This window comes from Dendropsophus ebraccatus, chromosome 4 (assembly GCF_027789765.1).
Source record: "Dendropsophus ebraccatus isolate aDenEbr1 chromosome 4, aDenEbr1.pat, whole genome shotgun sequence".
Taxonomy (NCBI): Eukaryota; Metazoa; Chordata; class Amphibia; order Anura; family Hylidae; genus Dendropsophus; species Dendropsophus ebraccatus.
In genome coordinates, this window is record NC_091457.1 from 37,868,151 (window position 1) to 37,924,672 (window position 56,522).

General features: G+C 45.4%; 1 protein-coding gene across 1 annotated transcript; it reads left to right on the forward strand.

The window, feature by feature from the left end:
• Positions 1–4,843: 4,843 nt before the first annotated feature.
• Positions 4,844–31,258, forward strand: CD151 (CD151 molecule (Raph blood group)). Its single transcript, XM_069965622.1, has 8 exons — positions 4,844–5,001; positions 18,169–18,259; positions 19,103–19,294; positions 20,937–21,011; positions 24,567–24,671; positions 25,158–25,316; positions 25,516–25,602; positions 27,565–31,258. Exons 2-8 carry the CDS (start codon positions 18,176–18,178, stop codon positions 27,622–27,624), a joined length of 762 nt encoding a protein of 253 aa, XP_069821723.1. The 5' UTR covers positions 4,844–5,001; positions 18,169–18,175; the 3' UTR covers positions 27,625–31,258.
• The last annotated feature ends 25,264 nt before the right edge of the window (positions 31,259–56,522 follow it).

A 56,522-nucleotide genomic window follows, 5' to 3' on the forward strand; every position in this document is an offset into this window, starting at 1 on the left:
ATTTCATGGAGAACTGGTATTCTGAGAGTAAATAAAAATGAATACTGCAAAAGCAATGGTCATCTTTAAAGCCACCACTAGGGGGATTTTACTACATGCATATTTCTACAACTCTCATTCAAGTTAATGGTTATATAAATGCATGAGCAGAGACTGCCCCCTAATGGCACAACCATATATATCAATCACACCTGTCACAGATGCTATGGTACTGTCTGAAATGTGGAGGTTGTGTATGGGTGTGTTGAACATTCATGTGTATGGGGAGGACAGGCGAGATTACTCCCTGAATGAGGATCAGCTGAATGATAGTTTGGCTGACAGATATTGAAGGTATATAGGCATCTTAAGGGAACAGGTAGGCCCGCCTATTACATGGTTAGAGGCTAAAGGCCGTATTACACGTAGCAATTATCATGTAAAGACCCATTATATCGGGCATAGGAAGCCTGACGTCAAATCTCTCTCATTATGTAGACCTCTGTCTACAGGACATAGTCACCCAACTACCGTCATATTTGAAGGACTCTAGCACCCTTATTAGAGAACTACTGGACATTCCATGGCAAGACGATTATTTATTTTTTACTCTCTATGTTAGTTCGTTGTACTCGAATATCTCACACGACAGAGGTCTGGAGGCACTCACATATGCTCTGACCACAAGCAAACTATATAATGACAACCAAATAGAATTTTTAACTAAAAGTATGCACTTTATTCTAACACATAATGTTTTTAAATTTCAAGATGTCTTATACCGACAGACCAGGGGGACTGCGATGGGGACTCGGGCCGCACCAAGTTATGCTAATCTCTTCATGGGGCGGTTCAAGTCCCTCTACATCGCAGATTCCCCCTGGTACACGGAACACATTATCCACTACAAAAGATATATCGACGATCTGTTCTTTATTATTATTTTATATTATTTATTTTATTGATCAAACAAAGATTTTAGAAGAAAGATTTTTAGAAAAAGGATATCCCAGCGGATTAATTAAGGAAGCAGTGAGAAAAAATGCCAAGCGAAGACAACGTGATCTGGTAGAACCCAAAACAAGAATAAATAACACACAAGATACTAAGCACAATTTTATCACGAGTTTTAATGGCAGTAACTCCACCATCAAAAAAATCATTGAAAAACATTGGCCGATTCTACAATCAGATATTTATCTTAAAAAACTAATTCCGATAAAACCTAGGTTCACATACCGCAGAGGTAAAACTATTCGTGGAATAATTGCACCAAGCAGGGTTAAAAACCTCAAAATAACCAAAGAAAACAAAATAACACCATCGCATAAAGGTGTATATAGATGCGAGAAACCCAACTGCCTGTGTTGCCAAAATATTGAACATGAAACCACCTCCTTCAAATCTCATAGTACCGGCCAAACATTCCCTATTAAACAATATATGATTTGTTCTTCTACATACGTTATTTATTTACTGACTTGTACTTGTGGCATACAATATGTGGGTAGAACGAAACAAGCCTTCCATAAGAGGATAAATGGCCACAGATCTAATACACATAGGGGCTTCCTTAAACAGAGCGTATCAAAACACCTAACAGAAGTCCACAACCGCTCTTTTGAGGCTGTTTCTATTTGCCCCATTGAACAGATTCCGCAGGAAAATATAGATCGCTGGTCCAACTTATGTAAACGGGAGTCGTATTGGATATACAAATTGCAGACATTGATACCTGAAGGTTTAAATGAGTGCATTGAACACATATAAGAACACATCACCACTTTTGTCCACTAGATGGCACCAGCATTCTAATACAGGACCTTTCCTGTCTCTAGTTAAAATTTTAATCAAAACTTTTTATTCTCTTTGTATAATCTGTTTTTATCTCATATATGTAATTGCCATAACTTTGTTAATGTCTTTTATTTACAAAACACCCCTTTTAAAATGCACCAGAACCTTTACCAATAATCTTCTCATTCACCATTACACTACTCCAGTTTTCAAGAATACCGTATCTTCACACTAACGTAGCGCGCGTTGACGTGATGACATCACACGTCAGAAGGATTACTCCGCCCCTCTATACCACTACACTAATGTAGCGTGCGTTGACGTAATGACGTCACACGCCAGAAAGATCACTCCGCTCCTCCACACCACTGGAGTCCTGTTTATCAGCCCATGATGGGGGTTATCGTCCTCTAATACAGTAAACAATGAATCTTATTCACACATGCATATAATCATGCTTACTTGAATTAATTATGCATTTTAGTGACTATGTACACTTTATAGTTGGTTGGACTGATCATTCTTGTGCGCGGCTTAACCCCGCTGTTTATGTGGAAACACATGGTTGCTTATTTGTTTATTTATTCTACTGGCTATGAATTCATGGATTTATGATTCTGGAACTTTATGGACTTATGGGCTGATGCCCCTCATCTATCATGTGTTTATATTTATTTATTTATCTGTTCATCCTTGTTATGTATTTATATTTGTTTACTCCGGCCATACGTGTATATTTGTCTACCTCTCTCTACCATGTGCTCATGTTTGTTTACTTTGTTCTTGGACTTCCTGAGGTCACTGACCTGGAAGCCCAATATGATGTCATCAGGATGTGCCTATATATTGCTTATGTAGTGTCTGCTCTGTATGCTTGATAAAGGCCCATGTTAGACAATATAGGGCCGAAACGCTTTGCAATAAAGAAGATATGCTTACTATGCCATCTACCTCTGGATGATTCCTGGCTGCACCGCTGTGTGCAAATTTATATACTCCTGCGCTCACTATACTCTGGTGTGGATTCGATTCTTGGTCCTGTAATCGGCTGATTACACATCTACATGTAAAGATTCGTTATAACGATTGAGCGCTAGTGAAAACCAGCTATTTTGTAGGGAATGATTCTGAGGTTATTACAGTCACTGATTACTGTTATGAACGATCGTTATACGGTCGCTAATCGTTCCTCAGGACAACCTACAAAATATGCTATATCGGCGAATGACTAATTACACGAACAGATATGCGAATGATCAGCGAACTACCAACGATGTTATTACACGGACAGATAATCGCTCATTTTCGATTGTTATAGCGATTTTTTTTAACAATAATTGTTCTGTGTAATAGGGGCTTTTCTGTAAAAAAAACAATCTCATAGATGGCTGCTTGTTTACAGAATCTAATAGACGTCTCAACCAGGCAGTGAGGGTCGCACAAATGATTTCTGGATGATTCACACTGTCCTTTACTAATATCATTCATTGGCCGTTCATGAATTAGTGATCTGTACTTTATCACCTCTCCCTGTACTTCCTAGTGAACCTGTGATAGACTAGTAGCCTGAACCAATGAGGAGACAGGAGGCGTGTCTCAGACTCCCCTTTAGGTGCCTTAACTCACCTTATAAAGCGATCAACGATTTCTCGTTCGGTCGTTAATTGTTAACTGCATTTCAACCGAACGATTATTGTTTAGATTAGAACGATTTAACGATAATCTGAACGATAATCGTCCGGTGGAATAGGGCCCTAATGGTGGTTTTACACTGAACGATTTATCGTTCAAATTTGCATGATAACGGTCAAATTCTACGATAATCGTACGTGTAAACGTAGCGAACGATCAAGCGACGAGCGAGAAATCCTTCATTTTGATCTTTCAACAACTTCTCAAATCGTCGTTGATCGTTCGCAAAAAATTCGCAGATCGTTCCATGTAAACAGTCTTTCAACGATTTCACCTATGTATGAGATAGGCTTAAGCGATCGCAAAATGATTTTTCCATACAATGTATCGTTCCGTCTAAACGCTGATCGTTATTAAAAAAAAATCGTTCATTCAAAATCGTTAATCGTGCGATCGGGCGAATTATCGCTCCGTGTAAACCACCATAATGGTACTTTTACAAAGAGCGATAATTCGCCCGATTGCACGATTAACGATTTTGAATGAACGATGTTTTTTTTTATAACGATCAGCGTTTAGACGGAACGATACATCGTACGGAAAAATCGTTATGCGATCGCTTTGCGATCGCTTAAGCCTATCTCACACATAGGTGAAATCGTTGAAAGAATGTTTACACGAAACGATCTGCGAATTTTTTGCGAACGACCAACGATAATTTGAGAACATGTTGAAAGATCAAAATGAACGATTTCTCACTCTTATCGTTCGAATTTGACCGTTATCGTGCAAATATGAACGATAATCGTTCCGTGTAAATGCAGCATCACAAATCATTTTTGAGGTCATAACTGGACAGTCCCTTTAAGTGCATTATCATATATGAGCTAGTCTTAGAGTGTCCTTGTTGGTTACAATTGATACCTGATGAAATGGTTGGACCAACTAAGAAACGTGTTGTATGTTTTAGCCATTTAAGTGAAATTGTTGTATATCCTGGTTGTCTGTGACCTGGCGCAGATGATGTGGTGTAGCTTGGCCTTGTCCATAGTTCACCGTGTACTTTACTTTGTTCTGTATAGATTATCTGCCTTATTATCTATGGAGGGTTGCTAGTTATTGTTTTTAGGTGGTTCCAATGGGGCCTGTTCTTGTGTCATCATGGTGTCAGCCCTTCTGCATGCCACAGGTATGGTGTCAAGGTATTCAGTAGCCTCTGTATGGGATATCACTAGATTATTTGACTCCATAGAATGAGCAGCGATTGTACAGAAGAGAAGAGGATTGCCATGCACGTTAATATCTGGTAATGCTCCTTAGTGTATTATACCACTATTACAGGCGAGGGACAATGGACTCTCCCATGGGTGCAGTACCGCCAGTGAGCGCTAGGTGTCGCCCTCTCCTTAGCCGCCCGCTACACACGAGTCCCTGGGCCGGGCGGCGGGTGTGGCTTTGGGAGTCGCTGCTGTCCTTCGTCTGCTTCAGGGTTGTCCGGTTCTCAGTGTCCCGGGGATCTGTTCGTGGGTTTGGGGAGATCTGCAGCCGCTGTCAGACGTGATCCTGTGGGCCTAGAGGAGCGGGGAGACTCGGGTGAGTGCCGGGAGGCAGTGCGGCTTTGTGTGCGGGGCAGCTGAGCCTGGTGGTGCTGTATGTTACACGGGGAGGTGAGGCTGCTGCATTACCGTACAGTGCTGTGTATGGGGACAGCAGGGGGCTCCCCTATGGCGGTATCCTGTGCCTCTCTGCTGTACAGTGATGCTTCACAAGCTGTCATCTAAGGGGGAACCCTGCAGCAATGCCTCTGCAGCGCCGCCACAGGGGGAATCCGGTATTACATGTAATGCAGGGATCCCCAGCGTGTGGCCCAACAGCTGTGCAACAGGAACTACAACTCCCAGAGGGCCAGAAACCATAGAGTTATAGAGCCTGGACAGCAGGGCACCTTTCCTGGCTTATAGAGGAGGTCCTGGACATTGATAACCATCCATCTAAGTACATGGAGGTGCTCTAGTTAGGTTCCTACATACCATGGTGCACCACTTTACTGGTAAAAAGTTTGCATTGCTGATCTAGACCTGAGCCCCTTAATTCTAAGGATTGTGGGGTACAGGCAGTGGCACCCCTACTAATCTGGACATTATATAGGATCAGTTTGCATCACCTATCCCAGGGTAGGGGGATGAACAGCTGGTCCAGGGACCCCCAGCCACGGGGAATGGACCTCAGCTGTCCCCAAAGTGAATGGAGCAGGAGCATGGAAGTTAAAAGGGGTACTCCAGCAAAAAAAAAAAAAAATAATGAAAAATTCCAGTACTTATCAGCTGCTGAATGTCCTACAGGAAGTGGTGTATTCTTTCCAGTCTGGAAAACAGAAGAGGTTTTCTATGGGGATTTTCTACTGCTCTGGACTGTTCCTGTCATGGGCAGCAGAGGTGCACTGTTAAGAAAATACTACTTCCTGCAGATTTTTTTTTTTTTTTTGCTGGAGCCCCCCTTTAACTCACAGTTGATTGATTGTATACTTCATGACCCATCTATTAGATGATGGGTGTCGGATGCCACTGTTCAGTGCCATCAGTGGTAGGCAGTAATGGCATGGAGAAGATACTGATGTATTGTTAAATGGATGTCTGATAGTGGAATCCCTCACCCATAGGCTAATATGGGATTCATAGATTCCAGTCTGCTGTGCTATTCCATTCTTTATTGTTTGCTTTATATGGATGTAGAAAAGACGCTCTGCCTGACTAATGGACCCTTATAAGCATGGGTCTGCAAACTGCGGCCCTCCAGCTGTTGCTAAACTACATTTCCCATCATGCCTGGACAGCCAAATCCAAAGCTTTAGCTGTCCAGGCATGATGGGAGTTGTAGTTTTGCAACAGCTGGAAGGCCGCAGTTTGGAGACCCATGCTTATAGGGATGCACATGAGTACATCAATGACAGTAACTGCATTAGTAAGGATTGGAATACCTTCAAAGGATTCGTAGGAGACTGCAAGTACCGTGTGGAGCAGGGCTAGAGAACCCTGGCTCTCCAACTGCTTTTAGCTTTGGCTGTCTATGCATGATGGGAGTTGTAGTTGTGCAACAGCTGGAGAGCCAAGGTTCCCCATCCCTGGTGTAGAGTATATTCTGCATGGAGGAGAAGACATTCTTGCTGTTATCATGGAGCTTTTAGGTTGGGTTCACACTGAGTTTTCTGTGTTGGTTGATGATTCCATGTTCCTCAATGATTTTACCATAAAACAAAAATGCATGTTAAAAACCTCCAAAAACTGCATTGTGTGCACACAGGTTTTGTACAGATTTGTGGCCATAGTCTGTGTTACTGGAGGAAAATACCCGTGACTGGTTACTGCTCAGTATAGTTAATGATCAAGCTGAAACCTGGATCTGTCTTGTTACTTTTGCAAGTGAGGAAACCAAAGTGACGGCCTAGGTGCGTGCTGCGACCCGTCCGCCATTAGAGGTGGGCTGCCTTGTTTCTTCTCACTCCTCGGTGGTAATGGCACGTGACTTGCCTACTTGTGTGAATCTGGTTTCCTCCAATGTTGCTACCCCCCCTCGTGTACACACACCTCCTGCTGCTGTAGTGCAAAACCTTGAAGAAAATGATAGGAAGTGAATGTGAGTAGAGCTGAGGGAGGGGACCCAGCAGGGTGGATGCTGAGTGTTATACATAGAGAAGAGTGGTTGTTGTGCTTCATTGGAATATCTTTGTGGTCATGTTGGATTGTCTCGGTTTTGCAATGGTTAAATGCTGTCGGAGTGTATATATAAGGATATGGATACAGGATATGGGCCTTGTAGTCTCAGGCATGCCAGGAATGCCATGACCGGTGACTGTCACCACAATGGCTTCCCTCAGGGCGCTTCTCTCCAGCAGGCAGCTAACAGCGAAATATGTCGCCTCAGGAGACACTGAGGTAATGTGAACACACAGGTAGTATGTGCTACACACCCGTCACCAGGGACCAATGTTACATGAGGCGTAGTACTTCACACCGGGTCCCGGCTTCTCCTGAAGGTGATTCAGCAGCCTGTCATGTCTCAGGAAGAATTACTATGTCCATATATACCAGCTATGGGACTAACAGGGAGGACTGAATAGACACACATTCCACCGCCGCTCCACTTCAGTAGGGAAAAATGGCGACTCAGGCCTTTACCGCGTATACATTGTGGGACAATGCCATTCAGGGAAGCATACATCTGTTGGGGTCCCACCCCAGTTCTGTGACCCTAAGGGTGCGTTCACATGTACAGGATCTGCAGCAGATTTGATGGCCCAGATTAGATTCAAAGCAAATCTGCAATGGATCCTGTACGTGTGAACGCACCCTAATGACGTAGATTTTTTATTTATTTCTTTTTTATTTCTTTTTTTCGGGGCCTATGGAAATCTTTAATCAGAGTGCTGCTCTGAAGGACAAGCTTACGTGAATTACATAGACAACCATTCATTTCAAATGATCCAGTTGATTTTTTTTATGGCAACCCTGTGTCTTTGGCATCTATAGTGCCCAGTACCAGATGGCAGACAGGTTAGGAGAACAGAATTATAGGGGTGCTGCGTTCCTGTCAGGGGGCACAGTTATTGCCTGATACTGTAGGTACTGCTGTGGCTATCCTTCTAGGTTAATATATGGCGAATATGCTATGATATTACTATACTTATCTTTCTATTGTGGCTACTAAAAGCTAGACTGTTGGCCGCCCCTGCTGGAGTTATTACATAGTAGTGCCCGGCTGGTATCTCCCAGTCACCATACGCTGTTTGTTTTTTGGCGCAGGATCACTGAATCCAAAGTCCACGCAGGATGTGGTTCCCTGAGAGGGTGTGACAGGTGTAACTCTACCTGACATTCAGCATACTAAGGGTTATTCATATGGCAGTCATTATGGGCTGTTATAGTAAAAAAAAACAAAAAAAACTTTTCGCTATACATGGCCACAATGTTTTTCACCAGTTAAGTCATGACAATCCGCAGTCGGACCGCTCTATGTGACTAAACCCTATGAGAACACAACTGAGCTGCATTTCCCAGAGTCCTCCTGGGATTCCGCAGCCGGTGCATTTGCTGAGGCCGGAATTCTTAGGTCTAATTAATTACTGAGGACAGAAGAGCTCCGGGATGCAGTTTGTAAAGCTGTAACCCCTTCATGGCCGGACCGTGGGGGTTGTTAATAAGTATAAGCAAGTGACAGCCGAAACTGCAGCACTAAGAGCAAAGCAAATAACCTAGAATACAATGGAGCTTTATGTCTGAGGCCACATGTGTGACGGGAGCGGTTGTGGTCTAGCCTGTATGAAGCCTTGGCACACGGCTGTATTACAGATACGTGTTATATGATTTCTAAGTACAGTGCCCATAGTCAGCTTTATAGATTCTCTACAGGTAATCCTATTTTGCATGCAGTGTTAGGGGGATGACTGTCCCTTTATTAGAAACATTGTTGTTGTTTTTTTTACAGTGTCGGTTCATATTATGCGCCAAATTGTGTGTTAAAGAGTGCTTTATGGCGACACAATCCATCCAGTCAGTGCCAGTATGGTAAATACAGAAGAGGTCGGAGCTCCTTCAGTCAGCTGATAACTTAAGGGTGTGTTTACACAGAGATTTGTCTAACAGATTTTTGAAGCCAAAGCCAGGAACAGACCATAAACCAGAGAACAGGTCATAAAAAGAAGACTGAGTTTTGTCCTCTTTTCAAATCCCTTCTTGGCTTTGGCTTAAAAAAATCTTTCAAATAAATCTCACCATTAGGATTGACTATTAGTATTAGGCCCCATGCACACGTCAGTGGCCATTTGTATTACTGGTCAGGAAGCCATCAGTATTTCCTGACCGTAAAAACAGAAGTGAAAAAAAAAAAAGCATATACATACATACATACCTGCAGCGGTGCTCTCCAACTCGTCTTCTCCCTTCTGCTTGGCCTCTTGTGGCCAGAGACATGCTACTGCCTCCAGCCAGAGGAGCCAATGGCTCATCGCCCTGTCACACAGTGTGCCGTATTTAACTGTATGCGTGTGTACATTTTAAAGGGGCCAGGCACAGCACGTGGTGGCACTTGTCCTGGTGCTGACGCTGGCCCCGTCCGGCTAGCAGAGCATCTGGAATTCTGGCCAGATTCCAGATGTGCATCCAGAGCTGTCCAGAATTCGGGATGCTCCCATAGGGCTGTAATCTGTTCTGGAATTCCAGACATGGATTGGACATGTCCTATAATGTCTGGACCTTTTTTCCAGTACTTAATAAAACCCTATTGATCAGTAAATCCATCCAGATTTTCCTGACATGTACATGGGGGAACAAATATCTGACCACTATAAAGATACAGTAAGATAACCTGCGTATAACTTCAACAAATCAGTGATCAAACATGTGATCAGGTAGAGGTCACTGAATGTCGCCTCCCTATACTGTATGGAAAAAACAATAAACATGTGGTTATTCACAGGAAGCGTGAATCACTAGGAGAAATGAATGACTGTAGGGTCTGCGCTGATGGAAAATTCTACTGTGTGTTCTTCTCGGCCACACAGAAAACAACATAAAGACCTGGCAGATGTGACTCCTACCTATGCTAAGATGGAGGGCCTCCCTGATCTCCTGTGGCTGCCGGAGGTGGTTGGGAAGCTAAACAGGCTGTTTTATGCTAATGCCATAGAGATTTATGGGAAACGTGTAAAGAGTGTAGCACCTCTAGCTATGCTATTCATATAACTATAGCTCCCATTAACATCAATGGAATTTACACAAACTGAAGCACAGTTTCTGCATTTTTCATATTCTGTGTCTACAAAGCTTTTCCTCCTGATCATTGGCAGGATGTATATAAGTCAGTAGGTGGTAGGGCAGTGTTATATATAGCTGGGTAGTGCTTTTTCCTCCTCCTCGTTGGCAGGCTGTACAGTATATAGCTGTGTTCACACTACGTATATTTCAGTCAGTATTGTGGTCCTCATATTGCAACCAAAACCAAGAGTGGATTAAAAACACAGAAAGGATCTGTTCACACAATGTTGAAATTGAGTGGATAGCCGCCATATAACATTAAATAACGGCCATTATTTCAATACAACAGCCGTTGTTTTAAAATAACAGCAAATATTTGCCATTAAATGGCGGCCATCCACTCAATTTCAACATTGTGTGAACAGAGCCTTTCTGTGTATTCAATCCACTCCTGGTTTTGGTTGCAATATGAGGACCACAATACTGACTGAAATATACGTAGTGCGAACCCAGCCTATAAGTCAGTAGGTGGTAGGGCAGTGTTATGTATAGCTGGGTAGTGCTTTTTCCTCCTTCCCATTGGCAGGCTGTACAGTATATAAGTCAGTAGGTGGTAGGGCAGTGTTATGTATAGCTGGGTAGTGCTTTTTCCTCCTCCTTGTTGGCAGGCTGTACAGTATCTAAGTCAGTAGGTGGTAGGGCAGTGTTATGTATAGCTGGGTAGTGCTTTTTCCTCCTTACCATTGGCAGGCTGTATATAAGTCAGTAGGTGGTAGGGCAGTGTTATGTATAGCTGGGTAGTGCTTTTTCCTCCTTACCATTGGCAGGCTGTACAGTATATAAGTCAGTAGGTGGTAGGGCAGTGTTACATATAGCTGGATAGTGCTTTTTCCTACTTACCATTGGCAGACTGTATATAAGTCAGTAGGTGGTAGGGCAGTGTTATGTATAGCTGGGTAGTGCTTTTTCCTCCTTACCATTGGCAGGCTGTACAGTATATAAGTCAGTAGGTGGTAGGGCAGTGTTATGTATAGCTGGGTAGTGCTTTTTTCTCCTTACCATTGGCAGGCTGTACAGTATATAAGTCAGTAGGTGGTAGGGCAGTGTTATGTATAGCTGGGTAGTGCTTTTTCCTCCTTACCATTGGCAGGCTGTATATAAGTCAGTAGGTGGTAGGGCAGTGTTATGTATAGCTGGGTAGTGCTTTTTCCTCCTTACCATTGGCAGGCTGTACAGTATATAAGTCAGTAGGTGGTAGAGCAGTGTTATGTATAGCTGGGCAGTGCTTTTTCCTCCTTACCATTGGCAGGCTGTACAGTATATAAGTCAGTAGGTGGTAGGGCAGTGTTATGTATAGCTGGGTAGTGCTTTTTCCTCCTTACCATTGGCAGGCTGTACAGTATATAAGTCAGTAGGTGGTAGGGCAGTGTTATGTATAGCTGGGTAGTGCTTTTTCCTCCTTACCATTGGCAGGCTGTACAGTATATAAGTCAGTAGGTGGTAGGGCAGTGTTATGTATAGCTGGGCAGTGCTTTTTCCTCCTCCTTGTTGGCAGGCTGTACTGTATATAAGTCAGTAGGTGGTAGGGCAGTGTTATGTATAGCTGGGTAGTGCTTTTTCCTCCTTACCATTGGCAGGCTGTACAGTATATAAGTCAGTAGGTGGTAGGGCAGTGTTATGTATAGCTGGGTAGTGCTTTTCCCCAGAATGAGGAAGACAGTTGTGCTGGCAGGCCTGTACCTGCACCACGTTGCCGTCATGGTGGGCCTGCGTAAGAATAGCGTAAGAATACAAAGGCACATTATGTGTTTTTTTTAATGTGTCCCCAGCATTTCACAAGTTCTTTCTTTTTTCTCTTGGTGCCCGCCCATCGCTGCCCACTCTCCCCAGCCGCCTTCTGTTCTCTTCCTCAGTCTTTCTTATCTCATTGCCCTTTCCTTTCGCCTCCTCCCCTTAGTTTTCTGTGTTGATTTTTCATAGTTTTCCTCCACTTTCTCACCCGTTCTTCCTCTATGACAGTAAATATCCACACTGATCTGTCAGTGTACTCAGCACTGTGTACACTGGGGAACAGCCAGAAAAGCCATTTGTATAATGTCCATTACATCTAAAACACAGGCTTGGCTTGATAGATGACGGAGAATGTGTAAAATGTCAGTGCAGGGTCAACCATGTACGAAGAAGAACGGTTTCCATACAGACCAATTATGTGTGATAGTTTGTCATTGTTTTACATTTTGTCTTAAAGGGGTATACCCATCTTAACTAATGTGAGGTTTGTCATAATATATATTTTTCCTTATACATTTGTTTAGCTAGCTTGCCGCCTTCTCCTGATATGCCCAGTCTGTCCCCCCCATTATTATTAGCTTGTTGTCTAGGTTACCAACCACCACTCTGCTCTAAAAGCATAGATGGATTGTCCTCCAGAAGTGTTGCCTGCATGTCCTTTTCAGAGGAGCTGAGAAGTTGGGGATGCATATGGGTCCAAAAAACCCTGACCTGACATAACTTACATATGTCAATTCAGCCTTAAGCCCCCATTACACAGGGCGACGGAGAGGAGCAAAGGAGCGCCGTCAGCGCTCGCTTGCTCCTCGTTCCCCGCTCTCCTCTGGCGCTATTACACGTGTCGGCAGCGAGTGGGTGAGTACAAGGGAACCGCAGGGACGATCAGGCTATTCCACAGAGCGACGGCAGCATATCGCTGCTATATTACAAACGAATTGTTCCGAACAAACATTGTCGGCTGATCGTTGCCTTCTATTACACAAGACGATTATCGTCCGAATACGGCCGATAATTGTTTTGTGTAATGGGGCCTTTATATTTTGTGGTAAGTTGATTCATAATTCCTGTAATAAGCCCGGTGTAAGTACTGTAATATTCTGGGCCGTGTCTTAGTTCTCAAGTGTCAGAATGCCGGGAAAGCAGCCAGACGTAGCCAGGAGCCGAGATATTATCTGCAGGCTGAATGACTCCTCAGGAAAAGCAGCGAGGTCAGGTGGGTGCGGAGAAAATAACCTCAGTGATTCCATTACTTATCCCGTGTGAATACCAGGAAGTATATAGGTAGATCAGATGAATGTATTCAGTAGTAGTGGAAACAAGCAGCGGCCTATGCCTTTTGGTGGATTGGCTTGTGGCAGATTTTGTTGCAGCAATTTCTCTGACTGAAGACCTGCTCCATTTATGTGAATGGGGTTGTTTGTTATGAAGGATTTGCAGTCAGCCAGCAAATGAGGAAACACTGATCACTCACTTTAAAGGGGTTATCCAGTGCTACAAAAACATGGCCACTTTCTTTCAGAGACAACACGACTCTTGTCTCCAGTTCAGCTGCGGTTTGCAATTAAGCTCCATTCAGTTCAATGGAACTGAGCAGCAAAACCCCGCCCAAGCTGGAGACAAGAGTGGGGCTGTCTCTGGAAGAAAGTGGCCATGTTTTTGTAGCGCTGGATAACCCCTTTAAACCGGTCAGAAAATAATTTGCTCCCTGTCTAATAGACGAGTGATTAAAGCATAGGGCTGCCAGAACAGTCTAGCCATTGTTCCTGCAGCCCCGGCCGCACGATCTTCGAGCTGTGTAATAGACTCTGTAATCGAGCGCCAATCTAGATCAGTTCTTTATGGTGCAGCCAGGTTTTTGTAATATGGCCTTTACCCTATAGTGATGCTCCAGCACCAATATATTAGTACTACAGTGTTTCTCCCAGTATAAGACAGGACCTTGTTTTTTTTCTATGAAAAAGGGGCTTTTTTTCGAGGTTGGTTCTATTTTCTGAGAAAACAAAGTATTCCCCACTGTGGCTGCACTGCATACAGTAGTAAGGCTCGGTTCACAATATGTTTTTGCAGTCCATTTAACATATACGTTTTATGAAAAAAGATGAAAAAATTGATGCTGTTGTGTGCAATCCATTTGGATATGATTTTCTATTGACTTCCATAAAAAATGGACTGCAAAAATGCAGTGTGAACCCAGCCTCAACCACCATACTGTCCCACTGGTTCCATCCCTCCCCCTTTATAGTAAGGGCACCCATACTGTATGCATCCAACATGTACAGTAAGCCCCCCATACTGTATACATCCCCTCTCTAGTTCTTCCCCCATACTGTATACATCACACCTCTGCAGGTAGTCCCCATACTTTATACCACAACATACTGGCGGATTATAAGATGTCTGGTACTGATTGGCTGATGCTGGGCACCCAGTGTCCGAGGTCTGGTCAGCTGACTTAAACTAGGGCTTATTTTTGGAGTAGGGCTTAAAAGCTTTACCGGACAAACAAAAATCACTCAAGCCTGTGCAGATGGGGTAGCGGTTGAGTGGGGTGCACACTGCCTGTATGTGATTACAATGAAGTAGCGATCAGTTAGACAGTTAGGGCCCTATTCCACGGGACGATTGTCGTTCGCATAATCGTTAACGATAAACGATCCAAACGACCGCTATTGCGAAAGACCTGAAATTGTTCACCCATTTACATGGAACGATGATCATTACTTATGATCGTTCTTGCGGTCGTCTTGTCGCTATTGCATTTGTCACTACTGCGAACGACGTCTTATTCAATGCAAACGATTTGCAAACGAGCAACGATAAAAATAGGTCCAGGTCTTATTAAACGAACAAAGATTTCTCGTTCGGTCGTTAATCGTTAACTGCTATTCAACCGAACGATTATCGCATAGATTCTAACGAGTTAACTATAATCTAATCGTCTTGTGGAATAGGGCCCTTAGTTTCAAGCAGTAATTGTACGTAAACATTGGTAAATGTAAGGATGGCAAAAAGGGGCAGCGGACTGTTTAACATGTCTATAAACAGTGGTGTAATGCACGTGGCCACAAAACATGATGTCAGAATTATGGTCGAAAAAGGATCCTAACTGAGAGGGACTGCAGACGAGTTTCACAGCCTATAGAGGGACATCGCTGGCTTCCAAACCCGACAGGAATTGCTGCAGTCAGTAAATGAAGGTCCTTCTTAACCTGTTAGCGAGTGAACATTGTTACAGGCCAAAGGCGGAATTTCATGAAATTAAATGAGGATTTCCATGATTTTTTTTTATTATTTTTTTTTAGATGTGACTAATTTTTTGTCCGGGGAGCTTATTTCAAGCCTAATGCAAACAGCCTGCAAACTGAAGCTAGGCCTTATTATAGGGCTTATTTTGGGAGAAACACAATAGAACTATTACTCATATTAGGGGATGAAGCCCACAGGGCCTAAAAGTAAGAAAAATATCAACGGGAGAACCCAGCCCTTCCATAATCCGCTTGTAGTGGGCGGCCCCAGGAGAAAAGACAGACAATGTGATTTCCGTGCTCAGTTTCCATCCTGACTTAGCACTTTTATTAATAACTTGGGAAGCTCGTTTTATATCTGTTAATGTAAAGCCGAATTTTTGCTTTATTTTAGAGACCAAAGGGAGGATTCTGTGATTTTCAGGGGAAATGTTTTTTCATTCCTGCCAGTGTGTAGCTTACATATCGCCATGGCTGTGACATGGATCCCTCTCTATTTCTGTATTTTATTGCTATTCCCAGCACACATGAGCTCCGACACCGCACGTTCCTATTTTTGCCTTATGCCCAAGTTATTTTATGACACGACAAACAAAGGAAAGTGACTGTGCAGAAATAGATCATCGGCTAATGTGACAGAAAATACACAGCACCCATCTGTGGCAAAGCAGGGTGCTTAGATACAGGCCTACTGCAGGTGTAGTTGCTCCAGGTACAGGAAAGCCTAGCTCCAGCTAGCTACATGACCCAGTATGCACCACTCTACCCAGTGTCCTGGCCATGTGCAGAGCTGTAAAGGAGAACAATCAGCCAGCGATTGCCCCTCTGTAGCACTTGCTGACTGTTTCCTTTGCTTATTGCCTCTGAATACTGTCATAAGTAGCTCAGTATTATTTTCTCCCATAGTTCTATGGAGTACTCTGGCCATTAAGTACTGGATCAGTTCTTATTTATCCATGTAATGTAGGATCCATCACTGCAGATCTTTGCATAGACAATTAGCTGCCAGATGGGTGTTAACTCATGTCTGCCATTGATCCATTCCTTGAATCTGTGTATTTTGGGTGTGCCAATCATAAGAAGCTGGGCCCCATCGGGGTGTGCCGATCCCCATAGCGTGCCTGTCACATTCTTGCCTAATGTGGAAACAATCCTGCGTACATCTAGGTAATGTATATGTTTCATTGTAAATCAGCATAATGCCAGGTCTGTTCCATTTTCTGAGTTGGCAGGGCTGAATAGGGAGGGCATTGTGATATGATAATACTGGATGGTTCCCTGTGCCCACAACAATTCTTTTTCTGTATGCCCAGTCTCTCTGTGCCAAAGTTGCTTCTCCTTTTCCATGTCCGTACACAAGGACTAGCACAACAGGCTTTGTTCCCAAAGAAATGTTCACACTGTATTATCTGGATGGTATTGAATGTCAAGAACGGGACGGGGGGAGGACAAGGGCATGTGTAACAATCCTTACCCATCAGAAAGCCAAGTTCCCTAATGCTTCACTGAGAAGATCACTCTAGACCAGAGATTCCCAGTCTGTGGCCTTGCAGCTGTTGCAGAACTGCAACTCCCACCATGCCCTGATAGCAGGTGTTGCTGCAACAGCTGCAGGGCCACAGATTGAGGATTACTCCTCCAAACCTTAGGCTTCATGAACACGTCTGTCATTCTGTCTGCAATTGCGGATAAAAACATAGGACCAATGCATTTCAATGGCCCCGTTTACACATCCGTTTGTGCCACAAAAAAAGGACAGATCCCTTGCATTTGCGATACAGATCACTATCTTCTATTCAGTGGTCCATGAATTGCGGAGCACTACGGACGCGTGAATGAGGCCTTTGTTTCAGAATACTGGATAAGCCTCTGTAAGATTTTCAGATACTATACTTGGATTACTGGTGAAAAATGGGCAGCCGAGGTAAACCCAACACCAGTATGGCATCCGTGTGCCCTTCCTATGCAGTTTTACTACCTACTGAATAATGTCCATATCAGCAGAGAACCTTACAAAGGTCTGTGCAGTCTTTTCTTGTGTATACATGCAGCAGAGTTGAGTTTGTCCTTTTGTTTCTAGAAACTTTGCATAAATCAAGCTAAATTTGTAATCCCAGAGGGATTGAGTTATATTCTGTTTATGCAAGTCTATGGAGGGGGGTAGTTTAAGAGAGACAAAGGTGGGCAGAGCGACTACAGGAGTTTATAGTGATTATTACATCTCGTAGCTTAGACTGCTGAATACTGCTCTGTTATGTTCTCCCTGCATCTGCTGCCTCTTGTGATGTGCTGTAGACACATAGAGTAGCGGGATTCCCTTTTCTGTGTGTGCAGTGTATGAGAGACATATAGAGGTTAGGTTGCTCTGGGGCAACTTAAAATTAGAGATTAAACCTACAGAGGGAAAAACTGGTGAAAAAAGCTTATCCTGAAAAGTTACCTGAAGCAACAGGAAGACTTTAACTCTTTATGGTCAGGTAGATTGATGTGGGTATATACACTGTATATAAGAACCCCTTATTTGGTGCAGACAAGAAGCCCAGGTTCTTGCCTCCGACTTGATCTAGATACACACAGCTCTGTTAAGCCTTATTTCCGCTGTTATACTTGTATTAGATTTCTTCTTCTCTGTTCTCTATTTGGATTAGATTAGGGACATAACTGAGTTACTCCATGGGTGAGGCGGCCACGTGCTGTCTGGTCTTGTATTCTGAGCATCATATTGTAATAGACGGATCTGGGTCGCTAGGGTGACTCACACAGGGAATGATTCACACCATGCGGAAAGCTACATTACACTTATAAGAATTACTCCTAGCTATATTTCCCAGTGAATTCATATATTTATATAGGTAGACTGCAATGGCAGCAATGTCTCACCCAGTCTACCACTGAAGAAACCCAGCATGAGCACGTAGCAATAAGTGAATTTCCATGTGTTAATAATAATTTTTATAATCCTTTATGTTTTTCAGATTCACCATGGGCGAGTACAATGAGAAGAAAGAGACTTGTGGGACAATATGTCTGAAGTACCTGCTCTTCACTTTTAATTTCTTTTTCTGGGTAAGTTACTATGCCAGTCATACCATGGTATCTACAAGGCGACGTTATCCACCCTGAGGGCAGCATTAGTTTGCTTGATGGCTCATCTTAGACGTATACGTGGCTATATTGGTCTGTACTCATTTACAGACTGTTGAGATGCTAAAGGCCGCCTCATGTCTAAAGGCCCTATTACACGGAGCGATTATCGGACGTATTTGGCCGATAATTGTTTCGTGTAATAGAAGACAAGGATCAGCCGACATGCTTGATGTCGGCTGATTGTTGTCTTTTAACATATTGAGAAATACACGATCAGGATGGCAGCGATATGCTGCCGTCGCTCCGTGTAGTAGGAGTGGCGGTAGCAGACAGCCACTGTTTTCTATGGGCTACCCGGAAGATCTAGCGATCACCAGAGCAGCCCACCCCGGCTTTTACCCGCTCGCTGCTGACGCGTTTATTAGCGTCTGCAGTGAACGAGGAGCATCAAACATTAATGTCTGATTAGTGGGGTGCTGACACTCAGGAACCCGGCTGATCAGCTGTTTGGCAGAGCTGCAGCCAATACATGAGTGGGGCTAGAAGCTGATGGCTCCATTCATTGTGTTCTGGAAGAGCTCATGCAAGTGAGTAGGGGCTAAACTGCAGTACTCCAGCACCACCACTGTACAATGAATGGAGCTGTCTGCTTCCAGATGTTCATTGTGGATGTGCCAAAGCTGAACTATGCTGAGGACAGGTTATCAATGTAAAATGCCTGGAAAACCCCTTTAAGCACCTTGAGAATTATATGTGGCTCTTGTTACAGCACCAGGTTCTGTCAATGATTGTTTCTCTAATTTTTATTTTTTTTCTATACAGCTGGCAGGCCTTGCTGTCATGGCTGTAGGAATATGGACTCTGGTGCAGAAAAGTGACTACATCAGCCTGCTACCGTCCAGCATGTACGCCGCCACTGCATACATCCTTGTCATTGCTGGGGCAGTTGTCATGGTAACTGGCTTCCTCGGATGTTGTGCAACTTTTAAGGAAAGGAAAAGTCTGCTTAAAGTGGTAAGTGGTCAGGCTGAGCTCTAGTTCTGTAATCCGCTAAGAATCTGCAGGGGAATAAAAGGAATCTGTCAGATAGAAGTGAGGTTACTGGGCTGAGATATAGTACAGACCTGCTCTATGGCCAGAAGCCTTGAGAAGTGTTATATTAACTGGAGGTCAACCAGGGGGGATGGATTTGGACAGCATTGCCGCCTTTACTATGCAAACAGTACACACATTGGGGGAGATTTATCAAACTGGTGTAAAGTAGAATCGGCTCAGTTGCCCCTAGAAACTAATCAGATTCCACTTTCCTTTCCCCACAGTTTGTTGGGAAAATTAAAGGTGGAATCTGCTATTGGCAACTCAGCCGATTCTACTTTACACCAGTTTGATAAATCTCCCCCATTGTTTTTTTTTTGTTTATTTTGTAGGCTTCATTTTCAAAGAAAGTATATTAAAAACTCCAGTGGTTGATAAGGAAGGATTATCATTTATCACATCCTTATCCAATAAGTTGGACTTACACGTTCACATTATAACCAGGACAGGTCTGGGGGTCATATGAACAGGTATAGATGACCAGGCTTTGTATAAATGGGCCCGATAGCTGTCAAAGAAATCTGTATATTTTAGCCAACCATGTTTTCTATGTGCAGTGTGACTGTGCTTCAACCTGGGGCTGAAGAGACATTTTATTATATAGATATAGCTTATTAATTATTTACAAGAAGAAAATTTGCTAAAAAACTAAAGTGTGGTCTAACTGCACAATAGAGTATTGCTACGTGTGGTGGTCTGGAGCGGCAGCGTTTGGTAAGGTGTATAGAAGTGCGAGTGTGTTTACAGAGCGGCTCTTTGTCCTGAGCAGGTCTGTGTAATGCTGGTGTAATGTGAGGAATGTGAACGCTGGGTCTGCCTCCCCCTCTCCTCCCCATACACAGCTATTAGTCACTCTTTCTTCTGGATGCTACATGTGTTAGCTGGGTACACTGCCACCTAGTGGTCGTAATAAGCAAGACATGGATCGTTCCAACCACCTCCCCAGCTATATGTGCTATATATTAGAAAGAGCAGTCTTTGTGCAGACCCCCTACTAGCACAAGGACAAAGTATATAGAACACTTGACTGGTACACTAATGTATTCAAACAGGTATATTAAGCAGCAAATTATAACATACAATATCACCAATCAAAGGCAAGCTAGGGGGTCCCAGGTTGGGGTGTATAGTACCCCAGGGTTGGTTTCATTTGGTGGTAAATTGTGTGCAGACCCCCGCTATGCATGTCACTGTGTCCTCTGTAATGTGAGGGAGTCATCGGACTGACACTTTGCCCAGTATGCCTCATATAATGCTATTTTATCTAGCTGTCATATCTAGCTGATGTTTTGGCATCTTGTATTAATGGAATCACCTTCTCTGGCCGTCTTTTGTAACAAGGACCTTAGTCTATCACACTATGAGTTAGATGCCTGAATTACCGATCAGTTTTTTCATGTAGAAATAGAGGAACTGCTTCTCTTGATAACTAAGAAGGGTTGCAGGGGCCCAGGAAAGCTAGGTGATAGCCCTTTGTGGGAATCATGACCGTAAGAAGCAATTGTATGTATAGATCTTTAAATATCATATAATCTTATATTAATATTTATTTTCTTTCTAGTATTTTATCCTGTTGCTCTGCATCTTCATCTTGGAGATTCTGGCAGGTATCCTGGCTTATATATACTACCAGCAGGTAAGTGCAGACTGATGATATAAACCAGCGTGTTTTTTTTTTTTATACTAGGTGCTGAGAAAAACCTCTTTAATATTCCCTATTAGGGGGTATAGATGTAATAGAGGAAGGTGGACCTAATAGTATCGATTTTAGCAACAATAGCTTTTTAGTAGCATATGTGCAGTTAGTGTAATGCTTAATGCATGTCCTAGAGATCGAGCTTAGTGATGCTCCCTGCTGTATCTTACAACCAGTGAGGGTCTGAAAACCCATACCCGCACTGGTTGTTAGATACAACTCGGCTTAGCGGTTCATTTTCCGTTTTGCTGCAAGAATGGTCTCCTTGGAAGTCAATGGAGACCATCTCATGCAGTGAGATGAAGATCTAGCACCTTTCCTGGCTGTATCTGGCAATCAATGGGGGGTCCCCGCACCACACCCGACTGATCAATACATATGGCATAGCTCTAGTGACTGGGACACTTCACCATTCCGTGCAATGAAAGTTGGTTTCCCCAGCGAGGCAATGCTTGGAGGAAGAGATGAAAGTCTGAGCAATGTACTTGGCCAGACTGTTCCTTCAGTAAGTTAGCTGAAAAAGTAGATTTGAGAATATGCCCTTCACACCTTCATTGGATGCCCCTTCAGCTGCTGCTTTTGAAGATTTCACTATATTTGATGGGAAGAACAACATAGCATGCTACGCGGTTCTTTCCATTAAGTCTTAATTTTAAGTCAGTAAAAGGTACAAATTGTCCCACATAAAAACAAGCCCTTATATTGCTATGTTAGTGTGTGTGTGGGGGGGGGTTATAGCTCTTTTAATCTGACCATGAAAAAAAAAGAATAATATAGCTTGGTCATTAAGGGGTTAAATAAGATTCAAGAATGAAGGACTGCTGACAGAGTCGCCATTCTGTACACAATGTGCCAATGCATCAGAACCATTCCTGCTTATTCTGTATGTTTTTAGCTCTTGAATGTAATTATTGGTTGGAGTCCTGGCTGTAGACAGCCCCAGGGCAGCAGCGGTGTAATTCAGCTTTATTTGATTAAGTAAGCAGGCACATGTGGCGGCACGCTGATGCATGGTTAATCAGTAATTACACGGCTCACGCCAGGCTTCCCTGACTGCAGACGGCACACCACCCACACCTGCCAGGGATCGGGAGATGTCTGTCATGGACAAGTATAGAACCAAGTTTACACAAGAGATGCCCTATAGACGCTTGTGTTATTCCTAAGAACTGCCTGGTACCAGTGTGTTGGGTTGGCAGAGCACAATAGTGATTGATGTAATAATTTAACTACTAATTATAATAATAGATTTACAAGCATTATGCTCAGTTGGATATTATTAATGTAAAATGCTCATTCCTTACACAGCATGGCATGTACTATTAGTTGTTATTAGGTTTATTAACCCGATCCGGCAGCAGGAGGGACTTGCATGCTGAAGTTTGGGTAACTATGGTTATGGTCGGTTACATGCACTAGGCCTATGAAATCAGAATAGGGCTGGAACCAACCTGGCGTCTGGTTCTTCTGGTAGCAGGAGGGACTGCACATACGTAAACCTAATGACAAGTACCCTTTAAATGGATGTTCATTAATGTGGATGGATGGTATACAGGGTCATTGTACTATGTGCGAGGGATACATTGCTGCATAGTGTCATTGGACCCTGACCATACCTTAGCATGATTAGTAGAGATCTGTCTGCTCCTTGAGGTTTTCTGTCTTAGCGCTCTACCAGCTTTTCAGTGACGCTCACTGCACTATGTATCACAAGGGCATTTGTCCCTCCAGTTCTCCGCCAGCTAAGCCTTGCATATAGAGAATAGTTGTGTGTGTTTCTCCACCCCAAAGACTAGCTTCTCTTCTCTGTCCCTCCTCTCGCATGCTGCTTATGTGTGTGCATTCACTGTATATACTAGTGTGTAACTCTTGCTCTGTCCCTGTCTCTTTCCATGCTGCAGTGTACTCCGTTCTGCTCACAGGTAACAATTGTACTTTCCTCTGTGGCTTCAGCCCCTGCCTTGTCTATGATGGCTTCATCAACTCTGGGCAGACAAATATATATATATTGCAAATAAGAAAAAAAAATCCAGTTCTAACATGTATTGTATATCCATTATTAACCGTGTATGAAAGAAACTGGTGGAAATCATCCACATTCCAAGTCTTATCGTGAGGAAAGGAATGCAGTGATCTCGTACTGGCAGCTGATTATTTTACATTCGTTTCGCTTTAAAAGTTGAAATGTTACATTCTATCCTAATTCCGCATCTATACCAGGGGTGTCAGACTGCTTTAGCTTTGGGAACTGTAGTTTTGCGGCAGCTGGGGGGAGGGGCACAGTTTGACACCCCTGGTCTACACCAAAAGGATGGGACATCCACTTGTAAACAGCTATGATGGAGTTAATGGCCTTATCACTGTAAGGTACTCTGTTTTTCCTTGAAGACATATGGGGTTTAGATATTTTCAGGCAATGCTCATTGGGGAAGCAGTATTCAAATTAGCTTTTCTCTATCATCTAAACTATTCTCTTCCGAATGGATGATATCTGAAGGCAGAAGAATCAGAAGAATGGCTATATGCTTCGAGCTGCCATGTAGATCTCTAAATCTAGATTTAGAAAAGCCCCAGAATGCATTACTCATTACTGGGTAATTTCTGTGTATTTTATGTGCTTTTATTTAAAAAGGTTGTCCGGTGAGTAGAAGACTTCAGAAGCCTTCTTCTCGCTGCGCTTACCTGCTCTCAATGCACATCTCAGAAGTATCCCTTGCAAGATGTGTGTGTGTGTGTGTAGATTGTAGTCGGCAGTCAATCCAAGGTGTATAGGCTCTCCTGATTGTCCACAGACAGATGATGTCAGGGATAGGGGTTGGTTGTGATGGAAAATCACAGACAACCCTTTAGTTCCAAGAGTGAGAGGGTCATCTTGCTGTGGCTTACCCCTCCCCATAGAGAACACGGGAGCGCCCAGCCTTGCTAAATGCTGCTGTGTATGAGGAGGACAGGTGGCGGGTGGGAGAGATAGCTGATCAATAAGCCATCAGATATATTGAAGGTGTATGTCCATAATTACCTTCTGAGGGCGATGTCATGTTGCTGCATAGTGTCTCCCATGTTGTAGAGACACTGTCCAGTCTACATCTGGGTTTTTGCCCCTTTTTGGCTCAGAGCACATAGCTCAGCAGCGTCTCCCCCAGTGTTTCCCCCTGAGCCATGTCCCTCTAGCTTGCTCCCTGAGTTGTACTGATCTGGGGCAGAACCCCCCGAAACCCCTGTCTTTGGATTGGTGACTTTTCATTTTGAAGGAGACATATTTGACAGTCTTCTGCCTAGTATAGCAGCCACATTTACTTTGGGATGCTTGCATGTGATGGCAGGACAGGGATAAGAATATGATATAAATGTGAGGGCCTCCGGACCCTCTCAGTGTAAACGTGCTGACCATTTCTGGTGGATTGGATGGTTTTAGCGGAGTGTGTTATGAGATGACTGTTGTCAGGAGCAGACGTGTTCTCTATGAGGCTGAGCCGTGTCCTCTTGTCTCTCCAGCTGAATGATGAATTAAAGCAAAGCCTGAAGAACACCATGACCATGAAGTACAAGCAGCCAGGAGAGGACAAAGTCACCCAGGCGGTGGACAAGCTGCAGCAGGAGGTGAGGATGCTGTGTGCTTTATAGAAGCCCATCTTCTTTTTACTGTTTAGTAATCTGAATCTTTCTTAGTTTTATGTCAATAAAGCAGTGCATTATGGGACTATATTTTACTTAGCGTTACTGTCCTTTGTGAGTAGTCAGAATGAGACAGGAGAGGCACTTGACTAACCCCATGTCTCTCCTCACTGAAGGAGGTGGTTTAGTATAGTCTAGTCATATGCATTGATGGGAAAGCCAGGAAGAGAGTAGCTCTTAGCTGAGCACTTTCTCCTTCCTGCAAGCAAGGTCATTACCTAATTTTTATACCTTATGATTCAATATTGATTTACGGATTCTTATCATTTTATATACTGTATTACGGGTTTCCGATATAATACAAGGATATTTATTTGATTTACAAACCTCATTTGTCAGCCAGAGCGTCTTTCACTTTGAAGGTCTATACAGAGGACTTGACTTCCTGACTTGTTGCTTTCTCTTGCTCAGTTTAAGTGTTGTGGCAGTAACAATTCCCAAGACTGGAGGGAAAGTTCCTGGATAAGGTCCCCACAATCTGAGGGGCGCTTGGTTCCAGACAGCTGCTGCAAGACTGTTACCCCAAAATGTGGGGTCCGAGAACATCCCTCAAACATCTACAGAGTCGAGGTGAGGAATCATTGTCTTTGTGTTTTTTGGCATCTGTTAGACTTCGGATTATAATGTAGAACAATAAAGTATAAAATATCCAGGGAATTAATGTAATATATAGTCAACATTAGGATAACTGGTAGGATGAGCAGATGACATTAGTTACTCCAGTATGGATGGAAAGCTATTAATAAACATGACTTTCTCTTCTTCACAGGGCGGCTGCATCACCAAACTGGAAACCTTCATCCGATCTCATCTGCTTATTATAGGAGCTGTGGGTTTAGGCATTGGCTTTGTACAGGTAATGCATATGTACTTACATACAGGGGGAAGAATGGTTTATAGCACTAGTTTGCATTTATATACTGCATTTTATTGTCTGTATGTACAAAGGTATTGTCCATGCCTGAATTACCGGCCAGAATGTAATATTGAAGATTACACAACCACCTCTGAAATGGTGTCTGTAAAGGTTTATTATTAGTAAATTTGTAGAAGAAAGAAGATTGCAGCCTATAGCGACACAACAAGGGTGTAGTTTCCCGAGGCATACGGCAAACATGGTGTATAAATAGGAGCATCTCCTGTGATGCACAGCTACCTGTTTTACTTAAAGGGGTAGTGCGGCGCTAAACATTTATTCACAAAATAACACACATTACAAAGTTATACAACTTTGTAATGTGTGTTATGTATGTGAATGACCCCCTTCACCCGTGTTCCCCCCCACCCCGGAAGTGTGGTGCATTATACTCACCGCATTCGTGCCAACCCCCTGCCGCCATCTCGTGACAATGACGACCTCTTCGGGAGGCCTGCAGAACCGCTCCAGCCGTCCCTCATGCTGATGACGCGGCAGAGGGGGCCGGCATGGGGGACGGCTGGAGCGGTCTCCCGAAGATGTCGTCATTGTCACAAGATGGCGGCCGGGGGTCGACACAAATGCGGGGTGGGGGGGGGAACACTGGGAAGGGGGCCATTCACATACATAATACATACATAACTTTGTAATGTGTGTTATTTTGTGAATAAATGTTTAGCGTCGCACTATCCCTTTTAAAGAGACTCTGTCAGTAGGTTTCTGCTGTCCTATCTTAGGTTAGCATAGTGACAGAGAAGCTGAACAGAACATAACCTACATTGTTCCGTGCAGTTGATTTGGAGATCTCCTCCTGAATAACATGGACAATAAGTAGTCCTCTCCATTATGTGCATGAGCCCAGCTGAAATCTCCGCCCACCAGCTGGGCGGGGGTGGCAATAATCCTATTCTCCTGCACATTAGGAGAACGGCTTAACAAAATGATGCAAGTAATGCACCAGTCTGTTCAGCATTTATATCACTAGTTTATGCTGCCCTCATTTAAGGCAGTACATATCTAGTGACAGATTCCAGAAGACCTGTCACTACAATTCTGGGACATCTCTCCTTACAGCTCTGTGTTCTGCTTTTCCTCAGCTGTTCTTACAAGAAATTTATGAGTAAATAGTCAAGTGGGTGTTATCAGCTTGGGGCATGTCCTTACAGAGTCTGGCACTGTCAGCTGATTGGATAGTTTCACCGAGTGCAGGGATACACCTCCCACCTATTTCTAAAAGCATGGGGAAAAGTGCAAATTATGGGGGAGACTTATCAGTGATGCGCCACAGACAAACGCCAGGTAGAAGGTGCAGATTCTTGCCTTCTTCCAGGCCTCCTCCCGCACCAGATTTATCATGATTTATGCCCGTTAACAGGAATGAATCATGATACAAATCTACACCTGCTCCCAAGCAGGTGTAGACTTGCCACACAATGCCTGCGCCAGCCGCAGGGTCGATCTGTACTAGGAGGGGTACTCCTCTTATTAAATTTGGCCAAGGGAAAAGGGGGCGGGTGTACCCCACTGTCATGGATAGGGGATACCAAGCCCAAATGGGAACAACTCTATAAAAAAACGTGTTATGGGACCATCTCCTGTAGTGTGAAGCGGTGCTCAGACACATGCTTCTTTCTGCTGGTTCTGAACACCCGGACTCCCATAGGTAATTACTTTTGGGTTTCTTTATATGTCCGGTACACTGTAATATGATTGTGTGCAGTCAGTAGCAGGGTAATAGGATTTTGCCTGCTCTTCCTACACTGGTCACAGGTACCGCATGTTTATCATCTATAATATGCAGGGCACATGGCGATCTAACGTGTATGATGTTATATCTAAGGTCTCTATTTTGAGAAGTCCTCATTTAATACTTAGTTTTTCTGTCTTAACTCTGCTCTTTAGGTATTTGGAATGATATTCACTTGTTGCCTCTACAAGAGTCTAAAGTCTGAACCATACTAAGTTGTCTGTGGACTTCTATTAATGCACTCACCGTATACCGCTGACCTGACATGCTGCCGTGGCAGCAAAACTCATGACATCAATTGCTTAGACTACCAGACTGCCACGCGCTGAGTGTATAAGTATACTTATCCCATCACAGCCGCATCATCAGACTAATAATACGTGCCAAGGTAATAAGTGATGTATCAGAAGCCATAGTTTTCCATGGACATGTTCCTGTTCTCTGAAACACCTGATGCCTTCATTGATCCTGTTGGTGACCCGCTGGCACCATACCCTCTGAACGGTCCTCGCGTGTAGACTACTACTTCTACTAGAGATGGTCTCCACAACTTTGCCTTCTGAAATTTACCATCATTGCCTTAAAACTAAATTCTAAGCCAAATATGAAGCTTTGCAGATGGTCTGTCCACGTGTCCGAGCAGGGAATACGCTGCGACATAAGCATCACAAGTATCTGTTTGTTTTTTATATAATTAATAGACATTTAATGTATTTTAAATAATGTTTTATGTTTTTTTTGTCTTTTATCGTTTTCACCAGCTTATTAAATGGATGACACTTAGTTAAAGGGACATTAAGCCTAAAAATCTGAGAGGTAAAGGAAAACATGACGCTTCCTCAGGTCACAGTTTGAAGATAAAACTGGGCTGTGTTATTGCCTTGTCTTCTCCATCTTTTGGTTGTAGAGTGGCATTTGGATGTTTTTTTCCCTTCCTAATCTATTGGGAAATGATGTAGCATGTTACAGAGGAATATGGAATAAAGCAAACCATGGCTTCCTTCAGTTCCATAATGCAAAACTGTCCAGCTCTTGCAAACCCACAACTCCCAGTATGCCCCGACAGTCTTTGGCTGCCTAGACATACTGGGAGTTGGACTGGATTTTCTTTTATTATGTAACTTTAGTTTCCATATAACTTGTAAATTGTGCAATGAACGGCTGCAAGTGTAAATCACACCGAACGTGTAGCTCTGTCTACATCTGATTATAAAACTAGATGATTCATATATACTTTTATGGGAAAAAAGACAGTATAATGTGTTAGGTATCAGGATGAATCATCGCTCATTCTGGCTTTAGCAGTCATTGAATGATTGAGAGCCTGTCATGTACTGATATAACCAATAGTCAATATAACCCACCAGACAGCAATGAGTTTTATTCTACATTATACTAAATTTATTCCCACAAAACCATCAGTCCGCCTGCCGTATAATATAGGACACCATGATCAGACCTGCTCTAATGGATATGTGACATCTAGCCAGGTAAAGGGAATTAGATGACATACTTTTAGTCAGATTCATGTTACCATCCTAATTGTATAATAAATGTTTTCCAATCCTAAATTATTAGAGAGAAAAATGGAAAATGTAGAGTAATGAAAGCAATGTGAGGGCTCGGGAGCCAAATCTTTCTTCTTTTTCCATTTTTAATCTTAAGTGTAAAGTTCTTTAAATGTCACTGAAAAGAAAACAGTGTTGCTGGCAAGAAGAAAGAAAAGCCTTTGCCAAGTCATTAGCTTCATTTGGCCACGTAGACGGGCGCTTTCAGCGGCATCGAACAAAACATTCAGTGCTGCTGTACTGATGTATAAGCATTAGGATCTGACCTGTCCTTGTTACATGGCTGCCGTGTCCAGTGTGTAACCGAATGTACATAACCAGCAGACACCATGCATACTTGTGCAGCACCAGCACTAGGTCCTGCATAGACATACAGTATAAGACTGTCACACTCCGCATTATCAGAGCAGCTTCTTTACACAGAGGTTTACTAAGTAAAGGCTGGGTATAAGACTGCGAATGTTGAATCACAGTGATTAGTGATAATTCTGAAAGGCATTTTATAGGTTTGCAGTACTGATTGATGGCATATCGGTAAGACTTTTGATTGAGAGGGCCATCGCATTTCTGGTAAGGGCTGCAGCCTCTTCATTGTTTACCTGACGCAGCTCCATACATTTGGTGGTGGCTGTGTCCTGTATTGCAGCCCATTCTCATGTACTGCAGTACTATGCACAGCCACAACAAAATATGCGGAGCTGTTCTTAGTAAACAATGAAGAGGCTGCAATCCTTTTACCAGCTGATCAGTGGGGTTGTCAGGAGTTGCACCTCTACCATATTGATGGCCTATCCTGCAAAACAGAAAAGTCATAAGAATTGGGGGGGGGGGGATCCACTTCCGGGGCTCTCTGTGCAAAGAATTGACATGTAAATTGTTTGAGCACAGAGCAGCTGGAGGGGAGGTGTGCGGGGCCGCTATGGCACACTAAGGCAGGCGGGATTCTGCGGCAGGATTCCACCACAATTACTCAGTGTGAACATACCCTAAGGCTGTGCAGGGTAGAACAGAGTAAGGAGCTTCCGGCATCATCATTTATTATGATGTTAGGAGCTCCAAATAGGTTGAAATCTTCCTGCGGCTGTGTCAGTACAGTTTTGTGAAGATTTAAAGCGAATGTACCACTTTGCTTAGTGAAAACTTTTCCGTGCACGCACTGTAATCACGGGACATGTGAATGCCCACTAAGGGTTGTATTATACACCCTGACCCTGATCTCCTAGATTGTCACTTGTCTAACAAGCCTACTACATTACATGGCTATCAGACGAGCAGGGTCTCACAATCAGTGGGTGCTTCGTACAGCCCTTTATCTTCATTCTATGTCTACCACACCCTATTACAAAGGGGAATGTATGAACTTTTTTTTACACAGATTACACAGGTTAAAACCATGTGATCAGCCAATGAAGTGGTTGCTCCTTTGTGGTCTGACTGCTGGGCCTACGTTGATTGTCAGCCTGTTCCTCCATTAATTGTCCAATATACTAAGGCCCTAAATGTATATAATATTTCTTACTACTGATGCAGAAACAACTACTGAACCTCTCTTCATTTTTTAGCCTTGAAGGTGAATCACTTTAATGTAGAATTCATAATATTCATACATAATATTATTATTATTATACATGATGTATATTACAAATCACATGCTTTGTGTTTTTTTGTACAGGTTTTTTTTTTCCTTTTGACCTAGATGATGTGCCACGCTCACTACTACACATTATAGTGTGTAGGCTCTCTAGCATACGCATAAGCTTTTCAGCTTTCTTTTTAATATTGTATACAATCCATGGTTCAGATCCTGACTGGAAGGGGCAGCAGACTGTGTAAGTTAAAGGGGTTGTCCAGACTTAGAAACAGCACCTTTCCTGTCCTCAGTTTGGGTGTAAGTTTTGCCGCTTAGTTCCATTGAAGTGAATGGAGCTGAAGTGTAAGACCACTCACAACCTGAGGACAGAGGTGGTGCTGTTTTTACAAGAAAGTAGCAGTGTTTTTTTATGCTAAATAACCCCTTTAAAATGGCATTGGGTATAAATATCATCTGCTTGTGGATATTGTGATTTCCTCCCCTTCGATCTGCTGATTTGAAGAGGTAAACAGAACCATACATAACGTCCAAGGTCCAACCTGTCTGATCTCTCAAAGATATAAAGTTTGCCAAAGTTTGATGAATATAACTGTAATGCCGTTTTTAACCGATAAATAAAATGTAACATTACTAGGTTTGCGCTACCATTACATATTCATGAACAAAACAAATAAAAGGAAAAAAAGAAAACCTCTCGACAATTTTCTTCTGTCCGATATGAAGCGTCTCAGCTGTACTGTATCAGTCCGGTATCTTATGGTGCGTTTGCACAGGGAGATTTATCTGACGGATTATTGAAGTCAAAGCCAGGCATGGATTTGAAAAGAGGAGAAATCTCAGTCTTTCCTTTATGACCTGTTCTCTGTTTCTAGTCTGTTCCTGGCTTTGGCTTCAAAGATCTGTCAGATAAATCTCTCGTGAAAACGCACCATTAGGTTTTATATGCACATTGATCAAACCCTCTGATGTATACCCTAGACAGAAGACTTGGTGGCATACCATGGCATATGTTGCCCATAAAGTACTACGCAGTATCCTTTTTTTTGTTGTGGCGGATCACAGTCTAGGAAAACACAGTGTGCATTATGTTCTTTAAAAGTGCCAAAGGTCCTGTACCCTGTGTGTATGTGTACATATATATGTATGTGTGTGTGTGTGTGTATATATATAATATATATACACACACACACACAATCACCTCTAGCTATACAATGCACACTAGAATTCTGGACCTGATTGGTCTGATTTTTGTTAGTGTTATTAAAATGTCATAGCAACAGTACGCTACAGCTGTATATGACAAATCTATCACGTATACAATGGATCTCATAGAAACAGCTATGACCTGTACAATAGTGTGGTTCTGCAATCTACACTATTGCAATTCAGCACTGGGGTCCTTGGGAAATATCTTCATAGCAAATGAGCCGCGTCCATATAGTGCCCATATTACTCTGGATTTCAGAGATACTCATGTGAATGGGTCTGAACTAGAGATGAGCCTACGGCTGTATCCATGTTTTCCAGGACTCCCTAGGGCTACATCCAACTTCTTCAGCCACTGGTAATCAAATGCCGCACGCTCTGGTTCAGATGGACCCGAGTGTGAACCTGAAGATGAATATAAGACACAGGTCATAGACAGCAGTGGTGCTCTACCTGGAAAGAAGCAGCCATGTTTTGTTTAACCCTATTTAATCAATTTAGCAGGGCCCTTTGTTTTGACCTTGAACCTTCAGTTTTTTTCACGCTTTTTGGGGCTCCCTTCCCTCCCATAAAGCTACTAGTTCGCAAATTGCATAATAATAATAATATAATAAAAAAAACATCTGGAAATGCAGGTAATGTATTATAAATCACAGCACAGCTTCCATTTATAGAACTGCTATGGTAACTTGTGAGCTGAGCTCTGTTTGGTTGCTACAAGCGCCACCCCTGTACATAGGTTGTGTATGGTATGGCAGCGTTCATTTAACAGAGCTTACCTGTAATACCAGGCATACCTGGCCATTTTGATGCAGATTTTTTAGTGTATTCTTAGGGTCCTATTAGTCTAAGGTATTTTTTTTTTTATTTTTATTTTTTTTTTGTTCTTAAATATTTTTTTTTATTTGAATTTTCATTTTTGTAACATACAATAATTTGAACAGGGCGAATTGACATAATTCGCCAAACTCCAATTTCAGCAGATACAACAATATCCTGAATCATAAGGTATGTTTGCAACACATTCTGAGAGCTATTGCAAGAAGCCCACAGGACTAAAAATTGAGAACAGAACAAAACGCAACTCCCCTCCCACCCCCCTCCCCCGTGCTCACGTCCAAGAGTGTCTCCACTATCTCATCCGTGATCCTGGTATATAGGTCTGCCAGATCCCCACTCTCTACACCTTTAATTTGCCCAGGGTACCTGCTACATCCTTACGCATGTACCAGGCCGTGTTTTTAAAAACTGTCATAAGTTGGACAATTTCCTCCCTTGTTAAGAAGGAACTAATAAAAGTAGACCATTTCTTAAAAAATCCTTTAGTTAGTTTATCTTTAGCTCTAGCAATCTCCAACTGATCCATACGCATACAATGTTTAACCTGGTCCACCACCTCCTCTGGAGAGGGTATTTGCGGTACCAGCCATTTTGCCAATAGGCACCGTTTGGCTGTCAGAACAAAAAGGTGGGTAAGCAATGTTACCTTTCCATCCTCTGGAGGGGCATGCAACAGCAAAAAGGAAGGATCTAAGGAGATAGATATGCGAAGTTTGGTCTTGATAAGGTCTTTCAGTGTGACCCAAAAATGTCTGGTCAATGGACACATTACTAGGCCATGTAAGAGATCTGTCCTTCTCTCATTGCAGTTCGGGCATGCTTCAATTCGGTCAGGATGCTCGGGAGTCTTAGGAAAAGTGAAGCCATAGGTGGCATGGTGTATTATCTTAAACTGGGTCTCCCTCCAATTTTCATTAACCACCGCCTTGCGAACAGAGGCCCACCCATCTAAGATATCTTTTGTGAGGTCGTCTTTCTGCAGTTTGGATTCCCAATATCTAAAAACCCCTTGGGCAAACTTTTGCGAGGTCCCCCGTCTGAGAGCCCAGTATATGTATGATAGTGAATGTATAGGGTTCTCCGACCGCACTAGGTCGTCGATAACATCAGATTGGCTAAGGTGTTTCACATCCCGTAGGCGTGGACGCAAAAAGGCCATAAGTTGGTTATATAGGAGAAAATGTCCCTGCCTCACCCCAAAAGTCTCGCTTAATTCACCAAAAGTCGCATATCTATGATCCGTAGGATGCAATAACTGCTGCACTGTTACAATTCCTTTGTCTCTCCAGAAGGGAAAGAATTTATTTAACACCTCACTCTGGAGTTCGGGGTGTGACCACAACGGCATTCGCCTACTTATAAGCAAAGGTAACTTTAAACTTTTCAAAACCGCTCTCCAGGCCATTATGCTGTCCCTTAAGAGGACACTCTGTTTAACCTGCCTTGGGAGTGTTGAGAATTTGGTGTAAAGGAGTGCTTGTAGTGACCAAGGAATATAACAGGATAACAGGAAAATAACAGGATATCATCCGCAAAAAGAGCGAGTTTAATAGGTATGCCCCCCACCTCTATACCCTCTATCCTGTTATGTTCCGCCAGGGCCCTTGAGAGGGGTTCCAGAGCTAAATTAAATAAGAGAGGGGATAAAGGGCACCCCTGTCTAGTGCCCTTCTCTAAGTGAAATGTTTGTGAGAGAAATCCTGGTGTGCTAATTCTAGCTGAGGGGGATGTATAGAGAACTTTAAGATAGGACATAAAAGCACCTCTAAAGCCCATTTTGTCCATCACTGCCCACACCCACTCCCACCGCACATTATCAAAGGCTTTCTCAGCGTCAATCGAGAGAATGGCGGGGGAGGGGTGTGAGTCAGGATGGAGATTAACTTCGTCCAGCACACCGATAACCTTTCTAAGATTGGTCACTGCTGATCGCCCCTGAACAAACCCGACTTGGTCTGCGGAAATCAGATTGGGGAGCAATGAAGCCAGCCTATCAGCCATGATTTTAGATACAATCTTTAGATCAATATTGATCAACGATATTGGTCTGAACCCGCCTGGTGTCAGCAGATCCTTCCCGGGCTTAGGGAGGACTTTGATATAGGCTGTGTTCATGGCCTGGGAAATCTGATCCCCCTGAAGGAAGGTATTATAAAGGGAACACAGGGTTGGACTAATGTCCTCTATCAATAGTTTAAAGAAGTCCCCCGTATACCCATCAGGACCTGGAGCTTTCTGTGGTTTAAGGGCCCTGATTGTATGACAGACCTCTGCCAGGGAAATCTCAGCGTTTAACATAGCCCTATGTTCTTCAGTTAAGGCTGGTAAACCTGTGGTTGACAACCAATCTCTCTTTGGACTATTCGATTCCGGCTGTTCAGAGTAAAGGGTTTGGTAAAAGTCTTTCAAAATGGCATTGATCCTGGCCGGATGCTGTTGCAGATTTCCTGACCTATCCTTCATTTTCTGGATGTGATGTTGTGGAAGTTGACCTTTAGCTAATCTCGCTAGTAGCCTCCCTGGTTTATTCCCATAGCGGAATAAAGTGGCTTCAAAATGGGAGCGGGTAACGCTCTCCCTGCGTTCCAGCCAGTCCTCATACTCAGCCCTCACTTGTTGCCATTTAGCTTTCAGTTCTGGAGTGGGAGAAGCTACGAAGGCAGTGTAAGCCGACCTAAGGTGCGAGCTGAGTCTGGCTATTTGATCACTACTCTTCTTTTTGATACTAAATACGTATGCCATTATTCGCCCTCTAAGGACAGCCTTAGCGGCATCCCAGAACAATTGAGGTGAGTCTATATGTTCCAGGTTATCTCTCTTGTACTCCAACCACCACCCTTTCAAGATGTCTCTAAAGTTTTCGTCCCTGGCTAAACCCAAAGGGAACCGCCACAAGTAATCAGTACCTTTTGGGACCCTGTCATACAAGTGTAGTATAACTGGCGCATGGTCAGATATGATGAGTTCATCAATCCTTACAGCGTCTATCCGGGAAAGGAGTGAATTGGATGTAAATAGATAATCAATCCTGGACCACGAGTTATGTGGGAAAGAAAAGTGAGTAAATTCGCGGTTGTCAGGATTGATTAATCTCCATGTGTCTGTGACCTTCACTGATGATGCCCACTTTGGAAGAACAGAATCACTATGTCTGGGTAAGATCGGCGTAGGACTACTAGATTTCCTGTCTTCAGCATGTGACATCACTGCATTACAATCCCCCCCAATGATTCTATGGGTCACCTGCTCCTGTAATAATAGGTCAGGTAAAGAGGAGAAAAAGCGGGTATTGGAGTCAGAAGGGGCATAAATATTGACTAAGAGTAAGTCATCCATTTGTGTTCTAATGTGTAATTTACAAATGCGGCCTTCAGCATCCGACCAGGATTGACATACCTCATGTCGAAACGACTTATGGATAAGAGTCAGTACCCCGGCTTTGCGGTCAACTGCAGATGATCCATATACCGCTCCCACCCAGTTCTTCTGCATTCTGAAGAAATCCTCCGCTGCCAGATGCGTCTCTTGAAGGAACACGATGTCAGGAGAGAATTTCTTCAGATGACGCAGCACCATGTGACGTTTGTGCGGGGATCTGAGACCTTTGATGTTCCATGTGAGCAATCTAACCATAATCAAACAGACAAGCAACGTTAGTCAGAGACACAATATCCTTCCCCCTTCTGGACGTGAGCACCCCTCCCTCACCCTCCCAAACACAAACCCCACATACAAACATAATAAGAAAAACATGAAAAACAGACAGAGTTAGGAACAACTTGTGCCATAACAGTTTGACCATCCAGGTGGAATCGAAACCTAGCATCACCCGGCATACTACTGGTCTTGGGACCTCACTTTTTTCCATGAGAGAGAACAACATCAGTATATAATAGCGCCTAAATCTTGAGAAGCTCCCTTGCGGGATCCCGTATAGAAACCCAAAGAGTAATAATAAAAATAAAAATATACCCCTAAATTTAGAGAAAAAGCACCGAGAAGGACGGTGTATAAGAAGCAAAAAGGAAAGGCCACATAATAAAAAATCGGCGTGGGTAGCATGAGAACAGGAGAGCAGGAGAATATGGGGAAGAACAAGAGTGACCATAGTCCAGCAGTCATTTATAACCCAATATCTCCCGTCATAAACGGCTCCACAACACAGATCTCATAAACCAGTGACTAGGAGGAAGGGTGAAATCCTCCGTGGTAACGGTCAGTTCCCATCATCCTGATGCTGAGTAGTACGACGTGTTCGCTTCTCTTTTGGCGAATCAGACCACACTGAGAGGCCCGGTGATGGACGCGTGGGAGGGCTCCGCGCCCTGTTCTGATAGATAGGGATCCTAGAATCATTTCCATTTTGCCCCCGTGGCGATCCCGCCGAGGATCTAGGAGAACGTTGGTCCAGGATATCCTTTAAGCCGTCTGTCGCCTCCGTCACATCAGTGAACGAGGACACTGAACCATCGGCGTGGAACACTCGCAGAGTGGCAGGATACATTAGGGCGAAACGAATCTGTCTGCGGAACAGGGCCGTGCATATCGGAGAAAACAGCTTCCTGCGTCTGGAAACTTCCACAGAATAATCCCCAAATATTAACAGTCGCTGACCTTCAAAGTCCAAGGTAGTCTTTCTGTTTTTGAAAGCTCGCTGTATGGCAACTTTATCTGTAAAGTCCAAGTACTTCACTATAACTTGCCTCGGTCGAGCCCTTTGCTGTAAGCCCGGGGATACTCCCTCATCTGATGCTGCTTTAGGGTCCGGACCCAGCCTATGTGCTCTTTCTACTTTGCACGGCCGTGGCAATGCCAACAGGGAGGGAATGATTTTCTCACACACATGCAACAAGTCTCTTTGTCTCACCGACTCAGGCACTCCAACTATACGGAGGTTATTCCTCCTAGAGCGATTTTCTAAATCTTCCAATTTGTCACATAAGCGTTTGTTATCAGCTTCTATGGAAGATATACGTGACTGCATGGTATCAGCTGAATCCTCCAGCAGCTGAATCCTATCCTCAGCAGCGGAGAGTCTCCCTCCCTGTGCTATGACCTCTGCTTGAACCTGGCTCAGTGTGGCGGTCACTGCGGTAATTATGGATTCCTGCAGGCCTGGGGTGATTCTTTTTGCCACTTCAGCAGCAAGGGAGACATAATCGATGGAGAAAGGCTCACCTTCATCATCCCCCTCCGAATAGTCCCTTTCAGAGCGGTCCGGAGAAGCCACCCTGGAGGAGGCAGATGAGGACGCCATGTTGGTGCCCCCGCTCTCAGTCTTCCGAGACTTGCCGCGGCCCTTTGCCTTATTTCCCACCGTTCCTTTCTTTAAGTAGCGGTCCATCCCGGTGCCCAGATGTGAGAGGGGTCTTATGGGGGTCCCCAGTATAGCTTGCGGGTGTGCGGGGTTGCTGCAACAGGATCGCGCGCCGGAGCCGAGGTGTTGTGCGTCTTCACCTCATGGCGCCGGAACCGGAAGTCCCCTGTCTAAGGTATTTTTTAACGACTAACGATAAACGATCGCAAACTAGATTGTTTATAGTTAACCTGAAATTGTTCACCATATTACACAGAACGACAGTCGTTAGTTATGATCGTTACTATGATCGTTATCGCGATCATTACTATGATCGTTTATTCCTTCTGATCCCAGCAAAACAATGAACAATGTGCAATTACACTGAACGATTAGTGAAAAAATGCTGAACTTGACCGAACAAATGGCTGCAGTTTTGGAAAGGGGCAAAAATTGGTGCAGATTTGCTGCTGTGATTTAGGGTGTGTGTTAGGGACCTATTACACTAACAGATATTTGATAGATTATCTGACAGATTTTTGCAACCAAAGCCAGGAACAGACTATAACCAGAGATCAGGTCATAAGACTGGATTTCTCTTTTCAAATCCTGGCTTTGGCTGTAAAAATCTGTCAGATATCTGTTGGTGTAATAGGGCCCTTAGGGTCCATTTACACAGAAAGATTATCTGACATATTATCTGCCAAAGATTTGAAGCCAAAGCCAATAGGAATGGATTTGAAAAGAGGAGAAATCTCAGGCTTTCCTTTATGACCTGATCTGTTTTTATAGTCTGTTTCTGGCTTTGGCTTCAAATCTTTGGCAGATAATCTGTCAGATAATCTTTCTGTGTAAATGGACCCTTACACAGACTGATTTTCCAGTGCAATTATTGAAGCCAAAGCTAGGAAAGGAACCGACTATAAATAGAGAACAGGTAATAAAGAAAAGACTGAGATTTCTCCTCTTTTCATATCCATCCTTGGTTTTGTTTTCACCAATTGCAACCAAAAATCTGTATGTGTGAACACACCATTACCTGCAGATTTCCTGCTGCATATGAACGACCCCTTAGTGCCTGTTCACAATACGTGCAGAGTCCTCATATCTGCACAATGCCTTTTATGCTATCCAGGACATGTGAGCACAGGCCTCTCTACTCTACACGCAGGGCCGTGGCCTGGGTCCCCCAGAGCTGACTGTCTGAAGCACCCGGGGGCCGAGCGGGCCTCCCGGGTGTTAAGTGTCGTGATTGACAGCGCGAGAAACCATAGGCTTCCCGCGCTGTCAATCACTCTTGTGACCGCAAGCAGCGTTTTGCTTGCGATCACAAGAGTTTCCGCCCGGCCCCCGCCCGATGTGCAGCTCCCTGCCGAAGTCCCGGGCAGCGCCATCATTGAGCGCCGCGGCGGCTGGGACTTCCGGTTTGCGTTCCCTGTACAGGAAGTCCCAGCCACCGGGGCGCAGCCTGAGCTCAGTGATGGCGCTGCCTGGGACTTCAGCAGGGAGCGGCTTATTGGTCGGAGGAAGAGAGAAGAGGAGACCGGCGACCGACGGGGGAGCGTGTGGTTAGGTGAGTTGTATTTTGTTTATTTTTATCAGAGGGGAACACTGGGGGCTATATGGGGGCTGAGGATGCACAATACTGGGGGCTATGTGGGGGCTGAGGATGCACAATACTGGGGGCTATGTGGGGGCTGAGGATGCACAATACTGGGGGCTATGTGGGGGCTGAGGATGCACAATACTGGGGGCTATGTGGGGGCTGAGGATGCACAATACTGGGGGCTATGTGGGGAAGGAGATGCACAATACTGGGGGCTATGTGGGGGCTGGGAATGCACAATACTGGGGGCTATGTGGGTAAGGAGATGCACAATACTGGGGGCTATGTGGGGGCTGGGGATGCACAATACTGGGGGCTATGTGGGGAAGGAGATGCACAATACTGGGGGCTATGTGGGGGCTGGGGATGCACAATACTGGGGGCTATGTAGGGAAGGGGAGGCACAATACTGGGGGCTATGTGGGGGCTGGGGATGCACAATACTGGGGGCTATGTGGAGGCTGGGGATGCACAATACTGGGGGCTATGTGGGGGCTGGGGATGCACAATACTGGGGGCTATGTGGGGAAGGAGATGCACAATACTGGGGGCTATGTGGGGAAGGAGATGCACAATACTGGGGGCTATGTGGGGAAGGGGATGCACAATACTGGGGGCTATGTGGGGAAGGAGATGCACAATACTGGGGGCTATGTGGGGAAGGAGATGCACAATACTGGGGGCTATGTGGGGAAGGGGATGCACAATACTGGGGGCTATGTGGGGGCTGGGGATGCACAATACTGGGGGCTATGTAGGGAAGGGGAGGCACAATACTGGGGGCTATGTGGGGGCTGGGGATGCACAATACTGGGGGCTATGTGGGGGCTGGGGATGCACAATACTGGGGGCTATGTGGAGGCTGGGGATGCACAATACTGGGGGCTATGTGGGGGCTGGGGATGCACAATACTGGGGGCTATGTGGGGAAGGGGATGCACAATACTGGGGGCTATGTGGGGACTAGGGGTGCACAATACTGGGGGCTATGTGGGGGCTGAGGATGCACAATACTGGGGGCTATATGGGGGCTGGGGATGCACAATACTGGGGGCTATGTGGGGACTAGGGGTGCACAATACTGGGGGCTATGTGGGTAAGGAGATGCACAATACTGGGGGCTATGTGGGGAAGGAGATGCACAGTACTGGGGGCTATGTGGGGAAGGGGATGCACAATACTGGGGGCTATGTGGGGGCTGGGGATGCACAACACTGGGGGCTATATGGGGAAGGGGATGCACAATACTGGGGGCTATGTGGGGGCTGGGGATGCACAACACTGGGGGCTATATGGGGAAGGGGATGGACAATACTGGGGGCTATGTGGGGGCTGGGGATGCACAATACTGGGGGCTATGTGGGGGCTGGGGATGCACAATACTGGGGGCTATGTGGGGATGGGGATGCACAATACTGGGGGCTATGTGGGGATGGGGATGCACAATACTGGGGGCTATGTGGGGATGGGGATGCACAATACTGGGGGCTATGTGGGGATGGGGATGCACAATACTGGGGGCTATGTGGGGATGGGGATGCACAATACTGGGGGCTATATGGGGAAGGGGATGCACAATACTGGGGGCTATATGGGGAAGGGGATGCACAATACTGGGGGCTATGTGGGGAAGGGGATGGACAATACTGGGGGCTATGTGGGGAAGGGGATGCACAATACTGGGGGCTATGTGGGGAAGGGGATGGACAATACTGGGGGCTATGTGGGGGCTGGGGATGCACAATACTGGGGGCTATGTGGGGAAGGGGATGCACAATACTGGGGGCTATGTGGGGAAGGGGATGCACAATACTGGGGGCTATGTGGGGAAGGGGATGCACAATACTGGGGGCTATGTGGGGGCTGGGGATGGACAATACTGGGGGCTATGTGGGGGCTGGGGATGGACAATACTGGGGGCTATGTGGGGAAGGGGATGGACAATACTGGGGGCTATGTGGGGAAGGGGATGCACAATACTGGGGGCTATGTGGGGAAGGGGAGGCACAATACTGGGGGCTATGTGGGGAAGGGGATGCACAATACTGGGGGCTATGTGGGGAAGGGGATGCACAATACTGGGGGCTGGGGATGCACAATACTGGGGGCTATGTGGGGGCTGGGGATGCAGAATACTGGGGGCTATGTGGGGGCTGGGGATGCACAATACTGGGTGCTATGTGGGGAATGGGATGCACAATACTGGGGGCTATGTGGGGGCTGGGGATGCACAATACTGGGGGCTATGTGGGGGCTGGGGATGCACAATACTGGGGGCTATGTGGGGGCTGGGGGTGCACAATACTGGGGGCTATGTGGGGGCTGGGGATGCACAATACTGGGGGCTGGGGATGCACAATACTGGGGGCTATGTGGGGGCTGGGGATGCACAATACTGGGGGCTATGTGGGGAAGGGGATGCACAATACTGGGGGCTATGTGGGGGCTGGGGATGCACAATACTGGGGGCTATGTGGGGGCTGGGGATGCACAATACTGGGGGCTATGTGGGGGCTGGGGATGCATAATACTGGGGGCTATGTGGGATGGGGATGGACAACACTGGGAGCTATACGGGGGGGGGGCTGGACATCATAAGGGGGCTTTATGGGGGCTGGACAACATAAGGGGGCTATATGGGGGAGTGGACAACATACAGGGTCATCTCTAAGAGGACTACACAGAAGTAATCTCGGCTCTCCATCTGTTGCAAAACTACAGCTTTAGCTGTCCAGGCATGATGGGAGTTGTAGTTTTGCAACAGCTGGAGAGTCGAGGTTCCCTACCCCTGATATAGGTGATGCACATGGGGCCATCTATACGGAGCACTGAACAAGGGGCAATCTATAAGCTGTCTACACAGAGGGGGGCATATACTATAAGGGATATATATATATATATATATATATGTTCCTATACAAGGAGTCAGGGCTACTCACTGAAAGAGGGTACAAAGGGGCCATTACAGATGTGCAGTTTGTATACAGATGAGGATGGTGTCAGTGTGAGGAGCCTAATATGTCTGTCTGGCAGATTCTGTGGATTCGTGGCTCCGAGAAGTTCTCATAATGGCCCAGGACAGATGGAGAAGATGATGAAAAGGGAAGAACTCCGATCAGAGAAGACGTCCCCTGTGAGTCACCTGATGTAACTGCACTGTAATTTATATGGAGTACAGAACCTGTGTAGATCTGGGTGTGTTGATGGCGTAGTGGTCGGTCAGGGGTGGGGGTGGATTTGGGGTAGGGGGGGCCCCAATCAAAGGTTTGCTATGGGGCCCAGCCATTTCTAGTTACGCCCCTGTCTACACGGTGTCTGACACAACATACCAGCCTGTGTCGTCTTGTGTGAGTTCCCTGGGTGTTCATCAGCCATTATAATAGGTAATTACTGATGCTTTAACCAGACATGGGATTAACAATACAACATTGCCCTGCGGTTATGGTGTTTTACCATGACATCATCCCAGTATTGTTTAGCTTTTATATTGCAGTCTATTCTTCAGACAGACTTTGTTGATTTACTGCTTCACACACACTCTATTTCACGTTTTATATTTTACTATAGACTTCAATGTAACACAGCTGCTCACAGCATTTGTTTATGAGCTCTGTATGTCCTGGTTGCACAGCTGCTTAGTACTACAATTCCCAGGATGTTGGATGCAGCCCTAGGGAGTCCTAAAAAACATGGATACAGCCTATAGCCATAGGCTGTATCCATGTTTTCTAGGCAGTCTTAGGGCTGCCTCCAACTTCTGCAGCCACTGGTTAATAAATGCCACACACTAGGGTTCAGAAGAACCCCAAGCCTGCTCAAGATTTGCCCATCTTTATTTAAAGGAGATCTCCAATTAAATCTTACAGGATAATGGCCCTATTTCACGGGTCGTCTAGAGGAGCAAATGAGCGCTCTCAGCGCTCGTTTGCTCCTCGTACCCCGCTCGCTGCCGCCGCTATTCAATGCGGCTGCAGCGAGCCTGTGAGTGCGGGAGGGGCGGCAGGGCCGCCCGGGTGATCGCTGATCGTCCGGGCAGCCCATAGGACACAGCAGCGTCTGCTGCCGATGCTCCTATTCAACGGAGCGACAGCAGCAGATCGTTGCTGTATCAGTCGCTTGTTTTTCAACATGTTGAAAAACAAGCGACTGCAACAATCAGCCGACATGAACGATGTTGGCTGATTGTTGCACTCTATTCCACGGGACGATTATCATCCGTAGCGGCTGATATCTGCCGAATACGGACGATAATCCTTCCGTGGAATAGGGCCTTAAGGGGACAAGTAAGAGATTGCAGAAGATCTGACTGCTTTACCCACCGGCGATCTTCAGTTTGACATTTGTTTTGAATACAGCCGTGGGTCTATTCATTCTCTAGGGGACCACCGGAGAAAATTGAATATAGCACTCGGCTCTTTTCAGCGGCTCCATACAGAATGAATAGAGCTGCAGGTCATGTGTCAACCTACGGCTGTATTCAAAACAAAAGAGCTGTGGGACGATTTGGAGATGGCTGTGGGTACGGAGTTTGTACCCCGCACAATCTCTTACTTCGAAGGATAGGGGATAAGTATGTTTTAATCGGAGAAACCCTTTAAATACAATTTTCTGATACCGGATAACCCTGTTAAGCCTCCTTCTACAGAAGAAACCATGTACACCAGGGGTGCAGTCCTACGTAGTCCTGACCTACAGCTTATGGGTATGTTCAGACTGAGTAAATTAGGTTTAATTCCACCTGTCTCAGTGTGTCATTGCCCATCTATGGGAGAGTGCGTGCTCCTCTGCCGCCACGGCTCTCCGCTCAAAGAAGTGACATGCCAATTTTTTGAATGGAGAACAGCGGAGCACTCTACCATAGGCGGGCAATGACACACAGACAGGTGGGATTCCACGGTGGAAAGTTCTGCCACAGAATTCCACCTAATTTACTCAGAGTGAACATACCCTATGTCATGCTCCTCCATAGTCACTACCTCTAAATAGGGAACCGGGACAAACTGCTTCCAGCCCTATGCGGTATGATGTAGTGTAGAGATCCCTGTGCTGTACTGTAAGGCTGTGTGTGGCATTTCAAATAGTTTATTGTGTCCTGCTTCTTAGCTGGAGCTGCTGCACAGTACATTGCATGTATGTTATAAACATCTGGTTGCTAATAAAGTTATTTCAGTAAACAAAAAAAAGTAATAGTCCAATCACAGAGTGCTATGATTTAAACTGGTTGGTGAGGCTGGCGGCTGCCACAATCGCTGGAGATGGAAACAAGTCTTGTGGTTTCTGAAGGGAAATCTTCTGCCCATTTTTTCTGTCACGGATGCAAGATGGACGGCACAGCTCCCCAGTACATCCCAGAACATCTACTGGTAAGTGTTACTGGTGCCCACCACACACAGGATGGCGGAGGGGGACAGATTAGGAGGAGACGGGTCATGTTAGGGGGCCATGTAATTAGACTAATCTGTAGAAGACACAGATGATATTAGTGATGGCGGCCATTGACATCTGTGAGATAAAAACTGTCATCCCCAAGAAACAGAAGCCAGTAACCTGTAATGTTATATGGTCGCCATTCAGATCATACATAGTTCTCTAATCTGGCCCATAGAGTAATGCGGTTATCTCCTGCCCTATACAGACTGGATAATGAGAAAGTATAGGGGGAGATATATCAAACAGTCTGTGGGGGGGGGGGGGGAGGGTGACAGGAGGGTCCGCGTCAGAGGGCTGGGGTGGGCCTAGGCTGGGAGGAGTGACGGGAGGGTTCACATTAGCGGGTCTGGGCTTAGAAGGGCGATGCAAGGGCCAGCATTAGGGTTGGGTTGGGGGGCTGGGAAGAGAGATGGGATAGTCCATGTTAGGGGGCTGGGAAGTGCAAAGGGAGGGTCCGCGTTAGGGGGCTGGGGCGGGCCTGGGCTGGGAAGGGTGACGGGAGGGTCCACGTTAGGGGGCTGGGAAAGGCACCAGTAGGGTCCATGGTGAGGCATCTGGCCAGGGAAGGGCAAAAGGAAGGGCTCTAGCTCACAGTTTAATGTAGGTTCTAGGTAGTTTTTAGTGAAGGAAAGTTAAATTATTGGTTGGGATGGGTAATCGGGTTAGGGGGGAGGGGCTCCCTCATGGTGCCTTCACCTTGACTTGCTGAGGGAGCTTGCGTGCCTTGGTGATCCAATGACCTAAGCTGGTGGGAGTAATACTCCTGGCAGAGTCACCCATGCCAGACAAGTCAATAGGGAGACTAAGCAAGGCATCTGGAAGAAAGGGCTGGTATCCTAGAAATATTTAAATATTGAAAATACAATGGACATATACTATCGACAATACATCTAGCACTCTCACTACATATATCAGTCAGCAGGACAAACCACACACATGGCAGGACCCCTGCACCCAAGATTCCTGTCCACTACTAAGCTCTGCTTGTATTCCTGTTAAGCCTCACCCCTTCTTTAAGCCCCCCCCCCCTCTTGCATGAAGCCCTGGGGTTTTGAACTAAATTACTGTTCGGATTGTCACCCGTGCCCAGACCAGGACAGATAAGGAGTTTCCTTTTCCTCCAAGGTCAGACCTGCAGCAACCATAAGGAGGTGGGGCCTGCTGGGAACTTGTAGATGAAGGCTATGGGGCTGGCTAGATACAAGACAAAAATCTGATGACTGGCTCCTCTCCTGCATAGTGCTGTCCAACATAGCACACTGGCCCATCTGGCATTTGCCCGAATTGCCAGATGGCCATCCCAGCCCTGCTGGTTTCACACCTGGTGCTTTTTTGTAAAAATGCCACAGGGAACGTACAATGTGTTTTAAGTGAGAAGTTGCAGTGTCCACATGTTAAGTCAGTAGGGAAAATAAAACGCTCCACCTACTACGCTTTTTTGTAGGCCAAATTAAAGTTTTTTTGCACTGTACATTTTGCTATGGCCCCAAAAATTTCAGCCCCCCAAATAAAAAAAAAAAAATTGATTTAGATTTGGACAGAAACCCTGTAGATTGGCTCCCCTCTAGTGCCACTTTATTGCTATTTAATTTTACACTCTAAGGGCCCTATTCCATGGGCCGAGCAACGATGTAAATGAGCGCCGATCTGCTAGATCGGCGCTCGTTTACTGGGCCTATTCCACGGTCCCGATGATTGTTATGCGAGGGCTGCAGGGACATCGTTACCGATGTCCTTGCAGACCTTGCAGCATACATTACCTAGCAGAGCTTCTCCTGCTCTCTCCGGGACCCGCGGTGCAGCCTGGCTGAGCGGTCTGACAGCTCAGTCAGGCCGCTCCTGAGCTGCTGCTACGCTGCAGGACCCGGGGAGGAAAACGGAGCGCAGGAGAAGCTCTGCTAGGTAATGTTTGCAGCTTGAATCGTTGGTCGCCGCCGCGCACCGCTATTCCACCGTAGCGATGCACGGGTGGCGAACGATGATTTTAGGTTTGAACCTAAATGAATGATCAGCCGATGAGACGATCATCAGCTGATCGTTTTCTCTATTCCACCGAGCAATAATCGGCCGAATCGGGCTGATTCGGCCGATTATCGCTCACATGGAATAGGGCCCTAGGGCTATGTTCTAACAGCATAAAAGTACGCTTAGGAAAACTGCCTACTTTTCTATGGGATCCCATTCGGCGCCCAATGCTGGACATTATTTAATAGTTTCCATAGCTATTAATCTGTGGCTCCCAGCTGTTCTCTGGGGAGACGGCTCCTTATCAGGTATTGTATGATTAGAGATTTGACCTCTAGAGGGCGTCAGTGCTCCACTTGTCACATTGCACAGCTGCTTTACCTCTTCTTGTTACAAAGTTACAGGAACAGCTGCATAACAGATTCCATCTTTACCTCCATGTGACCCTTGTACGAATGTGTATAGCATTAACCTGAGCATCTGCCGCCACACAATAAATGATACAATGTGCAATAAAAATAAATTATAGGAAAGAATCATTTATTACATATATTTTTAACTGGTTGCTTCCAGGATTGTACTCAGGTCCACCATCAGGAATTTCTGGGCCCCATACACCCAAAGTGTCTGCCCCCCCCCCAATTAACAAAAAATCTGTGCTGTATCTTTGACTGATGTCTCTGGTGTGGTCAGGGCCGGACTGGGACTTAAAATCAGCCCTGGCAGTCAAACCCCAGCAGCCCACACACCATATCATGGATAGCCATGTAAAATACGCACTGTAGAAAATTCTGCTTCATTTAGCCGTGTCCCCACTACTCCCTTAAACATGTGAACCCCACCATCAGCACCTAAAAATAATGATATAACATAATCTGCTGTGGATTTGATGCGGCATATTTATGCATTCATTTCAACTGATTAAATCAGAAGCATCAAATACGCATTGGACTAGGTATGAACGTTCCCTTAAAGGGAACCTGTGGGGTCTATACCAGGTACACAGCTGTAGATCTCAGCGTACAGATCAGGGACTGGATCTTTAGTCCAGTGTAAACATCTATAATCATTCTTTTCATTACCAGCTGAAGTGTCAGAGAGGTGGAGCCACAGCAGCACCTTCTGCCCCGCCCCTTCCTGCTCTGACTGATGGACATATAAGGTGGTGCTGCTGCGGCTGCTGTGAAACTTTAGTTGGAAATGAAAACGACAATTATATAAGTTTACACTGGACTAAAGTTCCTGTCAGTGATATCTCCCTCACACCTGTCTGCTGAGATCTACAGCCCTAGACCTAGATTCCCTTTAAAGGAGAAAAACATGGCCACCTTCTTCCAGAAACAGCGCCACACTCTTCTTCAGTTTGTGTGAGGTATTGCAGCTCAGTTCCATTGAAGTGAATGAAGCCAAGTTGTAATAACCATACACAGTCTGAGGACAGGGTGGTGCTGTTTTTGGAGAAAAGTTACTAAAATCCCTTTTATCCTGACTATGTCTGCACCCCATATAATGGCGGTATAAGTAGTAAGGTTTTAATTATTAAAACGTGTCTGGTTGTGATCTCATGTGTAATCAAAGCTACATAATTATCTATCTATCTATCTATCTATCTATCGTATAAGTAGGGCCCCAGGACAAATTTTAGGATATATAATGGTAATATAGGTAAGAATTTTCTGTGCATGATAATACTGTCATAGTTAATAACACCAGGAAGCAAATATTATCACTCCACTATACACCTTACTGCTATACTGTTATTAAGCAAACCCACCAATATTCCAATACTACCAGTATATAAGTAACAAATAATATCACCACACCATGAGCACGGCCATTACCACCACATAATGACTAATACCGCTACACTGTGACTGAATACAATCCACTATATAAAACACTAATATTACCAATAATACGAGTAATACCATCACACCACTACCCTCAGCATACGGTGACTGGATAATACCACTATACTGGCACCAAATAACAGCCACTATATAAAGACCAATATTCTCCCAGAACAGTGACCATAGAACACAGGTGTCACACTCCATCCCTCCAGCTGTTACAAAACTACAGATCCCATCATGCCTAGACAGCTAAAGCATGATGGGAATTGTAGTTTTGCAACACCTGGAGGGACGGGTTTGACATCCCTGATACTGAGGTAGATCCCAGCTGTATAAAGCTTCTGAAGACCTTATAAGGGTCTATTTAAACAGAAAGATTATCTGCCAAAGATTTGAAGCCAAAGCCAGAAACAGACTATAAACAGACATCAGGTCATAAAGGAAAGCCTGAGATTTTTCCTCTTTTTAAATCCATTCCTGGCTTTGGCTTCAAATCTTTGGCAAATAATCTGTCAGATAATCTTTCTGTGTAAACGGACCTTTAGGGATATAGTGCAATCAGGGCCGGCGTTAGGGGGGGGCAAGCAGGGCAAATGCCCAGGGCCCCCATCTCCCAGGGGCCCCCTACCGCAGTTCCAGTAGGAGAGGAGAGCACAGACAGGGTCCTGCAGCGTCTGTGAATGATCCCTGGCTGCTGCGCTGGGCTGGTGTCTGCTCCCCCTCCCCCTCCCCCTCCCTCCAGCTCCTCTTACTGCACCCGTGACTTCCTGCTCTGGTGTGGAGCTGTCCGGACGATGGAGGAGAGGTCTGCCAGGTGAGGATGACAGCCTGCTGCTGCAAGGAACATGAGGGGGATTCACCACTACACCCAGCATGCTAGAGGGGGTAAGTATTCTGTACATGTAGTGTGTGTATGAATGCTATGTGTATAATGGATGAATGTAGTGTGTGTTACATGTCCTGTGTATAGTGTGTGGACTGGATGGTTTGGATCTGTATAATGTGTTTTCATGGATGTGTTAGTGTGTGTGTGTGTGTGTGTGTGTATATATATAAGTGTGTGTGTATTAGCACTGCTGACTCCAAGTGTTGAGGTGAATAGACTGTATATAGGAGCTGCAGCCATTCTCCGGCCTCATCAGTCCTATGTAATTGCTGCAGGTGACCACTGAGGCCGCTGATTGGCTGCAGCTCCTATGTATATAAGGCAATATGGTGTATTTTATTGAGAAAAATAATAAGGTGGTATTCAGTCCTTAGGTGGTGGTCACTGTATGGCGGTAATATTGGCCTGTATATAGTGTCATTATGCAGTGGTCACTTTTTGGCATTAATATTGGTCTGTATATAGTGTATATATAGTCATTACTGCCATAGATTGACTATCACATAATGACACTATATAGAGACCAATATTACCGCCATACAGTGACCACCACATAATCACTCTATATAGAGACCAATATTACCGCCATACAGTGACCACCACATAATCACTCTATACACACTATATACAGACCAATATTACCGCCATAGGATGACCACCACATAATCACTCTATACACACTATATACAGACCAATATTACCGCCATAGAGTGATCGCCACATAATATTGGTCTGGATACAGAGTCATTATGCAGTGGTCAATCTATGGCGTTAATATTGGTCTGTATATAGTGTGTATATAGAGTTATTATGTGGTGGTCAGCCTATGGCGGTAATATTGGTCTGTATATAGTGTATATATAGAGTCATTACTGCCATAGATTGACTGTCACATAATGACTCTATATATACACTATATACAGACCAATAGTACAGCCATAGACTGACAGCCACATAATATTGGTCTGTATACAGTGTATATAGAGTCATTCATTATACAGTGGTCAGTCTATAGCGGTAATATTGGTCCATATATAGAGTCATGCGGTGGTCACTGTATGGCGGTAATATTGGTCTGTATATAGTGTATATATAGAGTCATTATGGGGCGGTCACTTTATGGCGGTAATATTGGTCTGTATATAGTGTAGAGTCATGCGGTGGTCACTCTATGGCGGTAATATTGGTCTGTATATAGTGTATATATAGAGTCATTATGGGGCGGTCACTTTATGGCGGTAATATTGGTCTGTATATAGTGTATATATAGAGTCATTATGGGGCGGTCACTTTATGGCGGTAATATTGGTCTGTATATAGAGTCATTATGCGGTGGTCACTCTATGGTGGTAATATTGGTCTGTATATAGTGTATATAGAGTCATTATGGGGCGGTCACTTTATGGTGGTAATATTGGCCTATATATAGTGTGTTTTCTTAATAAACGGTATGGAGGTAATATTTGGTCCTGATTATAGTGATTTTTTTTTTTTTTTAAAGCAATTCATATAAATAGTTCTTGTGTTTACACCACTAGCGGCAGTCCTGACTTGTAGCGGCAGTCCCGCCATGTAGCGGCAGTCCCGCCATGTAGCGGCAGTCCCGCCATGTAGCGGCAGTCCCGCCATGTAGCGGCAGTCCCGGAATGTAGCGGCAGTCCCGGCATGTAGGGGCAGTCCCGACATGTAGCGGCAGTCCCGACATGTAGCGGCAGTCCTGTCATGTAGCGGCAGTCCCAGAATGTAGGGGCAGTCCTGGCATGTAGGGGCAGTCCTGGCATGTAGCGGCAGTCCTGGCATGTAGCGGCAGTCCCGACATGTAAAAGACATCATAAAAGAGCCATGTAGTAGGCTCTCTAAGCGAGCTCCATTCTACCAGATTGGCGCTCACTTCTGCGGAATATCAGGCAGTGTAATACGGCCTTAAAAGTGGCCGTACACTTCCAATAACTGCTGGCTGAACAATCCTTCAGCTGACAATTATCTCTCCCAATCCGTCCAGTCCTCCCCATACACAGAAATTTGGCACATCTGAGTGTTCTTGTGTTCTCTATGAGAGGGGAAAGCCATAGCCATACAGATCTGATGGCGGCTTATCTCTCTGAGAACAAAGAGGTTGGGCGTTGATTTTCCATCAAGCTCGACCCCCTATGTCCACTGATATCATCTGTCAGAGGACTGTCCAGAGAGCCCCATACACCTTACACTGATGGCCGAACCCACCAGGAACAACAGGTACCAGCAACAAAAGTGTAAAATGTATGGGGACCTTAAATTGTTGCTACAATATTTCAGCATATGGGGCCCCACCTTCAACTTTGCCCAGGGCCACATTTAGTCTAAAACCGGCCCAGAGTGCAATTACATCCTGTCACTCACAGTAGGCGTCTTCTCTTCATGAAGAGACGTCCACTTTTCCTTTTCTTCTCCATCTGGCTCCGGCCATCATGAAGGCTTCTCTGGCCAGGACTCCTCTCCACGGGATCTGTCAGACAGACATTTTAGGCTTCTTGCTCCAGCAACATCCTCATCTATACATCCCTCCATATAGAATACCCCCCCTGCTGTACATCCCCCATATAGAATAGCCCCCCTGCATCCCCGCATTTAGAATAGCCCCCCTGTGCATTCCCCCATATAGAATAGCCCCCCCTGCATCCCCTCATAAAGAATAGCCCCCTGCATCCCCTCATATAGAATAGCCCCCCCTCCTGTACATCCCCCCATATAAAATAGCCTACCCTGTACATTCCCCCATATAGAATAGCCCCCCCTGCATCCCCCATATAGAATAGCCCCCCCTGCATCCTGCCATATAGAATAGCACCCCCTGCATCCCCTCATATAGAATAGCCCCCTCCTGTGCATCCCCCATATAAAATAGCACCCCTGTACATTCCCCCATATAGAATAGCCCCCTGCATCCCCCATATAGAATAGCCCCCCCCCCTGCATCACGCCATATAGAATAGCCCCCCCTGCATCCCCCCTATATAGAATAGCCCCCTGAATCCCCAATATAGAATAGCCCCCCCCTGTGCATCCCCCTCCCATATAGAATAGCCCCCCTGTGCATCCTCCTCCCATATAGAATAGCCCCCCTGTGCATCCTCCTCCCATATAGAATAGCCCCCCTGCACCCCCTCCTATATAGAATAGCCCCCTGCATCCCCCTCCTATATAGAATAGCTTCCTGCACCCCCTTCCTATATAGAATAGCCCCCCCTCCTATATAGAATAGCCCCCTGCATCCTCTCCCATATAGAATAGCCCCCTGCATCCCCTCCCATATAGAATAGCCCCCCTGCATCCCCCTCCTATATAGAATAGCCCCCCCTACATCCCCCTCCCATATAGAATAGCCCCCTGCATCCCCTGCATCAACTTTGTAACAGGTAACCTGTTACCTGTCATTTTAAAAAACTTTTGACATGTCATAGAGACATGTCAAAAGTTTTGATCAGTCCGGGTCTGAGTGTTCAGATCCGTATCAATCAGGAGAAGAGCGATGCAGCGCATCCTCTCCCCACTCTGTGCAGGAAAAAAGGAGACACCATAGACTAAGGTTCCTATTAAAAAGGCCGATGGGGACCCGATGATCAGTGCTCGTTTACTGGGCCTATTACACGGTCCGATATTCGTTTAGCGAGGGCTGCAGGGACATCATTACCGATGTCCTTGCAGCCCATGTTTAAACACCATACTTTACCTAAGCATGTTGCAGGTCTTCTCCTGCGCTCCTTCTGCCTCCCGTTACTGCGTGCAGCAGCAGCAGCTTCAGTGCAGCCTGTCTGAGCTGACAGACCGCTCAGCCAATCATTGGCCACAGCGATCCTGGCCAGTGATTGACTGAGCGGTCTGTCAGCTAAGACAGGCCGCACTGAAGCTGCTGCTGCGTGCGGGACTGGGTGGAAGAAGGAGCGCAGGAGAAGACCTGCAACATGCTTAGGTAAAGCATGGTGCTTATGAAATTGTTGGTCGCCCGCCCATGTGTGTCATCGGCTGGTCATTTACTTAGGTTCAAACCTAAAATCATTGGGCACCAACCGCGCATCGCTGCGTGGAATAGCGATGCGCGGTTGGTGCCCGATGATTTTAGGTTTGAACCTAAGTAAATGACCAGCCGATGACACAATCATGGGCTGATCGTTGTCTATATTCCACGGAGCGATAATCGGCCTAATCAGGCAGATTCGGCCGATTATCGGTCTGTGGAATAGGACCCTCACATTGTGAGCCTGACTTACGTATTTTTCAAGCACAGAGCATGACTGGATCACGCTTGTTCTCCTGATTGTTACGGGTCTGAGTGTTCAAAACGATCAAAACTTTTGACATGTCTCTATGACGTCTCTATGACATGTCTAGAGTCTTTTAAAACAACAGTGAAACTTGAAGGCCATGCCGAACACTAAAAATACTACTACTCCAAATCCTAAGGGCTTATTCCTACGCTCCACGCACGCTCCGTAAACACATAAACAAACTGACACATGATGCCCGGAACTCCGAACTCCACACACATCGTTTGTATTTATGGACCATGAATGGAACGTGGGAATAAGCCATTCTTTTGTGTATGCTTAAAGGCCCTGTGCTGGAAATACAGATATATCCCAATTCTTAAAGGGAACCAGTATTACATACATCATATACACACACACACTGTATATATTACATACATCATATACACACAACACTCACACTGTATATATTACATCATATACACACAACACACACTGTATATATTACATACATCATATACACCCACACACTGTATATATTACATACATCATATACACAACACACACTGTATATATTACATGCATCAGATACACACAACACTCACACTGTATATATTACATCATATACACACAACACACACTGTATATATTACATACATCATATACACCCACACACTGTATATATTACATACATCATATACACAACACACACTGTATATATTACATGCATCATATACACACAACACCAGGGCCGTCTTACCCATTGGGCAGGGTAGGCGGCTGCCCGGGGGCCCTTGCGTCCTAGGGGGCCCCTGCCCTCTGGGACACACCTGTATTTTTAGCTTTATAAGACGCACTTATAAAACTAAGTGCGTCCTATAAAGCAAAGACGGCTCCCAAGCAGGGCTGAGCACCGCAAGGAAGCCGCCCCGCCCGCCCCCTGTATTACCGCTCACTATGCATATGCATAGTGAGCGGCCCTGAGCCACCCCCTCCGCCCGCCCCTTCTATCGCTTCTCAGCTGACAGCCGATCAGAAGCCCAGGAAAGTGCAATGAGCAGCACTTTCCTAGGCTTCTGATCGACTCAGCTAAGCTGCGATAGAAGGGGCGGGCAGTCCAGGAACTCACCCGTCCGGCGGCCCCAGCAGCTGATGTCTCCCGGAAGCGCGCCACTCCCGTCATCCTCCGGGCACAGGCAGCGGGGTACAGAGACGCTGCCTGTGTCCTGGATTTGTCGTGCAGCAGGTCACTTCCAGCACAGGCAGTCTCTCTGTACCCCACTGCCTGTGCCCGGAGGATGTCGGGAGTGGCGCGCTGCCGGGAGACATCAGCTGCTGGGGCCGCCGGACAGGTGAGTAACTGGTTTGTTGTTTTGGGGGGGACTGACTACTATGGGGGCACTGACTACTATGGGGGCACTGGCTACTATGGGGGCACTGGCTACTATGGGGGGCACTGGCTACTGTGGGGGGCACTGGCTACTGTGGGGGGCACTGGCTATTGTGGGGGCACTGGCTACTATGGGGGGCACTGGCTACTATGGGGGGCACTGGCTACTATGAGGGGCACTGACTACTATGGGGGGCACTGGCTACTATGGGGGAACTGGCTACTATGGGGGCACTGGCTACTATGGGGGCACTGGCTACTATGGGGGACACTGGCTACTATGGGGGCACTGGCTACTGTGGGGGGCACTGGCTACTATGGGGGCACTGGCTACTGTGGGGGGCACTGGCTACTATGGGGGACACTGGCTACTATGGGGGCACTGGCTACTGTGGGGGACACTGGCTACTATGGGGGCACTGGCTACTATGGGGGCACTGGCTACTGTGGGGGGCACTGGCTACTATGGGGGGCACTGGCTACTATGGGGGGCACTGGCTACTATGAGGGGCACTGACTACTATGGGGGCACTGGCTACTATGTGGGCACTGGCTACTATGGGGGGCACTGGCTACTATGGGGGGCACTATATGGGGGGATTGGCTACTATGGGGGGCACTATATGGTGGGATTGGCTACTATGGGGGGATTGGCTACTATGGGGGGCACTATATGCAAAGATGTGGGGGATTTGATGGTGGCGGTTGGGGGGGGGGGGGCAATTCGCACCTCTGCCCAGGGGCCCATAATACTGTTAAGACGGCCCTGCACAACACTCACACTGTATATATTACATACATCATATACACACAACACACACACTGTATATATTACATACATCATATACACACAACACACACACACACACACACTGTATATATTACATCCATCTTATACACACAACACACACACTGTATATATTACATACATCATATACACACAACACACACACTGTATATATTACATACATCTTATACCCACAACACTCACACTGTATATATTACATACATCATATACACACAACACACACACTGTATATATTACATCATATACACACAACACACACACACTGTATATATTACATACATCATATACACACGCACACACACACACACACACACACACACTGTATATATCATACACACACACACACTGTATATATTACATACATCATACATGAGGTTCTGCAGCAGCTGAGGTGTATGATGAAGTTCTGCAGCAGCTGAGGTGTAATATG

Coding starts and splice junctions, on each gene's coding strand:
- CD151 (XM_069965622.1), top strand. CDS start 18,176: ATGGGCGAGTACAATGAGAAGAAAGAGACTTGTGGGACAATATGTCTG. Junction 25,317..25,515: donor CAAACATCTACAGAGTCGAG/GTGAGGAATCAT, acceptor TCTTCTTCACAG/GGCGGCTGCATCACCAAACT. Junction 25,603..27,564: donor TAGGCATTGGCTTTGTACAG/GTAATGCATATG, acceptor TCTGCTCTTTAG/GTATTTGGAATGATATTCAC.